A 72,089-nucleotide genomic window follows, 5' to 3' on the forward strand; every position below is an offset into this window, starting at 1 on the left:
TAAAGACTGATTAACATTAATCATGATTAGCGTTAAGTTTTACGTTTAAGTATAAAAAAGAAAACCTACATGGGCCTTTTGCTTTTTCAAATATATTAGAAACAATAAAGTTCTAGCCAGTATATCAGTGTAAAAATGTGACACGAACATGTTAAAATTTAAAACATGTTGATTCATCTTCCACGCAGATTTTGTCTGGTTTCACGGTGAAAACTCGGTTAAAATTCCGCCCCGAACAGACTGTTCATTCAGCCGCAGCCTGAGAGAAAACCCTCTGGAGGGTTGAGAGAGATTTCAGAGCTGCTTTCCCCCGTCCTCCAGGCGACCACAATTTTTCTGTGAATGTCACGGTTCTTCCAGACAGCCGAGCATGATGTGGACCGCGGTGTGGAGTTTCTGGAGCCCCCTGCTCTTCACTTTGGCGTTTGGGGAACAACAGCGCAGGTAAAGTGGTCAGAAAATGGCCGCTGTTTATCAAACTCTGAGCTCTGACTTTGTTTATTTATTTATTTTAAAAGTAACGGTCGCGTCAGCTGTGAGGAAAATATAGCGGAGTGTATCAGCTTTCTGTAAGGTAAAGGTAAAGATATAGCACAAACTACCTCAATATCACACCAGAGTCCTGTCATTTCAACAAATACTTTCACTGGGACGCTTTTATTTTCTACTTTATATATATATATATATATATATATATATATATATATATATATAAATAATTTGGCTTTTTTTATTTCTTTCCGTTTGGGTTTAGTGTCTGCTTTAACCCCTTTTTTCAATGTCCTGACAAATATATTATACATTTTTAGGATTTTTTTATTTAACAGTTTAGAGTTAAAACTTGAACATATAACAAGTCTCTTAGGCACTGACATTTCTGTAAAAAACAACTCTTATAAAAGTAAAAATATTCAAAAACTCACTTGAGTTTAAGTTAGGAACCATAGTAAACTAATCCAACGTACCCTTTAGGTGCACTTTGTAACTCGACATTTATAGAATATATGCTCTGCATACTTACTATTACTCTAATTCAAAACATCAGGACCACCACAGGACAGGTGTGATATGGGTGGGTGTCATTCTCAGCGCTGCAGTGATACTGATGTTGTTGTGTGTTAGTCTGGTACTGGTCTGGGCTGTTGTGCTAGTACAAATGGATCAGACACAGCAGTGCTGCTCGAGTTTTGAAAACATCCATTCTACACACCTACCTTGTTGGTTCACCTTGTAGATGTAAAGTCAGAGAGTAGCTCATCGTTGCTGCAGTTTGTTTTGGTCGTACTCTTGTTCATCAGTGGCATCTAAGCAAAAACATAGGAAGTAGGCAGTGGCAGCTGGTGCTAAAATATTTGAGGGGGGCGGTGCAAAAGAAAAAAGAAAGCCTTAATTAGCACTATTTGAATATATAGTATGCCCTCCTTTCTTTCTGGCCTTCTCGATGACATTCTGGTTAAAGTCAGTAATCTCAGTCACTAGTATCTTCTCCATTGACAACATGACCAATGCATTCAGCTTGTCCTGGGTCATGGAGTTTCTCAGAAGATTCTTAATTCTTTTCAAGGTTACATCGCATCCAGCTAGCCAACACCGTTTGTCATAACAAGAGCTGGAAAGTGCCCGGGTGTAAGCTCGTCCTCGATCACTTGCTGCTGAATTTGTAAATTGGGACGACCCGGTCCAAGCTCCTTTATCTTTTTTTTCTTCTTCAAGTGGACGCTTTGTGAAAATGTGTTTTTCTAAAGACAAAACTGAATTATCTCTCGTTTTGAAAGAAATGCTGCTTCAACCTGCAACTGTTCAACGTGAACCGAGTTGACGAACCGCATCTGATTGATCAGTTAATGAATTGACTCAGGGACTGTCCAATCACACGATGTTTTAAGAAATTAGACCAATACTGACACACTTCTAATAAGAGTGGGTGGAAAGTTTTAAACAACCAAAAATGTTATCATGATTATTAAACACACATTATGACTAATTAGTTTAACAATTTAGCAGTATATATTTTACAAATTGTAACATCTCTAAATAATTTTAAGTGGGCGGCGCCCCAGGGCCTCCTATTGGCCAGCCGCCACTGGAAGTAGGGATTAGCTTAACGGCTAAAAACGGACTCTTGTCTTGTCTTGAAGTGCTAAAGTAAGAGGCCATCAGCTGAAAATACCTTAGCAATTATTCTCAGCAGGAGGCACTGGCTCAGACAGTCAGCGTTTTGCTTCAGGTTCTTTCAACCATTATTAGACTATACAGTTAGTATATTTCTGGTACTTTGTTACATAACTATGTGTATAAATGTGTCTATCTATTCACACAGCTCCTCCAGGCCAGTGTTTGCTTGTGGTGGGAACTTTACCGGACATTCAGGGACCATTGGGAGCCAGGGTCACCCTGGGGTCTACCCACCCAACACCAAATGTGTGTGGAGGATCATAGTAAGGAGTTCATTTCTGTTACACTAATAAAAGACTATACACCCATCCACTGTCCATACAGGATCATTTTGTTTTTTTACAAATACACATTGTAGTCCATCAGTTGTTCTGCATATGGTTGTTCATGGTTGATCATGGTTGTTTGCCCCCAGACAGAAGCTAACAGAGTTGGCAGTGAGTGGACACAGTGTTTAAAAACACAAGAAGCAGTCGCTGTGTCTGATCCACTCCTCTCAATGTCAGTGCAGCACTGAGAATGGCCCACTGGCCAAATCATACCTGCCTTGTGGTGGTCCTGAGGACTGTAGAACAGGGTGGAAGTGGGTAAACAAAGTATGAAGAACAACAGGTGGACTACAGTCTGTAATTATTGAACAGCATAGTGTTCCTGTTTGGTCAGTGACACTGAGAGAATGGATGGTGATTGGAGAAATGAGGAGGTGGTCATAATGTTATGGGCAATCAGTGAATATAACAGCTGTACCTCAATTATGGTCAATATATCAAGAAAATGTGGTGTCTAAAGTCTGTGGCTGTGACACATAAGGTTTTTTTGCCCAATGCCAAATGTCCACAGGTGCCTCAGGGCAGAGTGGTGTCTCTCTCGTTCCGGATCATGGACCTGGAAAGTGATGGTGTGTGCAGATATGACTATGTGGATGTTTACGACGGACACGTGAGCGGTCAGCGTCTTGGACGTTTCTGCGGGACATTCAGACCAGGAGCGCTTGTCACCAGCAGCAACAAGATGCAAGTGGTGATGGTGTCGGACGCCAACACGGCGGGGAGTGGCTTCCTGGCCGTTTATGCAGCTGTTTGGCCGAATGAAGGAGGTAATGACCCTCTTACACTGCCAGCTCACTGCAGGCTAAAAATGGACAGAGGCCCAGCCCTGAGGTACTGGAGTTCAACCGCTCAGCAGACGGAGGAGTGTGATATAATTCGGGAAGGGCACGTGAGCCCACTGTTGTTTCCTGTTCTCTTGTAATGTCTGGGTGTGCTCTGTCTGCTTATTCTTGCACAAACATTAGCTTTGAAACATACTGGTCACAAATTTGGACACACCTGCAAGGGCTTTTCTTTATTTTGAATATTGTCTATGTTTCAGAATAACAGTGAAGACATACAAATGATGAAATCATATATGAAGACGAGCATAGACATATAAGCGTTATAAAGAATAGAGCTTTTACACCCATGCTAACATAAACACACTCGATTGGCTCAGACACTGGTACCATCTAGTTAGCTTTTAGAGGATTTTCCCAATCAAAAACAAAATATGAAATGGGACATGCTTATTTAGCAATATGGCACCCACCAACCCACATACTGTGAAACAACTGACCATGCAGTCAGTTTCTTGTGGGCTGCCTAAGTCAGAACAAATTATTCTGATTCTGTGCTCCATTTTATGTAGAGTGTCTGTGTCTCTCGAGTTGCAGCGCTGGACACATGTTTATATGAGAGTGCAAAGACAAGGTTAAACGCAGCAAAACAGATACAAACGTAGTTCACCGTTTCTTTTTGGTATTGCACATAAGGTATAGACACTATCTATTTTACTGATACAGTACAGGTGCAGTATTTCTGAAATGCTCTCCCGTGACAGGAGACCGTTACTGTGGTGGACTCTTGGATAAACCTGGATCCTTGAAGACTCCTAATTGGCCGGACAGAGATTACCCTGCTGGAGTAACATGCTCTTGGCAAATTGTGGCACCTCAGGACCAGGTGAGATTTATTCGCACATGCAGTGTTGGCACAGTTGTCAAAATCTTTTTAAAGAGCTGGGTTAATGTAACATTAGGAGTCTTGCCCATAATCAAATAAAAAAATATAAACATAAACATGAGGTAGTGTCAGTCCCCTCCTCACTTGGAGTGACAAGCTCCCCAGTCTGGAGTAGCAATGACAGTGACTCTGATCTAACCATCACAGCAACATTTTAAAGTAAAAATGCAACCAACTGTTGTTTTCATTCACCACACTCTTGACTTAAACATATTAAATTATCTCAAATATAATATTATTGATTAATTGTGGTTTCTGACATTGTGTGATGGACTATTCTATAAAAATTGAAAAGACTATTGTATTGCTAAAAACAAATTAACAACCACCTGCAAAACTTAATATTATCTAATTGTCTCTTTTGATTTTATTTCTGCTTAATTACTTTTTTCATTCTTCCATGTGATTTTTTTTTCCCCCAGACATTTTCTTTAAGAGTCTAGAAACTCATTTCATGTGTGAGCTAGAAGTGAGAGAGAGAAACAAGGAGGAAAGTAAACAGCGTTTGCATGGCTGGATAATGACTTGTTGACTGTGGCTGATCTGCTGTTCTGTTAATTAAATGCACTACGGATTAAGGCTTATTGGGTTGATGCATTGTTTGCTCGGTTCAGCTCGGGGATCAGCACGTCTCTGCAGGAGGTTAGGAGTCTCTTGAAGTCAAATTTGCACAGTTTCTCCAAATGTAGTCCATCAGCCAAGACACGTGTGGTGTCTGGAATTAGGCTTTCTGTAGTTTCGTGTTGGAGCTATGAGGCTAATGTCGCTAACAAGCTTATAACCACCAATTAGCATGGTGCTTGGCCTCAAACCATATGGAGCTGTCAAGCGATCTTAAATAGACTTAAGGATGTGGTTCTGACACTGTTTTGATGTGGTGTTTTCATGAAAATAATACTGGGACTGTAAGATGGCTACCACTGTTTGCTATGGGATGTAATTAGAACAAGGTTAGAAACCTTGTACATGGGCCTAGTTTAGGTTATTTGTCCAGACCTCAGGATTTGTCCTCGGTCTGATAGCCCATTTCCACCCAAAGAACTCTGGTTCTTGAACTGGTTCCATTCGGGCATACAAGAACCTTGGTGCTTTTCAGCGATCCAGCCCGTGTTTAAACCAGTTTTAGTGGAACCGAGGATAAGTCACAGAATGCATCATCAACAGAGGGCACTGCAAAGTGGCAGAAAATAGAAGTGAGAAGATGGCGGAGCGTATAGATTACATGTGAGAGTTTGTGCTGTTGTTACAGACATTTGTTTTTCTCCAAAAAGCAAAGATGGATCAACTTTTGGCGATAAGAATATGTAGAAGACTACACTGTACACTCTTCATGGAAGTTGCGACATTGCTCCTTGCTCCTGTACAACTAGACACATCAACAGATGTCATCACGGTTCGTGCTGAAACACCTGCTATTAGATGTAAAGTGGAAAAGTGCTAATAGTGGTTCTTTACATTGCCCATCACTCACACGTCCCTCTTGCTCTCTCAAGTGAACTGACCACGCTGTCCTGACTCTCACATCCCCCTTGTTCTTTATATTCACCCTCTTATTCGTGACTGTTACATGTCTGCTCATGAATAATTATGTCTTGCTGTAACATTGCAGTTCTCTTCAGGATCTTAGCTTAACCTCTTATATTGTTCACCTTATTTTTGACCATATTCTTACCTTCCTGTCCAATCCTCTCTCAGATAATCGAGCTGAAGTTTGAGAAGTTTGACGTGGAGAGGGACAACCACTGCCGTTATGATCATGTGGCTGTGTACAACGGCCGAGAACCAAGTGAGACGCAGAGGATTGGACGGTTCTGTGGAGACAGCCCTCCTCCGTAAGAGAACATCTCTGCTGTTCTAATGTTGTGGTCAGTTCTTGTTCTTACAGGCCCTCATTGCACTCAAATAAACCACACAATCACAGACTCTCAGGTGTTACAATAGTTAATATAACAAGTTTATTTTGTATTATATATATTCATATTATTTTTATTCATACTTAAGTTCTAGTGTCAGCCTAGATGCAAATTTAAAGCTTGTCTAGATTTATTGTATTCATTTTGTATATGTTTAAATTATTTTACATACTATTTTAAATTATACTTCATTCATTCATTCATTCATTTTTTCATATTCTGTTGAGGGCCTCAGTGGGTCCAAAGACCACCTGAACAGGACAGTAGCCCATCACAGGGCAATGAAATTGCATAATTTTTTACATTCTTATTGGACATTATGTAATTAATCATTTTCCATTCAGTTTACATTCACTACTGACAGGTATAAGTTTGCATTTACAACTTTATATATGTTTCAGTGTCAAAAATGACAAAAAAATGGCAAGAAGATTTTGCAAAAAAAAATATCGTTTACACAACAATAATCCTTCTTCAAATGCATATCATAAATAAAAATCTCCTTTTGTGCTTACAAAGACAAAAGTGTTATAGATTGAAAGCTCCAGCCTCTTCCTCTGTTTGTTTCTCCATTTGTTTTAATGAGCTCTGAGTGAGGAATAATGAAAGGGGCTGTCAGCCCACATTGTTCATCTGTTTACAGTGCTGTCCAACTATTTTTGGCTGGTAAAGTTTGCTCAGTCTGTCAATCTTTCCAGTGATTTTGTTCCTGTGTCTTTTCAGTCTGATCTACTCCAATGGCAGCCGTCTCTTCATTCAGTTTGTGTCTGACCTCAGTCTCACCGCTGACGGCTTTATTGGCCGTTACCTGTTCAAGCCTAAAAACTCCACCTTCACTGGCTTGGCTCTGACCACAGCTCCAAATGCCCCAACCACTGCCTGTTTAGGTGTGTGCTCTTCAGAAACTCAATACAAAATCATAGTTTTCTTTAAAGTTTAAAGTTTTTGTTAATTCTATGAACATGTCTCCACTGTGTTCATGTACTGTTCCTTCAAAACCACACTACAGCACATGTAGTCACGTGACTCTGCCCCATACAATCTGACACATGGAAGCAACATGGAGGAGAACACAGACGCTGACCGAGCAACTCGATCAGCTCGTACCAAAGAAAAATAAGAAAATGCTGTGTCTGTCATTTGGATGTTGATTTAAGTGAAGACGACACTGAACATAAAGAAGTCAAATGTAAACACTGAGGAAAAAACAGTTTCAGTGACCAAAGTTAACACCACCAGCCACTTTTTGAAGTGCTGCTAAGGCAGTGGCTCTGGAGAACTCAGCCTTGGATACATCACTGGGAGTCAAACCAATGATCTCACAGTGATAAGGTCAACCGTTTGACCAGCGCAACTTTCAGAAGCTGTGGACTTTTTCCCGTAAATAAATAAATACATATAAATACGTATTATTAGCATATTACGTATTAAAGCATACCTTTTTCAACCTTTGTTTTGAATGAAAGAAAATGTTTAATGATTTTATTCTCACTTATTTGAAGAATAAAATGTCCCAAGACTTTAGAGAGGCAGTGTATTTAACAGCAGAGAAATATGTTTGTATCTGTAATGGCCGTTGGAGGGTATGGAGCATATTGGCTCAGCCCGACAGGCTGTTATTCATTTGTGCGGACTATTATTCATAAGCACAAATGCATCAGCGTGCTTTTATAATAACTCAGTGTTGCTGGAATTACGCTGACGGTTCCCACTGTGCTGATAATGTGTTTTTTTTTTTTCTTCCCCCACAGCTCTTACATATTCAGAAGCTCTTTGCCAGCAGAAATGCAAGAGGACTGGAACAATTGAAAGTCATTATTGCTCAAGTGATTTTGGTAAGCTTTTTTTGTGTGTTGTTTTTAAGTCTTTTTTGTTTTCAGTGGTTTCTCTTGTTTATTTTGACTTGCACAGTGTGGACAAAGCCATGGTGGAGAAAATGATTGGCTCAGATATTGTTCTTGCATCTGGGGCTTGCTCACTTTTGTATATTTTGCTGAAAGAGAAAAAAATTGGACGGTAAACAGGCCATTGTTGGTCACTGGTCTGTGCTGATGTTTATGACTGAGCAGATAATGTTTTGAATAGACAGCGTCAAGAAGCACTGGAGGAAAGGACCGCATGATTTTGAGGGAACAGGAATCAACAGCGTGCTTCCAGTGACTGAAAATTGTGACCTTGAGAAGGGATGGACCATATGGCCAAATTTATATCATGATATATTTCTTATTATCGGTCGATGCGATATAATTCCGATATTGATATGAATATATAAGTCACTGAAAAACTGCCGAGTACAACTGTAATGACCAGTCAGTGACAGATGCTGTAAAAAGTGTATATTGAAATATCAAAAATGTGTTCTCAAAATCACTATCATTGTTATTGAAACATTTCATATTGTAATATATATTGATATTGAATTATTGTCCAGCCCTAAGCTTGAGGTACCCTAGCTTTATGACGACACGTTTATGGACACCTGCTCTTTCAAGGTTTCTTCTGAAGTGAAAGGGACTTCTTCATAATGAGTAACAGTTTCTAATCTTCCAGGATGACTTTTCCTACTCTTTAGCATAGATACTGGTAGATAGAACATTTCTATGAGAACCTGAAGGCAGTCAGCCATCAGAGCATCAGTAATGTCAGGTACTGATGTTGCATAATTAGTGCCACTAGCATTCATCCCAAAGGTACTGGGTGGAGCTGTTCTTGGTGCTGGGGAGATTTATACCCCTCTAACCCACACTTGGCACTGTACATAATCAGCATAGGGTCATGTACAGCTTCTCCAGAGCGTCCCATTATATTGGTCAGCAATTGATAAACCTTAAAAGGCTACCATGAGTCTCAAATTCTGATTCTGAACAAACACATAGGACTGATATTTGTGCCTGCATTGTCTCTTCACAGTGATAACAGGAACCCTGATCTCTGCAGCCATGTGGGAACAGAGCGTCCTCGCCACCTTTTCCATCTCCAACGTGTACAAAGAAGGAAATCTGGCCATCCAGCAGGCCGGGAAGGCCATGAGCACCAAAATCACTGTCCTCTGTAAAAAATGCCCTTTAGTCAGGAGAGGTGAGTGACCCAACCGGACTGTTGGCCTTGACCTTTTTTCTAGGAAAGGTTTTATAGAAAAGTTTGCAGTTTCAGGCTGGTCCTGAAGAACGGGTGGCTGGTGGCCCAGCAGGTAGAGTCCCTGCAATGTCACTGCCTGTGAGGAGGTGTGTTCTCCCTGTGTCTTTGTGGGTTTCCTCCCAAAGTCCAAAAACATGTTACATCAACACTGGCACAATAACTACATTTCCTCAATCATTTTTTGTTGACCTAAATATCGCCTATTGTGTTTACTTATGTGTTTGTTTACATAAGTCTCTCTGTTCTGGAGCTGCTATGTGGATTTTTTTGAAAACAGGCATTTTATTGTGTTTATATTTTAATATTTAGGATGCTTATACATTTTTTTTATATTACAATTTCTATATTTGAATATTCTTAATAATTATGTTTTTGCTAAATGTTCTTTGCTTTTTAAAGTGGTGTATTAGCATAATTATGCTATTATATTATCAGAATATCAGTGGTATAATATGCTCTTAAAATTATAATAATATTCCATCCATCCATTATCTGTAACCGCTTATCCAATTTAGGGTTGCAGGGGGTCCAGAGCCTACCTGGAATCATCGGGCGCAAGGCGGGAATACACCCTGGAGGGGACGCCAGTCCTTCACAGGGCAACACACACACATTCACTCACACACTCACACCTACGGACACTTTCGAGTCGCCAATCCACCTTGCAACGTGTGTTTTTGGACTGTGGGAGGAAACCGGAGCATCCGGAGGAAACCCACGTGGACACGGGGAGAACACACCAACTCCTCACAGACAGTCACTCGGAGTGGGAATCGAACCCACAACCTCCAGGCCCCTGGAGCTGTGTGACTGCGACACTACCTGCTGCGCCACCGTGCCGCCCTATAATAATATTATTTAATTAAATTATTTCTGGGACAATAAAATTGCTGTGGTAAACCTGTGAGTGACCGGGTGAGTGTGTGATGCCCTGTGATGGACTGGTGCCCTGTCCAGGTGTATTCCTGCTTTATGCCCAGTGTTTCTTGTTAGGCTCAGCACCCACCATGAAACTAAACAGGATGAAGTAGTTACAGAAGATTAATGAAAAAATGAATGAATATTTCTGGCTCTGGAAAAAATAGTAGACTGATGCTCTAGAAACTGAGCAAACCTGGCCCACATTATTCATTCATTCATTATCTGTAAGCGCTTATCCAGTTCAGGGTCACGGTGGGTCCAGAGCCTACATGGAATCATTGGGCGCAAGGCGGGAATACACCCTGGAGGGGGTGCCAGTCCTTCACAGGGCAACACAGACATTCACTCACACTTACGGACAAATTTTTTTTTGAGTCACCAATCCACCTACCAACGTGTGTTTTTGGACTGTGGGAGGAAACCGGAGCACCCGGAGGAAACCCACGCGGACACGGGGAGAACACACCAACTCCTCACAGACAGTCACCTGGAGCGGGAACCCACAACCTCCAGGTCCCTGGAGCTGTGTGACTGCGACACTACCTGCTGCGCCACCGTGCCGCCTGGCCCACATTAGTGATAATTTCATTATTTTTCATATTCTTCACATATTTTTCACTAATGTTTTTCAAAATGCAAAATCTATTTGAAGAAAAAATTGGCCATAGTCCTTCCATAACTTCAGATATTAGTTTTTTATAAAAGAACAATTTTTAAACTATTTTTTATTAAATTCGAAAATAAATATTAAGCCTAAAATAGTAAAATATTTAATGGAAATCTTGACTAAAATGTTGTTAGTTTTTTTGAACTAAAACAAGACTAAAAATAATAAATTAATTAATAAAATGAGACTAAAACACATTTTGGACTACAGCTAAATTAAAATCAGCTGCCAAAATTACTACTGGTCCACTTTCCACCTGCACTAAAGACAAGGCTGCTCTGTTTCCCCAGGTTGGAGTGTCCCTTGCACAGAGAAGTCCCTTGTGAATATCAGAGTTCCTCGAAATCTGGGGGGCTGCATGCTGGATGTGTGGGAGGGCAAGTAGACATCAGTGTTAGATATGAAACATAGCTTTGTGCATTTCTGTAGGTAACGGCATGTGGTGTAGTGTCAGAAAAAACCCACTTTTTAAATGTATAACAAATAAATTTTGAGGTGAAAGGAAAATTAACCTTGCTGCTCAGAGTATGTTAGAACACAGTAAACACGTCCACAGTGTAGGAAGACTCCAGGACCAAATTTCAGATTCCCTGCCTAATAGACTTTACCTCATTTAACTGGGGTAAACAGCATACTGAAGACAGCGGAGCCCACTGCAGCCGTGAGCATAATTATGCCGCATAACACTGACTTAGCATTTCTGCTGGAAGTTTCCTTCCACTTCTGACTTTCAAAATATCAACACTGAAGAGTTTACAGCAAACAGTGCCAGGTTTATCCGAGCGAACGGCGAGATTTGAGTCTGAAAAATCCTGATTTGCTTGGCTTTGTCTCAGGTGCTGACATACTTTAAGCAGGATCTGCCATTTTTTGACATCGTAGTCTTTTCCTCATCTTAGACAGCAGTAATAAACTGCTACACGCATGGTTCTCCTTTCTCCCCGTGCACTGCGCTTTACCTCGGTTTATTTAACATAGAAATGTAGCAGCACCCACACGCATGGAAAATCTGACACTTGAGCAGAACCTGTTAGTTTTCTTAAGCTAAAAAGCTGCCACAGTGGAACTGAGAGCAGAGTTGGGAATAGCAGGACATCTGTCACTGTCTGGGCAATGTTTATGGAATTGGGAGCAGAAAAGTGACTGGAGAAGAAGGATTTCAGAGTCCTAATCCTGTTCTTTATGAGGACAGTGTGCTTCCATTGCGACGATACTGCTGTCTACTCAATAAATCCAAAACAACTTTTCTTCTAAAATTATTGTTCTTTTCCTGTTGAGGCAGTAAAAGCCTCTGCTCTAGGAGGGCTTTACACTAGGTGTTGGAACATTGCTATGAGGATTTGACTGCATTCAGCCACAAGAACCTGAGTGAGGTCAGGTGCTGATGGTGAATGATAAGTTTTGGATCAAAAACACCACTCCAACTCATTCCTAAGGTATTGGATGGTGCTTCATTGCTCCAGGGAATAAAGTGTCACTGCTCCACAGCCCAATGTTGAGGGACTTTCTACCTCTTTAGCCGACCATAGACTCATTATACCACCACTGGAAATTGGCACCAAACTGGAGCTCCTGAAGGCTGAGGAGTTGCTAATGAGCTGTAACTGATGCTGATTCTCCTTTAAACACCTGTGTGGCTGTAGAAATGTGCTGGTTATTCATCTGTTTTAATTTCTAACAGCAAACAAGATGTTGCATTTAAAAAAGGAATACATTTTAGTCAGATTTCCAAACTCACTGCCTGTTCCACCTTAAATGTTACAGTGCTCTGTTCCACCTTAAATGTTACAGTGCTCTGTTCCACCTTAAATGCCTCTATAATTATATTATTTTCTTGCCACATTAAATTGTGAAGAAGCTTTGAGATTCCTTCTACTATAAACAGAGCTCAGTAACAGTCTGCTGCCAACATTAAGGCCGACATTAAATTGTTTAACGTTATATTCAAACACATTCTCCTTTGTGCTCTAGGAGCTGTTTGAAATAAACATGCCTCTTATAAAGGGATGATAATTTAGTCTATGCAGCAAATAATTCTTCAAAAATCATAAATTGGGCTAATTTTGTGTTGTTCAAAATTGAACTATAAAAATTGCTGAAATGATTTTGGTTTGTGTATCAGTACGTTTTGAAATTTTCAGCACATTATAGAAATAGAGTGATGATACTGATAACCGTGATCATTTTGGCCACTATAATCGTGATGATAAATATTCATACCATTTCATGTATACTTTCTTGTGGTTCTCTAGGTCTGAACTACATAGTGATGGGCCACATCAACAGAGAAGGGCAAGGCATTGTTTCTCCTCACAACTTTGTTGTTGCTTTCAAAACCAAGAAGCAGAGGGACCTGAATGTGCTGACCAATGTCCAGTGCTGATGGTGGGAGACAGCCATGATGGATTTGAGGTCTTTTCACACAAACCTACAGTATACGCTCAAAGGGTTGACACCTGCTTATACAACATTTTTGGAAATGTAGCGCTGTTACTCAACCAAATGCAGTTCCACTTCTCCAAAACTGGAGGGTTATACCCCTCTAGCCTACACTTGGCATTGGGCATTGTGACCTTCAACTCATTTTTTTACCAAATCTGGGCACTTTGTAAGTAGGAATGTTCACCTGAGCCCATGGTTGTATTTCAGCAAAGACGGTCGGATTGTTTTCTTTCATTTAAGAGAAGAACACAAAGCTGAATCTTAAACTATACACTTCTAACTATGTTTCTATTTATGTGTGATGTCATATGATATAATAAACCTAAAGTCTTGGACTCCCGGGTGTTGACTAAGACTAATTTATTCCACCACTGGGCTCGTTTCATATCTAGAAATCACTTTTGACTCTCTGACAGTTTTAAAATTCAAGATGATCTAAAACAGCCCGTGATTGAAATCTTGTTTTGCTGGAAACTCTCTGGTCCCGTGCCTCATTGCTCAACCAGGTCCAGCTTTGATATTGGAAAATTACCTCACAGATTAATGGACTGTCCTAATACAGCCAAAAGGTGTTCCAGCTATAGAGATGAAAACAGATATGCACATAAAAAATGGACTCTCGCTGTGAAAGAGCTATCGCTGAGCAGAAATAGAAGGAGGAACACACACAAACCTGCAGCAGAGGGTTCAGCCCAGACTCACTACAAGTGCTTTGCTTTTCAAGCTGGTGACCATTTTTAAACCTAAAAATATGAACTTCACTCAGACAAGTGAGATTAGACGAGAAATCTCGATTCCTGGATGATCAGCTGCAGGAAACAAACCTTGAATTCCCAAAATGCTGCAAGTTATTTTTAATAGGAGTCACCTTAAAAACAGTAAGTCCCACTCAGTAAGTACACAGATAAGAAATAATATTAAAACAACTTCTACATTGTCCATTTTCTCAGCTCTACTGACCACACAGGAGCACTTTGTAGTTCTACAATTACAGATTGTAGTCCATCTGTTGGTCTTCTTTTGTTAGACCCCGTTCAAGCTGTTTTTCAAAGGTAAGGACCCCCAAAGGATGCTGGGTCTTTCGACTCTAGTAGCATCCACTCGTTCCAGCACAACACTCACTAACATACCACCACCAAGTCGAGAAAGATCCACCACCCAAATCATACCTGCTCTGTGGGGGTCCTGACCACTGAAGAACAGGGTGAAAGTGGGCTAACAAAGTATGCAGAGCAACATATTTACTATAGTCTTTTATTTTAGAGATACACAATGCTCTTTTATGGACAGTCAAGCTGATGAAATGGACACTTAACTCATGTTAAGGCTAATGTGCAATGGTTTTTAAGGCAATAGTCAATACCGAAAAATCACCCTGGCATGGATAAAAACTGTTACACAGCACTGCAGCGAGATTTGTGATCAGTGTGAAAGAGCATTAAAATGCATCACATGAATGGCAAGGCCTTACATCTGTTATACTTTTGCTGAAGTATTGTTTTAATAATACATAAAATGGTGGACGAACTGGCACATCACTCAGAAAAGCTCAAAAAGAAATATATAAGATCACTCCCTGCAGGAGAACAGCAAGGTCACTGGGCACCGGGTCTTGATGGAGCTCTCAGTGTTGGCGTTGGTTTGTTTTTATAAGGGGTTCAAGCTTGCAGCAGCCTCTCTGCTGGAATTTCACAATGATTTCCAGACTCTAGATCCACCACAGAGAGTCACCCTGGATCAGAGTTGGTCAGACTGGCCTAACAGTGGCCAGGAGGAATGGCAAAGTGTTTCTGATGATCTGTTTCCGAAAGATATAAAATGGCCCAGAGACCTGACCTGCTGTAGCTTGAAATTATCAACTTGGTAAAACACAGGGTAGCTGATAACTGTTTACGATTTCAGCCTTGAAATGATGAAATGTTTTTTTTGTTTTTCTCTCAGTGTTAAATTGCTCAGGATTTCTCTTTGTTTTGTTGGTCAGAAGTGTCTGGAAGCACCACTTAAAGGCAACGTCAATGTTTCTGGGGAACTGATGTTCTCTTGTTTGTTTATGTTCAGAAGCTCAGAGTCAAAAGGTGTATTTGAGGGGGGAAAAATCCTGACTTCTTGGTACGTGGCTGTCTGTAAGCTTTATATGGTTTGAATTACCACAGATACTTATTTGTAACTTGAACTGTTTATTTGTGTTGCACTTTCAGTCTGTGTTTACTCTCATGCAGTTAGTGCTCTCTTGAATGTAGTGTCAGTTCCACACTAAGAAATAAATACATCAAAAATAAGTCAATATTACCCACCTGTGAAGCAGGAATAGAGCAACATTTGCATCTCTTCACATGATTTTTAAAGTTTGGAGGTCTCTTCAACATCCAGACCCTCCAGATACCCTTTCTCGTAGCTCACCCAGCAACACACAGAGAGCCAACATGTTTGTTTTCCCATTTACAGAGTAATAGGTGTGTACAGACACCTGAGGACTTTCCAGCATTCAAACTGACCAGAGAGCAGCAAATGGTGAAAAAATATCCTCAGAATTTATAAAAGGGTTTTTTTCTTTCTTTCATGAATGTTACCTTTAATTTTACGCAGCTCCGGCGTAAGCATGTGGCCCTGTGATGGACTGAAGCCCCATCCAGGGTGTGTTCCTGCACAAGTAGACTCTAGAACCACTGCACTCCTAACCAGGATAAAGCAGTTATGATGAGAGATGAATGGATTTATGAATAATTTTTACTTGCTAAGTATGTACCATACATTTACTATTATTTACCACATATTTACATTAATAATAAAATAATGCCAACAAAATTCTGATAGTTTAATTGAGTGCAAAATTCTGATAGACTCCTGGTCAAGTGACATGTTTTGTTTATTTTCTAAGTTCAAGGAAAATTGGTATTATATTTTACCTTGAAATTACAGCTTGAGAATCATTGTGATGCTGCACTGACCTGTAATAGGGAGAATAGAGCCTCTATCTTTGCAACTCTGGGGTCAGCACTAAAGAAACGGCCTCAGAAACGGTCATTTTATGGCGGGTAGGAAACCTTTTGTGACCCAGTGTTGCTTTACAGTAAGTTAACACATTTTGTACAGTCAAATGTAAATGTGCCATTTCCCTTTTATTGTAGACAACTTAATTTTTTAATTTGGAAATGATCAGCTACAAACTGTTTTTTTGAACAGGTTTTAATGACTCATTAGAAGACACACACCATATGCAAAGGTTAACAGCTATGGAAATGACTAATAGAAGTGTTGAGGTGGCTATATGACATGAAAAATTAAATGTTTAGTGAACATGTCTTTTTCCTTGTTCCAGCAATGATCTTGTCTCAAATAATGGTAGAAGATGAAGAAGTAATGAGAAGAAAGAAGGTCATAGGAAATCACAGTCTAGAAGGAATCAGTGGGTCAAACAATGTTGAGATTCTTTGTGGCCAAGGGGTTTTGTTTGTTGTTCATATTCCAGGGTGAAGGACCTCTTTGTCCAACACTGGGGGGAAAAAAACAGCCACTGGAACAGGGTGGGGGAGGGGGAGGTCTGAACACTAAAGCGCCTCAGTGCTTCCAGACAAAAAAAAGTGTGCTGATATCATCCCACTTTGTTTAGACTCCTCCCCATCAAACACGCAAACACCGTCATCACCATCTTAGGGTTGACCTCCACCAGATCTTCCGGAAGGGCGTACACCTTGGCTCCAATTTTACGTGCCACTGAGACGGCGTATCTGCCAAGGAGAGAGACACAAAGCTAAGGGTCAGAAATGGTTCAGTTTAATTCGTATCACACTTGTTATGAGACACTGTCCCAAATTAGCTTTCCATAAATGAGGTTGCAGACCAGAAATGATGAAGAGGTAGATCCACTCAAAAGAAACAGAAAGAAAAAGTAATTAAAGCGTGAGAGGAAAGCCAGATACAAACCAAGATGCAGAAGGAGAAATCACTTTCTCTAAGAAAGTGAGGAAGAAACATTGAGCGGAACCAAGACTCAAATGGAAGGAAAAGAGATGTGTTTGTGTTGTGTGTCGTTGCAGTACTGGGTTACTGTCCTTGTTAAAACGATAAACAGTTGATCACAAAAAAAGGAAGGGAAAGAACACTGAGAAGGACTGACTCCAAAATTGAGGAGGAACCAAGACTCAAGGCGAGGAAGAAACCTTGAGAAGATCTGAGACTCAAATGGAGGAAGAATCATAGAGATAAACATGCTGCAAAAACAAAGGAACCAAGACTCAAAAAGAGAGGAGAACACAAGACTCAGAAAAGTAGTTGAAACACTGAGACGAACTAAGACTCAAAAAGAGAGAAATAAACAAGTACCAAGACTCAAAGTGAGGTAGACATTTTGAGGGGCACCAGTGCTTGAAAATAAGAAGTTTTGTAACAACGTCAAAATGTGAGAAAGGAATATTGACTGTTGATTGTTTTAGAGAAAATGAACATTTAAAGGAACAAAGACTCAAAAATAGAGGAAAAACGATCAAGAGGAACCCAGACTCATAATGGGCTTTTGAAAGACTGAAAGAAAACAACACTCAGCAAGCAAGGAGGAACAAAAGAGGACGAGAAAAAAAGTATAACACTGAAACCTCATTCAACAGTGGGCTAGCAGTTTTTTGCTGAACATGTTTACATGTGACATCAGATGTTTCCACACGGCTTAAATACACTGTTAAGTCTAGTCCACACTTTGATCTGATGAGGTCACTAAGTGTCCTTGTGTGGACAGTAATTCAGGTCACAGGGAACGAGGGCTCACTTTGAGACAGGGCATATGTGACAGATCTCTATCGGTTTGATTCATTAGCTGTGGGTGCGGGGAGTTACTTTGCGTTGTTGAGTTTGTCCTCTGGGCTCATGTCTCCTCTCTTCACCATCTCGCTCTTGATGGCTCCCGGAGCGATGGTATCGATCAGATCGATCACGGGCAGGCTGCTGCTGATCGATTTGTCCTGAAAGGGTTGATGGGATTTGGTTATGATATGACATTTGAGGAGAGGATGTTTCAGATTAATGGTGGATCTTAGATGTGTATTCTTCACCAGCACACTGTCTCATGCGCCTTGATCTATATCATTTTGTCCTCTAGCCAAGATTTGAGGAGAGATTTGTGGATGATCCTAGCGGCATGGGCCTAATCAGGAATCTTCAAGCATCACTGAACAAATAGGATCAAAGCAACGTCAAAAAGTAGCAGTTGGAGAATACAGAACGAGGCTGCAGCTCCTACCTTAAAGCTGTTGATAAAGGAGTCTTTTCGTCCTTTCTTTAACGTGCTGTTCACCCAGTCAATGATGACTTGATCGTTGACTTTTGCTCCTTCGCCAATGTCCGACAGAACTTTGACCGTGTACCTACACACAGCAAATGTTGCTAAGTTTTGAAATCAGTATTTTCAGCCATATAAAGTTTGATAGAATTTGTGTGTAATCAATTATTCAAACGTAATGAAAAACACAGATCTCAAGTAATAACAGGAAAAAAAAAATTCAGCTCAACAGGCTTGTAGGAGAACACTAACACTAACACTAACAGTTCTGTTGCATAATATCTATGATGTAATCTGTACAGTTTCACACAATTTCTTAATATGGCTTGTGATTAAAAAAAAAATTTCCCTGGTAAGTACCTTCTCATCAGTTGCCACACCAGAGCGAGGGTGTGCATGGAGCTGCCCTCGTTGATATTTTCACCTCCGATCCCCACTAGGGAAAACTTGGCTTCCCTCTTACCCAGTTCTACAGCATAGTTACAGTTCTCCAGCTAAAAATATAACACACCACGGCTTCATTAGAGCAACATACACCATTCAGCAATAATACACCAACATTTGACCTTGTTTTCAATGTAAACCCTCTGGGAATCCCTGCTTCTCCTTGAGTTTGGGGTCAAGTGAGTGCATAACTCCCTCTACTGGCCAGAGCTTAACATAAATAGTATTATTGTTTTAAAACGACAACTATTGCTATATTAAAGAGCACCACCAACTGTCGTTTAGACCCACCTCCCCTCTCTGTGCCTCTTCAAAACTGTGGGCTCACTTCTGCCTGTTATGATGTAATCATGGATGGGGCAGATATGGACACATCCAAAGGCAGGATTTTCCTTTGACTTGTCCAAATCTGTCCAGAACTCTAATATATACACCAAGAGATGCCCATGCTAGCTAGCACTGAGAGCAATGACTGGGGAGAGAGGGCCTTCACGCTTAGCTAGAGAGCGAAGACTATTGTGCTTTCTAGGACTCCCGACATTGGACGACTGACTGTGCGTTCACCCTAGCAGGCAACAAGGGATCGGTCATTTCCTATGGGACAAGTGACAAATCGAGCTGAGATTTTCTCAAATTTATGCAAATGAGTTATTACACAGTGAAACAGTGCTCTGACAGATTCCTTAGATTAATCATAGACGTGGTGGCTGTCGGATGTCCCCAGCTTCTGCTCTCTGAACTCTGTGTTTCTTTTCTTAACAGTGTGGTGGTAAACGCAGTCGAGAGGCTTTATAAACAATGGTCCTTCTGTTTTATATGATGCATCTTTGCACATATACAGGGACAATCTGAAGAAAAACCTGGTAGAAACGAATAGATACAGTTTTGTGTACGCCCACACACAACAACTCAAGCGGCTTCAATCACACCCAGCACAAACAAACGACAAGCGACCTATGCCACTTCTGAACAGGGGATGAGGCATCACCTAGATTTGAACCTGCGATCTCCAGATGATAAAGCCAATGCTTAAGACGCCTGCACCATTAGGGAGCCCAGTTACACGTTTTTGAAACTTCCATCCCTGATTAGTTTGCACAACTCATACTTACTTTTTTCATGTTGGACCCGAGGATGGAATACGGAGGTCTGTTTACCTTCCTCCAATCCACAGGGACCTGGATCCTCTCGTACAGCTGGAGAATGATCAAACCATCTATCAGATCACTGCAGGAAGAGAAGGTTATCTGACTTAGTGCTCAAAGCTAACAGTGCTGCAGAGCCATGAAAAACAGTGCTGCTGAAACTACCTTGTAACACTTGTAACATTTTATGCATTTGCTTGTGTCAAAAATGAACACTACATCTGTGGATATCTCATCCAGCATTTCTTCTGAAATGAAGGGCATTCATCAAGTTTGTCCCCCTTTGGCTGCAGTACTAGCTCTTACTTTTCTGGGAAGACTGTACACTAGAGCATTTCTGTGAGGATTTGATGGCATTCAGCCATGGGAGCAATATTGACACCAGGGACTGATGTTGGATGATCTCAACTCACACTTCCACAGAATGCAGTTCCACTCCTCCACAGCCCATGGCTCTTTAGCTGATATTTGGCTTTGAGCATGATTAACCAAGAACAAACAGCTGCTCTGTCTGTGTCCACACTGGGTGCACCTTAATGTAGCCAAATACCTAACTACATGTACATCTCAAACCTTTGAAATGCTCCAGTCCACCGTACCTGTATAAGTGATTGACATATGGACTAACTCCCAGTGAATTCATCCAGTTCCTGAAGGTCCTGTCTTCTCTCGACTCTCCTGGAGGAAATGGGAACAAACACCACTGGGTTATTAACTCACGGCCGTGGCTCATAATGCGCCGTGTATGCAGTAAAAACGTTCACACTGCATTTAACTCTGACTCTGCATTCACCAGCGTGAGGGGAATATTAATGGACGTCCCACAGTTTCGGCCACCGCTGTACAATGTGTTGCGGTAAATAGTGTGGAACTGCTGCTCTTTGCTGAAACTGATTCATACAGTCGCTGCACACATGCTGGGCTGCGACTGTATGCTTTCAGAGAAAATAGTGCGTTACGTAATTACATACCCACATACAGCCATCCGAAACCCTCTACATTCTTTACTCTGAACAGACCGCTGCATTATGTAATAGCAGAGGAACCCTTTGGCGAGGTGCAGTAGAAGCAGAACTCATATGGAGGACCTTCGGCCTGTTGTAAATACCAAGATCAGTGAGTGTCCAGGGGGCTGTTACAGTTTTTCCAAACAGTTGTAGCACATTTCTGCAATAAAAATATCTCAAACTCACACCGTGGCCTACAGTACAGGGTTTTTTTTACTACAGAAAACCTACAAGACCGTTCTAAAAGAGATTTAATGTGTTTGACCTTTGCTTTTTATTTTCCAGGCGAAGTGCTTTCAAATTTCCAAGAAGGCTGAAGTTCAGTTTTAGAAGCTCATTTCACTTTCTGTTAATGTTCTAAGTAGATATTCAGTGATGTTGAGGACTGGGCTCAGGGCAGTCAGTCAATTGTTCTGTGAATATCAGCTGCTTGTTTGTTCTTCTCTTCTGGTATCAGTTTTGGCTTCATTTCTATAGAATGGAAGGGAATGGAAGCACGCCGTCCATGTTTTATACAGTCACTGGTTCAGAGAACTCTTCAGACCAATCATGCACTGTCGAGACGCAATGTCCAAAGTGCCCACGCTGTACACACCCACAAGAGACACATTGGGTCTAGTTTTAAAGTATGGTCTGGGATTCTACGACTACTCCATGTCCTTTCAGACTCATACTGTTTGTGCTGTCTTCTCACAAAATAGAATCATGGAGACTAACTGGACACATGGGTTTTTGCAAGATTTCTTAATCAGTTTCATACTTTACTCCATATCTTGTGTTCAATTTTTGACCTCAAATTAGCTCAGTTTCATATTTATCCTGTGGTGTGGACATGTGCTTGACCTCATATTGTATATCTACTAAGAAAAAACTGTAATGGACACACCTGCTACTGACTGTAATCACAGAGATTACTGGGTATTACTGGGTATGCAATTCTGTCACAAAGGAAAATGATAACCATGCTGTAAAACTGAAAACATGGCAAGGTCAAGTGCCTCTGGTCATCTGTGATTGGCTTTATGTCCAATAATGTGTTGTCTTATTTATGACTCAAAACAGAGGATGGAGAGATGAATGGAGATAGTGAAAGCATGCTTCTGAACACGCAAAGTGCACAGTGGCTTAACACAGTACCTACAATGGCTGGGGTCAGGTCTGAGCAGAGATAAGAGAGAAGAGAGACAACGTAAACATCAATTCGTCTAATCCCCAAGGCCTTTTTAAATAAATGGACAGGCAGTTAGACTCAATCTTCCCCCTGTTGGTCACTATGAGTACTGCCACCATGTACAATAGGTCAGATTGTGTGACGTCAGCTTACAGATGTCCACATTGGCTAAAATCATGGCATGTGACTTGCGCTTACACAAGGGAAACATGCAAAGTACTGTGCAGATATCAGAGACTGACACAAAAGTGTCTGCAACAGAAACAGAGGAGCTACTGTCTCTGACTTTACATCCAGGTGGACCAGCACGGTAGGTATGTCAGAGTGGACAGTGAGTGGATACGGTGTTTAAAAACTCCAGCAGCAACTGCTGTGTCTGATCTACCCATACCAGTGCAACACACACTAACACACACATGATGTTAGTGTCAAACCTGCTCTGTGTAGGGATGCGCTGATGACTGTTTCAGTTCCAATACCGATATATATATATTTGTACATCTGTCAATATCTGATACTTCTATAATACCATTGATGGATGAATATTTTCATGACGGTAAATAATATCTTGATTTCATCAGGTGTTCAAGCAAGCGACGGAAGCCTTTATCTTCGAACACTGACGTTGGTTGTGAATCCAAAACAATACATTCTTCAACTTTCTCTGTTATTTTTGTCACTTTCACAAGTTTTCCACGTATTTGTGTTGAAATAAAGTAGTGTTGTCTCCTGATTCTTTTCATCATTTTTTGCATGGTACTTTCGGAGGTGCTCAATTAAAATCATTTTATTGTATTTTGCAGAGCTACCATAACCCCATGCAACATTTGTTTTGCAGATATTGCACTGTGACGTCAAAATTGTTGCCTTAGCAAGTATGAAACCCCTCTATACAGCTGACATTTTGGCTCACCCTGTGTTGTTGTTCCAGTTTGTAGGTGTATTGATATGCTCTACACATGTGGGTGAAGTATGACGTAGCATGAGCTGCAAACTAATGAAGTGATTGTATCTGTCCCAAGGGTCAGCCTAATTATCAGATACCCAATCTAGCTAATTTTGTTAATATCGGGACCGACAGCAGATCCTAGTACTGGATCGGTGCATCCCTATCTCTGTGGTGGTCCTGTGGACATTTAAGGTCATTTAAATCTTATGGCTGGTTGATGTATGTTCTCAGCTTTTTTCTAATGCACAAAATATAACATTCCTGAGCTCAATGTCTGATTCTGGCTGGAATTAAATCAAATGAAGAGGTATTCTCTGATTTTTGCACAGTACTATAATTTACTGTACACTTTCTGTTGTATTATTCAACATATTCTGTCTGTTTTTTTAAGAATCCAAGGCATGAACAAACGGCTAAAAGCAGCCGCTCTGCTGGAGAGAACTGTGAAGATCAGGGTTCAGTGCTGTTCTGGATGTTTCTGAAGCCTCTAAAACTCAGAGGGATGTAAAACGAGATATTTTTAGTCCTCTGAAACTCCAGTATCCAGTCTTGCCGTCCGGGGGAGTATTGATCTCCCCCACTCTCCGGCAGAGCTAGAGTTAGTGCAGTGATAGCATAGCGGCTCACCCTCCAGCATGGCTAGGTCAATGCCGTTGTCACTGGGTCGGTTAAGAGCTGGAAACATGTTGAAGAGGTTGGCCACGAAGGCCATGTTGAGCTTGTGGTTCCCCGCCACCACGTCCTGCGGCGTGACGAACTGTCTGCAGTCTAGACGGGCCGCCTGCCTCAGCATCAGCTCCGCCCTCTTCTCATCATCATGCTCCTTCAGAACAGAAACGCCAAGGGTTTTTATAGACCAAATGTAAACATATATTCAAGCTTGTCTAAACTTGAAAGCTTATAATAAACATATAATAAAACATTAAATAGATAATTAATGAAAGAGTCTCCATATATCATTGCTGTCCAAAGAAAAACATTCATTCATTATTGGTAACCACTTGTCAAGTTCAGGGTCAGGGTGGGCCTGGAGCCTAACTACAATCATTGGGTGCAAGGTAAGGAACACAGACACACTCACACACCTATAGACACTTTTGAGTCGCCAATCCACCTACCAATGTGCGTTTTTGGAACGTGGGAGGAAACCAGTTTTGCAGACAGACAGACAGTTTTGCTAAAATTTCTTTCACGTTCACCTTATTTCAGGGATCTGAACCCTGAGCTTTATCTTATCAGCACAGAGGCATGTGATTCAACATCGGGATCAATTACATGGAAAACTAACTGCAGCCCGTACAGTAGCTGTACTAGTAGAGAGAGAGAGAGAGAGAGAGAGAGAGAGAGAGAGAGAGAGAGAGAGAGAGAGAGAAAGAGAAAGAGAGAGAGAGAGAAGATGGGAAGACCACTGGACACCCACGTGCAGGCCGGACATGTCGATTGTGATCCTCATCTCTTCATCTCCGTCCCCTTTTGGTGAGATCTGGTCCAGCAGGTGGAAGTAGGCCCTGGAGTCCTGTGAGAAATGAAATACAATTGCTCAGTTGCATACTCTTATTTTGTAATACACCTGAAATGTAGATAAAGGACCTTGTCCATCCATACAGTGACCAGCAATTGAAAATGTCCCAAGCACTTGGTCTCCACTAACAAAAAAATCTCTAAGTAATTTATGCTAATCCTTCCCTAGCGGCAGAGTCTCAAATGACAACTAAAATATTTAATACTGATCAATTGTTATTTTGTAATGAGCTTATAGGTATATGGAAGGTAAAAATTATATGGAATTTTGCACAAGTTTCAAGTGTGTTCTGCTATTAGCTTAGCGCTAACTTGCTAGTAGAATTCCCACAGGTGCTAGTAGAAATGACCTTTATTGTAGAAGTTTGACTTGTATGGCCTGATACAAAAGCATACCTGTAATGGTCACTGTTCACTAGTAGTTAGCACTGGTTAACGGTTGCATAGTGGACTTCAAAAAAGAGGACACATGGGGCATGTTGGCAGCACACATGCTTCTATAACCATGCACCTGTGCTGCTGAATTTAATGCATAAACAGATACCTTTTTGGACAGTCAATTCCATTAAACATTTGGCCCTAAGCAAAAATAATAAAATCATATTTTTGTCATTTCTTGACAGTTTATTATCAGTGAAACCTGTTATGTTCTGTTCACACCAAACTTCAAAACTGAAGCCCTGTATTAAAGCGACTTGTTTACACCAGAAGGCTCATGATCAAGACAGAAACTGATAAGTTACTAAAACCAAGGACCACATTTTATCAACCAGAAGTAATGCAGACTTGATAAATGATCAGATCATCACTGGGATCCAGATATTTAGATATGTAAAAATACTTATATTTCATATTTTATAATGTCTGGCTGATAAAACGTGCTGTATGTGAGACCTTTAATTCAGTCTCTCCCCTGTTCCGGCTTTAATGATCCGGAGATTTGGCCTGTTTTCTTCTAAAGTTAATGTTAAACAGAAAAACTGCGCATATGTGACTTTATTAACGCGTCAGAAGGTGAGTTACGGTCAGGTGTGTCCGTGTATTTGTGTCGTTATAGGGACAGAAGTGACGTCTTTCAGTTTTTTATTTAAATATAGAGCAGATAGCGAAAGGCTCGTGTGACACAGAAACGCTTCCAAATACGAAGAAGAGACTATTATAAATTACCTTAACATTCAACACATTTCTGTTCGAGGCTCCAGTAAAACAATGTGATGTGGAGTGGAGCTCGGCTGAAAGTAATTTAAGCACAAAGAGGTGCGCGTGGCGAAGTGTGTCCCATTTCTGCTCTGAGTTTCGACCCCTTGAACACTTGATCCCCGCGCGCCCCTTTGCTCACCTACAACAACGTCATCATACGTCATCAAAGTGCACACTTCAAGTAAGAAATTAGGGCTTTTTGTAAGAATTGGGACGGGGGAAGACGGTGGACGGCAAAATCCCGGACAGTTTTGGAATACCGGCCGGGCGCTTTTTTTAGGTCCCGAAAAGAGGACATGTACAGAGAAAAGAGGACATGTACAGAGAAAAGAGGACGTCTGGTCACCCTAGGCTTGTTTTTATGCTAATTCATTCTTGGACAGTGGGTCAGGCGTGTGTTTATGACTTTTTATAAGCTTCAGTACAGGCCTTATCTTTAACTTTGACCTGTCCTAAACCGCCAGGTTACTGCGTTTAAATCTGTGTTCGGGACCAATATTTGTGGACGCCTGCTGATGCAGCATTTCACCTTAAATGGAGGGTGTTAATACATTGTTTGTCCCTCTTTGCTGCAGACTTTGCTACTCTTGTGGGAAGCTTTAGACTAGATTTTGGAACATTTTCTGCCAGGATTTAATGGCATTCAGCCATGAGAGCATTAGGTACAGATGTAGAGGATTAGTTCTGGCACTTCAACTCAGTCGCACTGCTCCCCAGCCCAGTGCTGGGAGGCTTTATACCCCTCTAGCCAAATCGTAGCCTTTAGCATTGAGCTCATAGCTGCTGCATTTTATGGCGTGTTTTTCATTGGAGACAGAATAGTGTGCTGAATTCACTGAGTATAAAAGCTGACGACAAGTCTCTGGACACATAGTGTATACTGTAAGTGGTGCAGCTGGCTTAAACCAGGCCTGAACATTTATAATTGACATTAACACAATCCTGGCTCATGCACAGAGGACATTTGCAGGGATCGCACACTCCTTCCTGCAGCTGGAAATGAGGGAATGAGCTATTTCTGTCACGGCTGCTTTGGCCCTAAGCTTTGGCCCATGAAGAGGCACTTGATGGAGTGCGTGAAGCACGGCGAAATCACTTGGACAGCCAGTGTATTTCCCATTATAGAGCTGACATGCCTTTGTGTGCTTGACACACACGTCAAACATCATGTAATTATATGACCTCAATGGACTCTTTCCTTGTGCTACACTCTCAAAAATTCTGATTTTTCAAGGGTTCTTGGTTAAACACAAGGTAATGTGTAGAAACAACACTTGTTATAGAGTCTTCTGTATGCTTAAATGGTTTCCCACAATAATGGGTAATGTGTTTTACGTGGTTCTATACAGCACCAAATAGGGTTCTCCTATTGTTAAGATAACCAGCTTGTAATGTAAACATATGGAAACTCAAGGTACTACGTAGAACCGTTGAAGAACACTCTTTGTTAAGTGTGTAGCTTTACTTTACCTCTCCTACACTCTATGTCCAAATATTTATGGACACCTCTTTTAACTTAGAAATTCAGCTTCTTCAAGATCAACACACTATGGACCTTGATGTTCTGTTGTGCCCACACAGTCTTGAAAGAAAATGAGACTTTCTGCAGCACCATGCTCAATGCCAAGGGTTGGAAGGAGGGGTCTAAAGCCCAAGGATGTGGAGCAGAGGGAATGTTCCAGGATCTGGACTAAAGTCTTCCTTGAAGAGTAGATGACTGTTACTGCAGCAAATGGGGGACACACTTTCAATGAATACCCCGATGTTGCATTCAGCAGGGGTCCGCCACTGTGGACGTACAGAGTCTTTTGTGGAGTACCTTGATGTCCTCACTGAAGTTTCTGATTTGTGTCCATCCAGCAGCATTCAGGTGGTAGTTGACCCAGCGCAGCAACAGATCCTCAGGTGACATGGACAGAAGGTGGTCCAGGTCCTCAGACTCTCCCAATAGCACAATGAGAGCTAACACACAAACACACACATTGTTCAGAACGGCCACGTACAGCATCTGTTCCCTTTAAATGATAATGAGCTGCTCGCTGTTCACCCAGAACCTGAGTGCACAGCAGTGAGGAGCGAGGAGCAGAAGCTCTGTTTTTTTTTAACTGTTTTCCCTTGGTTCTGTCTCTTTTTCATTCTCGTTTTCTCTGTTTGTGATCAGTGCTCTTATTTCTCTGGTTATGTTCTGTTTAACCTCATATTTTCTGCTCTCATGTAAATGTGGGTCTAGGGTTTGTTTGTCTGAGAAACACAGTCCTGATCACCAATCCCCTCCGAGTCTGGATAAGATCAAGGGTTAAGACAGGGTTGGGGTTAAGACACATTGATCTCAGGATATGACTAACCTTCATTTCGCGAAAGCTCAATGTCCGCGAACAGGCCAATCTTAATAATCTGCCAAAGGAGCCCCAGCACCAGGTGGCGTGTCCCAGCGATCAGGTCCTGGGCATCGATGTTGACCACTGTGCAACCAATGGCCGAGGCTGAATTAAGGGCCAAGGTCAAGTTCTCCTGTGAAGGAAGGGAGAAATGTAAACATTAATATAGCCCCCCCGGATGCTGGATGAGAATGTGTTCTCGAATGTTTGGTCAAATATTGCATCTACCCATTATAGCTTTCCCATCTACTAGGTTGGCAGTAATGGTCTGACCAGTATGAACACTCACCAGACATCAATCAAAACATGAACAAAGAGGAAATCTGTTGGAAGAATGGTCTTAAAGAATCTATACCAAGGAAGATTGACCTATACCAGGTCTTAAAGAACCTAAACCAGGGGTGGACTGACCTATAAATTGTTTTGAAGGTCTTCTAGAAAGGAGGATTGACTTGTACCTGGGTGAATTGACTTATAGCAGGTCTTGAAGAACCACTAAGAGGTGGCTTGAAGGTGCTCCGCTGGCATTCTGAGATGCTTATGTTTGTAAATGTATAGAGATAAGTGCTTACAGACATGGTGAAGGTTGTGCGTTTCTTTGTATTGATGACCCTCTCATCGATCGTGTCTGGCTGCGAGAGGTTGATCATTTTGCTGCAAAGGAATACAACTAATCAATGCGGCAGAAACCATGCACTCAATTAGCGGGATTAAAATGACCGGCATGAAGTACTCAACACAAAACAAGGTAAAGATTGGCAGGGACAGCTCGACAATGGTGCACATCTCTGCTTGTCTTACCATAGAAGAATTCCATCCTTGACGGATTTGAACAGGCTGTCATTAGTGGGGTCCATGGGGATGAGATGTTTGCAGTGTGGGTCATTTGCCAAGGCCTTATTGATCCAGTTCACAAAGGCCACTTTCTCTTCATCTGAGGGCCAATTGGACAGACAAAACATTAGCAATACAAGTGGCAGACTCAGATTACTATTGGGAGCCATGCAGAGCCAAGGGCTCTAAAATGACTTCATTCATGCAACTCATCACGGCTAATGGGACGGCACCCTGGCTCAGCTTTCAGTGCCGGTTAAAATATGGGACTCTGGAACTAAAGAAGGCTGTAAATGTTAGCATATTAAAGCTGTTCACATTCTGAGCTCTAGGTTTCCTGTGTGATTTGTTTGTACTCAGAATTGATTGAGTTCCTACCAGCGTACGAGTGCTGCGTTCCTTCGCTGGAGATTCCAGACGTCCCCCCGAATGAGTGAATGCCATCCCTCCTGGAGATGGTCCTGCGGAAGGTTTCGCGCACCTCTTTGCTTCTTAGTTCTTGGTAGATCTGTGGAATCAGATAGAATCACTCACCCACACACACCTGTGGAGAGTTTCACACACTCACCCAGTCACACATTCACAACTATGGAGAGTTTCACACACTCACCCAGTCACACATTCACAACTATGGAGAGTATCACACACTCACCTGTGGGGAGTTTCACACACTCACCCAGTCACACATTCACAACTGTGGAGAGTATCACACACTCACTTGTGGGGAGTTTCACACACTCACCCAGTCACACATTCACAACTATGGAGAGTTTCACACACTCACCCAGTCAACCACACACTTACAACTTTGGACAGTTTCACACACTCACCCAGTCACACACTCATACCTGTGGCCAGTTTCACACATTCACCCAGTCACTCACACACTTACACCTTTGGACAGTTTCACACACTCACCCAGTCACACACTCATACCTGTGGAGTATTTCACACACTCACCCAGTCACTCATACCCTCACACCTGTGGAGTGTTTCACACACTCACCTAGTCACTCACACCTATAGAGGGTTTCACACACTCACCCAGTCACTCACACACTTACACCTATAGAGGGTTTCACACACTCACCCAGTCAATCACACACTCACACCTGTGGACAGTTTCACACACTCAACCAGTCACACACACACTCACACTGTGGAGAGTTTCACACATTCATCCAGTCATTCACACACTCAACCTTATGGAGGGTTTCACACACTCACCCAGTCAATCACACCCTCACACCTATGGAGAGTTTCACACACTCACCCAGTCATTCACACCTGTGGACAGTTTCACACACACACTCACACTGGAGAGTTTCACACATTCATTCAGTCACACACACACTCACACTGTGGAGAATTTCACACATTCACCCAGTCATTCACACCTGTGGACAGTTTCACACACACTCACATTGTGGAGAGTTTCACACACTCACCCTGTCACTCACACACTCACCCAGTCATTCACACCTGTGGACAGTTTCACACAGTCACACCTTCACACCTGTGGACAGTTTCACCCATTCACCCAGTCACTCACACACTAACACCTGTGGACAGTTGTGGAATGTGTATTTTAATTTTGGTTTACTCTCATTGGCTGCTTCTATCTAAATGTTAAAAATTCTTTTGTGTTTTCCAGAACAGATTTCTTTGGGTTTTAGAGAGAACCGTACAAGTAAAAAACAGGAAAGGAAACAACTTTCTGAGCGGACTCAGGGACTTCAAGCCACAGCAGACAGAGGGTATCAGAAGCTCAGAGCAGTATTATAAAAAAGAACAATAAAATATTGTACCGCAACAAACTCCTCAAAGCTGATCTTCTCATCTTTGTTGGTGTCCCCGGCGATAAACTTCTCTGCTATCTCCCGCACCTTGTACCCTGGCAAGGAGAAGCTGGCTTCCCGAAAGAGCTCTTGCAGCTCGAAGTCACTGACGTAACCGCTGTTATCGATGTCTGTAAGAGGAACAGAGGGATGCCAATCAATATCAGGCAAACAGATCCACTTTCATTTGGCAGATATGTTACAGTACAGCTCTCCTCCATTATAAAAGTGGGTCTGTCCATGAAGTGGTGGGAGCAAGAACCTGCAGCTTGGATTGAATTTGCCATATGCATATTTACAAGATCTACAGAAGGCAATACAAATGAAACAAATTTAATCAGTGAAAGTATGACGGATGACTCCTTGTCCTTGTTTTGCTGATGGTTAACTCTTTATAGTTCAATGAAGTCTGGTTCTTTAGCAATGCCCTGGAGTCACAAGGCTAATGTAGCAAGTAATGGATGACTATAGGGGTACTATGGGGGGTGGATCTCAGCAATATATGGTGCATGCAAGAACTAGAGAAAGCCTGAGTAAGGTTCTTGCTTTTCCAGTTTCAGCTGTTTACCAACCACAGTTTACCAGCTGGGCCAAACAGTCCGTTCAGTACAGAACGTCCTTCCTGAAACCCCACTTCTTTTCCACCTGGCACTAAGCACACATAGATCAGTCCAACCCCCATCGGTTTGGGAAACAGATACAGAGAGAGGACTCCTAACCTCACAAAGCTGGTGACGTGGGGTGAGGACAACCCCCAGAACCCCAGACCCCAGAGCTGTGCAGCAGTGACAGTAAAGCCTGGGTATAGCTACAAAACTGTATATATAAGTACAGTTGCAATACAGGTCCAACCCTCCTCCGAAAGTTTACATAGTGCACTTTCTGCAGTCCTGAACCTGTAGTACCAATGACAGAGGCTATATTCTCCCTATTACAGGTCAGTGGAACATCACAATGATTCTGAAGCTGTAATTTTAAGGAAAAAACTACGGTATAGTCTTCTTTTAACAACAGACTGTGTGTTGTGTAGTAAATGGTACATATCCTGGCATCCAGTCAAATCTGATGATGTTTGACCTGTCACATGTGCAGCAAGCCACTCCGAATCAGGTGATTTCCAGCTTGGAATTATATAGTGCACGTAAAGTTTTTAGGTGCAACATTTCTACTGAAATCACATCCTCTGAAAGTTTTTGAATTGTTCTGGCACTACAACTCATCCCATCCCAAGATATTGGTTGGAGCTTCATCACACCACAGAACACTCTTCTACTGCCCCACAGCCCAAAGTCTAGAGGCTTTATAGTCTACTGGCAAACACTTAGCACTGAGTATGGTCCCTTTTAGATCCATGCATGTCTATGAAGATAATATAAGCTGTATTTATACTGCTGAACATCTGTTTCAACAATGGGAGCACGGTAAAGTAGCTGGATCCTAGTTAAATCTATCTTGGACATATAGTGTAGCATATGCATCTTAAGGTCAGGACAGGGAGTTTAGGGTGCTAGACAGCTAACCGATTTTGTTGAAGGCCTCTCGCAGGTCCTCTAGGTCCTCCCGAGAGATCTGGGTCACGTTGTTCTCCATGCCACACTCCCTCGAGCCTCTCTCACCGTAAAATGCAACTAGAAAAAGATAGAGACAAACATATGAATTAAGAAAAAACCAAGCCTAAACAATAACTCTCTCTCTCTATATATATATATATAATGAATAATAGCATCACATACTAACTCAGTCACTCTCACCTGTGAACAAACGCACACAGCCAGTCGACCTACCAATATATGTTTGAACTTTTAGAGGAGGAAAGGAATCTTGAAAGCGGAGGAAACCCATGCAGACACTGGGAGAAAACACCAAACTCCTCACAAACTGACCTGGGGTGGGGTGTGAAACCATAACCCCAGGACACGTTTTTTGCCGTGACTCAGACAATGTGTCCTAACTTTTAAAACAGTTGACTTAATTTCATTTATTTATTTTTTTTGGCTATTGCTCTTGCCGAGGGACTCTTACTAGTATAGCTGAGGACCCAAGCAGGGATTAGGACTCTAGCCCCTTTAATTTTGCCTACTACACTATGCCAACCATTTGTGATTTCTGTCTGGGTGTCTGGGGTAGCTTTAGCCTGCTGCACGGTGCTCTCATTCAAGACATATTAAAATAACACTAGTAATAGACTTAATTTCTTATTTTTTCCTAATATTTATTAGTTTCTGCAGCCACAAACCAGAAACACCTCATCTACCTGAGTGTCAAGTAAAAGTGTCAAGTATTTATTGAAAAATGCATTATGTATTATTATTTATTTATTATAAACAAAACTTTATTAAAGTACAAAACTGTCTGTTATTATTTATAACAATCAATATTTTACTAAATGACATCAGAATGATATTAAGTTAACCTCAAAAAGACTTGATTTCTGAAACTATATTATAACGGACAATGGATATTACAAAAATTGACACCATTCAGGATTAGCTGCTAATTTACCATAAATTACTATATAAATTTAAAAACTACAAATTAACATGGCCTATCCCACTTACTTTTGCTTCCACCCAGGTTAATCCAGTGTCCTGGCTATTGTGAGAAATGAAAGGGGTAGAGGGTGATGGGGTCCTCCAAGATTTAGAAGTGTGGACAGGTGAAAAGGAAACAGCAGCAAAGGCGAGAAACAAAAAGAAACCTTCGGCCCTTCTGAACTCTGCTCCAAGTCAGTGGTCAGGTTAACGTTTAATGGTCTGCACCAGCGCTGAGTCAGCGAGAGCTATCAATGCCAGCAGCTGAGGAACGCCTCACAGAGCTAGCATTGGATGCTAACTCTATGATCCTAATGTATGTATTCTCTAAGCATGGTGTATTCCCAATAATAAAGGCTAATCAAAAGACACTTGCGGACACATTTTCTAATGAGTGTATTAAGCTTATTTATATATACAGCAGCTGTGGGCATAAGCCTCAATGAAAATAGTCAGCCAAAGCGATATAATCCCCTCAGCTTTGGGCTGTGGAACAGTGGAACTGTGTACTCTGGAGTGGTAGAACTCCATCTAGTGCCTTAAGGACGAGTTAGAGTGCCACAACTAATCTTCCAACATCACTGACCCCACTAACGTTTATATGAGTGCTGAATGGCATCAAATACTTACAGCAGTGCTGTAAACAGCCTTCCCAGAGGAGGCTGTTAATATACACTATAACACACACACACACACAATTACAGGAGAGGATATCCAGCTTCCTGGATATTAGTGAATCGATGCTAGCTAATTTAGCGCAATGAGACTGGAGTGGACGGAGTGAAAGGAACACAAAGGACACTCTATACCGAAAACTGGACACCGGTAATTAGACTGGACGGCCGGCTGAGTCCAAATTACAATGAGAAACCACCATTAACAAAATCAGTTGTACATGAACTCTCAATCCAACAATGCTAACCTGGCTAATAGTGAAAGCTAGTAGAGGCTAGTTAGCATTACTGTATTTGCGTAATGGTCAGAACAGAGTAGCAGGTTCTCATTCAGTTCCATTTTAATTTAATATTAAATTAAATGTGAATTTTATATTTTAAAATGAGAATAATTATTTTGTACATTTGTGAGGACACTAAGCTAAGTTGCTTGTTGCCCATTTTTCTTCCTTATGTTAGGTTTCATTTTTCATCTTTTTTTTTATTGTATAATTTAGGACAGAAACACATGGTATAAATATTAAAAACAAAATATCCCAATACACACTATACAACAATTAGCCATAACACCATAACAATAAGGCCATCTCCTTGTTTCTACCCTCAATGTCTATTAAAAATGTCTATTGCGCTGGTGCAATTGGATCAGACACAGCAGCACTGCTGGATTTTTCAAACCCCCCAGTGTCACTGCTGGACTGAGAAGAGTCCACCAAGCAAAATTATTCAGGCAAGTGTCCTCTGATGAAGGACTAGATGACTAACACAAACGGCAACAGATAAGCTACAGAGTAGCACTGATTTGTCTGATCCATTTGTTTAAGCACAACACACACATCACAACCACTTCAGTGTCACTGCAGTGCTGATCATAATCCACAGCCAAATCATACCTGCCCTGTGGTGGTCCTGTAGAGATTCTTAACATTGAAGTATAGGATGGAAGAAGCTAGCAAAGCATGCAGAGCAACAGGCAGACTACAGGCTGTAATTGTAGATTTACAAAGTGATTCTGTATGGTCAGAGGAAGGGATAGAATAAAAAATAAGTGTAGGATCATGATTCTAGTTGATGTTCTAATTCTTTATACATTGAATTCTTTATTACACCATTGTTGTGGCAGTTTTCTACCAACTTTTCATTTTACTTTTATCAACAGACAGAGCAACATTTTCACCCATGAATATTTAGATTCCCTTTGTGTGTACAGCTCTACATTTACTTGTATAGACTGACCTCTCTTCTCTACAGAGGTCAGTGAGTGTTAGTGGGCATATGTTCACCAGAGCAGAGCAACATGAGAGCTCCATATGGCACTATACACAAAACAATAAGAACAATGCTACCCTCCCAAAAGACTGCACTTACTTGGACTGGCTAACCCTAGCAAGTCCAGTCCAGGGAGCCTGAATATATAAATGAGTGAATTCAGCTACTTTAAGGTGTGTTTACAGAGATTAAATTGTGCATAAAACTAACTTAGCAGCTTACGATCATCATACTCAATGCCAAAGTTTGGCTGGAGGGGTGTAAAACAACCAGCATTGATTGCTTTTTCTATTGTGATTTAATTATCCAACTGTTAACATGGATGAATGCCATCAAATCTTCATAGCAATTAGTAGGAGGGGGTCAAAATGCCCTCAAGGCCTTGTTGTTTACATTGAGGTCATTGTAAAACCTAGCCTGCTAGTCCTGTGTCTCCAGTATCATCAGACCACAAGTCAACAAGGGAACGTCATTCACGCTCCCAAACTCTCACTGCAGAGCGAGACATGGTCTCCATAGAAATGCTAATACTGTAATACTCTTACCCAACCAGCTGAGTCACTGGATCAAACCCTTAAAGGAGCTGCAGTAGAAGTCTTACCACTCTCGGTCTCTTGGCCTCCTGTTTGACATGGAAGCTAGGCAACAGTCGCCATGTCCCACAGCCGCCTTGGGAATAGCATAATGCCTGTGCTCTTTGGATTCAGCTCTTCTCCAGGCTCAGAAAGCAAGGCTTCCTCTCAAAGGAAGCTCGGAAGAAAGAGCGAGGAGCCAGACGGGCCACTTCAAAGGCCCCCCCACGCTTCGCAGATACCCAATCCAGCGCTGGTGCGCTTCTTTAAGAGAGCACAGGCTTTGAATCTCCGTCTGCATTATTGATAGCTCTGAAAAGAGGATCGGTTTCCACTGAGACCTTCAATGGAGCAGGATGTAGCTAAAGTGCCCTCCACAATTCTATCATTCACCTGCGGGCCCTCCGGCTTTAGCAACTAGTTTTGATTGACAGGTTCATCCATATGGGAACGCCTCGTCATAGAGGTCACCTGAGTGGTCTGTGACAAGGTCAATGAGGGCCTTTCCAAACACATTTATCAGCGTTGAGTTACTCAGAAGCCTCAATAACTAAATATAATATCACATTTCACGTTTCATTTTAGTATTCCTTTCCTTTTGGGGAGATTTGCTATCAGTTTTCAAAAGAAACCTGCAGCTAGCCACATCTCCAAAGTTTTGTCTTAGATGTTGGTTGCACTTTATGCTTCCCACGATCCAGTCAAATCCCAAACACATTCAAGGCTTTTGAGTAGATAAATTCTGCTCAGAAAACATCAGTGGATGTGTCTTCTTTTGAGTCTTTCTCCTTTTTCGTTTTCACACTAGACATTTGCAGTTCAATTACAAACTGTAGTCCATCTGTTGCACTGCATACTTTTTGCCCCCTTTCTCTCTGTTCTTCAACGCTTCAGACCCCCACACACAGGTGCGATGTGGGTAGTAGATCATTCTCAGTGCTGCAGTGACACTGACGTGATGGTGGTGTGTTAGTGTGTTTTGTGGATAGTGGTGTGTTAGTGTGTTTTGTGTTACGAGTGGATCAGACACAGCAGTGCTGCTGGAGTTGTTAAACCCCTCAGAACTGAGAATAGTCCACCAACCAAAAAACATCCAGCCGACAGTGTCCTGTGTCACTGATGAAGGACTAGTACCGACAGAAAACACAATACCACACCAGTGTTTTGGATCAAATCATTGTCCGACAGAATAACATTTTCATTTTTTGTAGATAATCAGTGTGTGTGAGTGTTTTTTAAACACTGCTCTTCTTTTTTATGCATGTGGAATATCTCATCTCCTCAGAAACATTTCCTGGCCACGGCATAGCTTACACTTAATGCTTTTCTTGGCCATGAGTTAAAGAAACCATTCGGTTCATTTCTCCATTTTAAGCCACACTAGGTAAAATCTTATTTTATTTTATTTTAACGTTAAACTTATATAGTGCCTTTCTAGAAACCCCAAGGACGCTTTACATTCGACACAACATTCAATCCACGCACACACACTGGCGAGAAGCAGCAGCCTAATGCTCTTGGACTCCCCCTAGAGTTGCAGAGTGTAATTCACATTAATCAAGGAGGAAGGGAATTGTTCCTACCCTTCTCAAAAAGTTACATAGTACAGTTATTGCATGGCCATACCTGGAGTATTAACAAGAGAGGCTCTATTCTCCCGTTTACAGGTCAGTGGAGCATTACAGGGATTTTGAAGCTGTACTTTTAAAGTAAAAATACTACATAGTGTTCCTTTAATCTTTTATTTTTGTCTTACTGGGATTCTGTGAAGCTGCTTTGTTACAATGTCAGTTGTAAAAAGCGCTATACAAATAAATTTGATTTGATTGATCTGTTTTGACTCAATCAGTTGAATGGTGGAACACTGCTGCATGGATTTAATGGCATTCCACCTTGAGAGTGTAGATGTCAGAGGATTGGTTTTTGAACCCCCAAACCCCACTCCAGCTCATCCCAAGCGTATGGCATGATGCTTGTTGCTCAGCCCAATACTGGTGCTGTACACCCCTATAGCTGACATTTGGCACAGACCATGGTGACTTTAAGCTCATGTGCAGCTACTCTAGAGAGTCCCATATCATTTCAGCATTTTCTATAGAGGTCATAAAATCTGTAAAGTCAACAGAAAGGACGCCTCACCTATGATGGTGCCGCTGGGTCTCCTGGTCCAAGAGAAGGGCCAGATTCTAGGGCACAGGTCACTCTCCATCATAGGGGTTCACTAAGAAACAACAGGGCCACGGAAATGAAGGCTACGACATTCTCTCCTGTCTCCCACCTCAGTGCTCAGTGCCAAAAAAAAAACAGAAAACAGAAAGCCAGGAAGCGCAGAGAGACTGTAACTACCTCATGTGTCACACAAACACACTCTTGTCCAAGAGCTGGAAGCCAGGAGTGTGACCAGCTCAAACTTTGGCACATGGCTCCTGTCCAGCCTAATGCAGAGCTAAAACGGAGAGAGTATGAACATAATCCTTTGCTGGATGTGAATCAGGTCTTTCTTCTGTGAACATGCCTCTCTGACATGTTGGAATAGTCACGTTTATCGTCTGAGAAATGTCTTATCCACAGATGGGACTAACAGGGGAAGTTCAAGTTTATATCTGAATTATCTGAGTGTTTTAGTGTGACATGCTTCCATGTGGATGGACTGTCCTAAGCAGAGTTTAAATTATAAAGTGACATTTGGAGGGGCAAACTTTTTTTCTAAGGTGCAAGCATTCAGTTCAGGGTCGCGGTGGGTCCGGAGCCTGTCCGGAATCACTGGGCCCAAGGCGTGAACACACCCTAGAGGGGGCGTCAGTCCTTCACAGAGTGACACACACTCACACATCCACTGACATACTCACATTATGCATAACGGTCCTTGCATATTATACGTTTATAATTTACTTAATGTACTAGATCTCCCTAAGTTTCTAACCTTTGTGTCATCTGTTGGATTTCTCATTGTTTTTGCATTTTTCATTTATTGCAATATAAATAAATAAATTGTTCATATTTATGGCATTAATAGATTGTTGATAATAAATTGTTGAAGTCACACAATACTGAAATAGTATTTTATGCAGTTCTGAGTTTCTAAACTCGTTCTATGTTGTCTTTTTGTGTTCCAATTTAATCCCATTTAAAATATTTAAGAGTTTAATGAAAGTGAATATACGATGTACAGTTTGAAGCCAGTTTGAACCATTTCTATTTGTCCATTCATTAAGAAGCATTGACCCAGATGGTGCATTCACATTCTGTCTGTATATTTGAAAAACTCAAAGAAAGAAACAATGAAGATACAAGGTTCTCTTGCATTTGGAAACACTTGTGTTTCCATTGTGTAAGTTCCCTGGTGAAGAGTCTGTTCAATGGCTGGGTTTATGTTGTAGACATTATGACGTCTGGTTCCTATCGGAAACACTGTTGAGAAGTTACTCTAAATCAAAGGGATTCAGTCATTCATTGTCTTTAACCGCTTATCCGGTTCAGGGTTGTGGTGGGTCCGGACCCTACCCGAAATCACTGGACGCAAGTCAGGCACACTCCCTGTGTGGCACACACTACCAATGTGTGTTTTTGGACCATGGGAGGAAACTCGAGCACCAGGAAGAAACCCACACAGACACAGGGAGAACACACCAAACTCCTCACAGACAGTCACCCGGAGGAAACCCATGCCAACACAGAGAAAACACACCACACTCTTCACAGACAGTCACCCGGAGGAAACCCACGCCAACACAGAGAAAACACACCAAACTCCTCACAGACAGTCACTCGGAGGAAACCCACACAGACATGGGGAGAATACACTATACCCCTCACAGTAATCAGGGGCGGGACCTGAACCAACAAAATCAAGGTCTCTGGAGCTGTGAGACTGCGACACTACCTGCTGCCCGGCACAAAGGTATTCATCTTTTTTCTTTTTCTTTTTTTTTTTTTATCATTTTAACACGTTAATTATATGGAACATTTTGAAATGTATTATTCCTCTATAAGGTGAATACATATGCATTACTTATTTAGAGTCTTCACAAAGGAATTCACACTTTCTCTCTCACTCTATATATCACTATCACGTTGTGTCTAGGCCAAACCTGTTTACATACTCACTTTGTGGGGACCATCAGCTGGTTCCCACAACGTAAATTATTAAGGTAATTATTAAGGTGATTATAAGGTGAAGACGTGTTTGAAGGTTGGGTTAGGGTTAAGGTTAGAGATAAGCTAATATGAAAATTGAAATGTTAGTGTTAAAGCGCCAGAAAATGAATTTAGTCTATGTAATGTCCCCACAATTCACAGAAACAAGATCGTGTGTGTATGTGTATGTAAAGTGGGAGTGCAGGACTCATGAATGAACACAAGAGGACGCTGTTGGACAAGGAAAAACCACACTGACCGCCTCTCATGCCTGAAACAGATACACTGCATATCCGACGTACTCATCCAACATGTCTCCTAAAGGTAAACAGAGTTCAGAACACAACCCTGTGGACAGTTTCAGAAAATCACTCAGACACTGACAATCCATCTACCGACATGTGTGTTTGGACTGTGGGAGGAAAACGTATTACCTGGAGGAAACCCACACAGACACAGGGAGAACACACCACACTCTCCATAGTCACTGACTTGAAGAGAGGACTCTCAAGCCCCTGGAGTTATGTAACCTGTAGCCCGACCGTGTTCCATTTAACGAAATATAATTTAGTTTTCATGTCCAATTTATTTAATACATTTTATATGTTTTCTTACTTAATCATATTTTGTAATGTATATATTATATATTTAATATAGATTTCTGTGTTGTTTATTAGTTATTTATCAATTATAAAGAACTAAAAAAAACAATTAGTTTAGCTCTTATAAATATCACTACACCTGACAGATCACTCCCTTCACACTGACGGAGACGAGTTTGTTGGACGTGCCATGAGCCAGTCAGATTGCAGTGACTCGACGGCTTCGCTGGTTCAACCAATCAGCGCTGAGAGAGGCGGTGCCTGCGAGGGTATTTGTGTCTGTACGTTGTGATTGTGTCAATGTGAGAAACGGAGCTGAAAAGCAGCGTCACGGAGCTCTGCTTTACTCCTCCGGCTTTCTGCTGGCGTTTATTTATTTGTCCTGACCGTCGACAACAGCGCCGTTTTAGCTCGGCCTGACGTTTCGGCGCGAAGGCTTATTGTTTTGCTGCTGAGGTGATGCTGTCAAGTGTGGGATGCTCTCCTCAGCCTCGGGATTTTGAAGACTGAATTCATGAGAAGTCTTTGTGGTGAGAGCTTTTAAACACTGTGTTGCTCTTTACTCTCAGATTATTCAACATATTTGCCTTGTTTACGTTGTCTAGAGGGGTTTTGGGGTCTCCCTGCATCCTGAGGGCTTGGCCTGCACTACCAATACAGGCTCTATGTATCCCCTTGGATGATATATATCTCTCCTTTGCTATTATACAGCACTATCCCTTCTGCTACCCTTGCTGTCAAGGCTAAGACTCGTATGAACTCATCTGGCTAGATGAAAAACAAACCATACCAACTGAAGTTCACATCGCCATGGGAGAAGGACTCCGGGTTTGGAAGGCGTCCCAAGATGTACGTGCACAAACCTGCCAAGATCATCGCCAATCCTGCCGTAGTGATGAAGGTGCTTCGTCGCAAGAAGATCCTCATCTTCCTCACCTACTTTGTCCTCGTGGCTTTGACGATGCTCAACCTAATTAACTACAGGAGGACCAAAGAGCCCCAGCAGTGCAACCACCAAGTGTTGACCTCCAGGGTCCAGAGGAGACCGGACATTCGGTCCCTCCTGGATGAACCACCTATGAGGCCCAGGCAGCTAGTGTATGTGCTCACCACTTGGCGGTCGGGTTCCTCATTTTTCGGTGAACTGTTTAACCAGCACCCTGATGCTTTCTTCATCTACGAGCCCATGTGGCACATTTGGCAAAAGCTCTACCCAGGCGATGCCGTTGCACTCCAAGGTGCAGCCCGAGACATGCTGAACTCTCTGTTCAGGTGTGATCTGTCAGCTTACCAGATGTACAGCAACTACGGGCCCCAGAATTTGTCCACCTTACAGATCTTTGGCTCCATCTACAATAAAGTGACCTGCTCCTATCCCCTCTGCCCGGCCTACAGGAAAAACGTGGTGGGCATGGTGGATGAGAATATCTGTAAAAAGTGTCCGTACCGAAGCCTCCACCTACTGGAGCAGGAATGTCTGAAATATGACACTGTAGTGATCAAGGGGGTGCGCATTCTGGACATGAACATTCTCGCTCCCCTGATGAAGGACCCCAACCTCAATCTGAAAATCATCCATTTGGTCCGGGACCCCCGAGCCGTGGCAAACTCCAGGATCAATTCCAAACACGGGCTGATCCGGGAGAACATGCAAGTGATTCGCAGCCGGGACCCAAAATCTCAAATTTTTGATCAAAAAATGAACAAAAAGGACAGTGAAGACTACCACTCCCTCAGCACCATGGAGGTGGTATGCGAGTTCATGATGCACAATCTGAAAATCGCACTCGATCCCCCCACCTGGCTGAAGGGGAAATACATGACGGTGCGGTATGAGGACTTAGTGGAAAATCCCATCAAGTCCATGCGGAGCGTTTACAGTTTTGTTAACCTGACATCATCACATGACTTGGAAGGCTTTGCCTTGAACATGACCAGTGGGAACAAATCCACCTACGAGCCCTTCATGGTCTCATCCAGAAACGCCACCAAGGCAGCGAACGCTTGGAGAACTGTGCTCTCCTACCAACAGATCCAACAGGTGGAGGAATACTGTGGTCAAGCCATGTCGCTCCTCGGGTACTTGCCTGTTCGCTCGCCTATGGAGGCCAAAAACCTCTCAAAGTCTTTACTGACACAACCCAAAGTTTAAACACTTGTCACCATCAAAGACACTGGAAATGCAGCGTGGTTGGCGTGTCAGTTGAGCGACAGCCACATTTTTGAAGGCTTATGCCACTGGAGTACGCTGGACCAAAAAACTGGCAACACATTGTATGATGTCTCATTGACAATTCAGTGTGTGCCAAGATGTTAAAGGCTATTCCCATTCTATAAAATGCCAGATTCGGTTGTTAAGGTGTAAACAAAGTCATTTGGAATGGTTTGATGTGAAATGGTCCATAGTAGAAAACGTGACTCTGTGATCTGATCTACATTTGAGGGCCTAAAATTAGATTAGCATTTATTAGCTGTTCAAAATGACCAGTCAACCTAAAGTTGAAGAGTGTAAAACAGTGGTAAATCTGAAAGGATACCTTTTCTTTGGGGATTATTTTGCCTTAAAACTCTCTGCATGTACCTCTCTGCCAGGAATGGATATTTGAAAGAAATAGACGCCTGGTTCCCATCACCCTGACTATGCAGTATTTCAGGTCAAACAACTCTGGACACTGTTTACATGCTAATGATTGAATTATGCAAAATGTCTGTGGAATTTCCTCATTAATCCAGAACATATATTTGCCATTTGCTGACAATATGAGAATGAAGTTAGTGTAAACTAATTTGTTTATTTCTGTGATTTCTTTAATGGCATGGCTGTGTCTTTCAAAGCTAGGAGCCTGTATAATGGAGGCTGTCCGTCTATTCAGCCTTTATCCAGAGTATGAGTTTACATGCTGACAGATGGCATTTGGGTTGAAAGTTTTGTCTAATGAAACACAGCAGTAATTAGACTCTATCCTTCTGATCTAGACACGTGCAAAGTATTGTAAGGAACATTTTTGTGTATATCTTGTATTTAAGGGTTATTTCCGTTAGAAAAAAATATGAGGAGACTTGTGGGGTTTTTGATTTTTTTTTTTTTATTATTATTATTTTTTTTAACTGAAGAAGTGCCTTGTCCAAGGTGGTGGGTGAAAAATTGAGTCTTAAAATGTATTAGTTTCATGCCAAATTCCAATAAAATGAGGTCCAGAAGTTGCTTTCTGTGCAATGTTTTGGAAATATTTACAAACAGCAAAACCACATAAATTTGAATTACATCTCCCTGAAGGTTCTCATTGTTATTATTAGTTTTTAAAGGTTTGTTCCTGTAATATTACTCTGTGTCATACTGACATGTTTCTGCTTTGAGTGATCATTGCTTGCAAGTGCAGTATCTGACTAGAGGGACTTTCATTGTCATAATACGTCATTGTTATAGAAAAAGGGTTGATGAGTATATCTCAAAACTTCATGAGCTGGCCTCTACTTACTGAACACTGTCTACAGAGGTAGCTGTATATGTAGTCAGTGTTCCTGCACATGACTGGTATTTACTCCCCTTAGGTCATAATCACCCCAGAATTTACTCCTCCCAGCTCTAAATCACCTCAGAGTTTCTTCCCTCACCTCACAATCCCCAGAATTTACTCCCTTCCACTCAAAATCATCTGTATATTTACTCCCCTTAACTTACAATCACCTCAGCGTTTACCCCATAGCACTATCACCTCAGTTGACACCCCTTAATTCTCTGTGACCTCAGAGTCTAGCACATGTATTTTACTCCGGTGTTTTTAAAACACTATAAATCTAACTCCCTCTGGAGGAACAGGTAAGTACTGTGGTCAAATCCTGAAATAAAGAAAGGCAAGCGCTACTTGCTCCCCTTCAAGAGTTTCTCTCAGGTAATCTTCCCTCAGTACTGATGGGAAAAGCAACAGTAAAAAGCTATTTTCAAAATAAAAGCCTGACAAGGCTGACACAGCAACTATTTAAGCAACATATTTAAAATGTCAACTGAGACAGTCTACTTGTCAGGAGTGCTCTTCTTATGCACTAAAATGCTATGTAGTATGCTAGGTTTTGAGACAGACTCAAAATATCAGTAAAATTGCCACCAATTTATGTCTGTTTTTATATTTATTTTATTATTATTATTTTGTGTTTTTTAATTTGACGTCAGCTTAACAATCTTATGTGTGCTTGTGGTTTAGGGCGGTGGTCCAAATATGTCTTGGCACCTACTTCTAATATGTGAAGGAGTGACACAGTGCCATCCAGGACCTTAGAATAGAAGAGAATAGAATAGAAAGCCTTTATTGTCATTATACACAGCATACACAGTATACAATTGGAAGCTCCAGCAGTTGGAGTGGTGTTTGTTTCCAGACCTAATCTTCCAACACAGATACCTGATGTTGTGGTTGAATGCTATCGAATTTTCACAGCTCTGTTCCAACATCTAGTGTAAACCCTTCCCCCAGTGTAGGGTAAATCTACTGATTTATTCCCTTAATTTCAAGAGGAATGTTATAAGGGTGTGTGTGCAAATGTGCATAAAAAGGGCATATGGTGTTTTATTATAATTATTTTTATTATTATTATTAGCTTTTTATGTCAACAAATAATAATCTGTAAACAACAACAAAGACATCTACAGTAACTGCCACTGCATAATAACCATGACATCATCTTAATTAATTTTTTACCTGTTGCTTGAGTTTTCTTCATGTTTCTTCTTCAATGTTTTGCAAACATTTAATTAAAAAAAATCGGATTAAATTTTTTCATATACTTCTTTATATGGGACTACTTGACCATTCCACATTAAATGACTGTGAACTCCATACTCATTGTCCGCTGACCATACAGGTATGCCATCAGTTTAGCCATCAGTTGCTCTGCATACTTTGTTAACCCACATTCACCTTGTTTTTCAAAGGACAGGACCCACAGAGCAGGTGTGATGTGGTGGTGGATCATTCTCAGCGCTGCAGTGACACTGATGTGGTGGTGGTGTGTTAGTATGTGTTGTACTCATATGAGTGGATCAGACACTGCAGTGCTGCTGGAGTTTTTAATCCCTTCAGTGTCACTGCTGGACTGAGAATGCTGCATTTGCATGATACATGATACGTTAATGCAGGTCCTTCCAAAAGGGGTTCCATAAACCATGTACTACAGGATGTAGGTCCTGAAATAGTGGCTTCTACATCCAAGCATCAATCTATTATATTCATCTGTCACCTGCACATCTCCTTTTGTAATATTCAGTGTGTCATTGTGCTGCAGAAGCTGTAGTTTCAACATATGCACAGTGCATAACCTACGAAGCATAGAACCATTTGAGACACAAATGATGACTACAGCAGTTAGTGCACACGAACAGGCAAAAAAAACCCCAACAATATGAAATCTATGAAACCTACAAAGCATAGAACCATTTGAGACACAAATGATGACTACAGCAGTTAGTGCACACGAACAGGCAAAAAAAAAAAACAACAATATGAAATCTGTTCTGACAGTTCACATTCATGTTGCATGCCCCGAAATTAGATGCATAGCCTGAAAAAAAGAAAAAAATCTATCTAGGGCCACACAAGATAAAGACTCAAATAGAGACTCAAATCTGATTAGAAAAAAATTGAAATATGGGATTTGAAATGAATCAGATCTGTGTCACATTAAGGCATAAAATCTGATTTGAGTCACTTCAGCATGGTAATGTGAACACACTATAAAAAGCATTCATATTTCATTCAAGGCCTAACAATTAAAGGCTAAGCACCACTTAATGAACCTCCATGCATATTTCACATTCTTTTAGTTACTGACATATATAAGTATGAATTAAAATGAAAATAGCAGCTTAATTTGCTTTAAAAATGACAATTTTATTAAATTGACGGAAAAACCCGAGCTCGCTACGGAAATTCTTGAACGCAACCGTGATGTCACTGGTGGACAACAGCTGAACAACGCCGTTATGTGTGCCGAGTGTTATGACAGTATCTAGCTAGCTAAATTCATTCATTCATTCATTCATTATCTGTAACCGCTTATCCAATTCAGGGTCGCGGTGGTCCAGAGCCTACCTGGAATCATTGGGTGCAAGGCGGGAATACACCCTGGAGGGGGCCCCAGTCCTTCAGCTAGCTAAATAACCAACATTATTAATGACAATAGCCTAGCAATAAGCTAAACTCAAATTTAGAGTTACCGTTATTCTTGTAAATGTGATCGAAGTCGAACTCGAATTCATCCGACACTATAAACCTCCGTAATGCAGCCGAGTATAATCTGAGCCACCGAGTTTAGCAAGACAAGCTAATGTTAACTAACACCAACTAAAACAGGCGGAGTAAATGTACTTACCCTGTTTACCTCCATGTTACAGAGGCTCTTGAACACCTTTCGTTGGTTTCCTTACATGCCCATATTGTTGGAAAAGCGCCAGTGAAATGAGCTACAGATAACGGAGTGAGCGGATGATCCTTTCCAAAGTGCCCGTTTAAAGTTGACAAATTTAGTCCATTTTCTGGATATTTTGGGATCTTTGGGCCATTTGTGCACAGATATCCCACTGTACATTGAATCATTGCAGCCAAAAACAACACACCTTTTCATCATTTTGCATTAAATTAAGTGCAACTTCTGGAGTTGTTGTCCACCATCTACGTCACAGACAAGACGCCTATTAGAGTTTCCAAATCAACGGTCTTTTAAACCTTATTTCTTGAATTAGTAAGAAATAACATGTTTTCTGACTATCAATAAACACAAGTTAGGAACTCAAATTCCACTGTATTTATTTGTTTGACACTTTCATATAGCTGGTGCTTAGCCTTTAAAAGAGCAGTCAGCCATTTTACCCTGAATGAACCAGTATGCTACATGGACTTGGTCCCTCATACAGGGACAGTGGTGTTGGATGTAAACATCGATATCTGTGTAATAACTAGTTGTTTTTACATGGAAGTGATCCATGTAGTTCGGATGGGGGGGGCACACCTGTGTATTGTCTGCATGAAAACTCGCATTAATTCACTGTGAATTTTCCAGTACATTCCCAGGTTTATTCATGCAATGGCTCCCTCGAACATTACGCTGTCTTTATGTCATGGATTCAGTATTTCCCAAACTGTTTACAGTATTTTGGATCTATATTTTGAGCTGCTAACCCTCAGACATCCTTAGTTTTCCATTAAAAAACCCTGCCCAGTGGCCTTTGGGCCAGTCTCTGCTTTCTATGGACAGAAACCCATTAAAGTAAAGAGAAAGGAGGTGGTCCTGAGGGACAGTCTGGACTCGGCAGCTCTGAGAGTTGGTGAAAGTGGTGAAGTGTGTCGGACACTCTCAAAGGGACGGAGAGAATAAGAGCGATGGAGGAGTAGGCTAAATAATAAAAGCCTCTCGGAGAGAATTAACAAGCAGCAGAGCCGTGGCAGGGCTGAGGGAGGACAGGTCAATAGCTCAGTAGCTGTTCATCTCATCCTCATGTTTAATTCTGGGATTTAATTCCTGGAAATATCAATTCTTTCATCAGAGGTTTTACTTTTTGGAGACTTGTGTTTCAGAGAAACTCAACACGGGACATTTTCCACTCCTCCACACTTCAGTCCCGGAAGATGCTTGTGATTTCTGCTTCTCCTGATCCAGGTTAATCCCAAACACATTCATTAATGTCGAGGTGAGAGGAAGGGGTTTCTGGGGGGTCAGAAAGGCCTTGTCTGGACATCTGGTGGCTCTCAGACTCTCTCTCTCTCTCTCTCTCTCTCTCTCTCTATCTCTCTCTATCTCTCTCTCTCTCTCTCTCTCTCTCTCTCTCTCTCTCACCCTGCCCCATGGTTGCTCCTCTGTTTTGAAGAGCGGTGTGTCCTGGAGGCTGCTGGGTTTGAAATGTGAGTCAAGTATCTTGGCAGTTACCGTTGAAGCTGGAACGCCACTTGTCTTAGTTCGGCTCCATCCATCTAGAGAACATTGCTGTGAGGTACAGATGTTAGATGGCATACGGAACGGCATCTCATTTCAAATATACTGAACACCATCGCTCCAGAGAATGCAGTACCACCTTAAAGCCCTCTATCTGACACATTAAATTGAGCGTGATGTCCTTAGGGTCATGTGCCATGTACCAGAGGGTTCCATTTCCATATTCTCCTTTTCTAAGGGAGTATAATGTCAGGTGAATGTCTAATGTGGTTGATCTGACAAAGTTAAGCCTTTAGTTCAGCTCCTGAAGACATAAGCAATGAAAGCGCTTACCTGGCTACCAACAGATGTGTTTGGACTGTGGGAGGAAACTGGAGCACCTGGAGGAAACCCATAAAGACAGGGAGAACACACTACAGCGCTTGGCACATGATAATCCAAGTTTGATTCTATTAAATAAAAACTGTCATGTTGTTCCTTTAAATACATTGTTAATATGCAAAATTACTGCTCCTGCAAAGAAAATACATCATCATGAATTTTGAGGACATTACATAGACGTTCATTCGTTTTTTGGATATTTACCATTAACCAATCAATAAGTACAACTAGCTTAACCTTAAACCTAACACAATCCTCACCTTAACCTTAACACTTACCCTAACTTTAACCTTAACCCAACCTTAAATCATGATTTACATTGTGGGTATCAACTGGTGGTCCCCACAAAAAGACTAGTCCCCACAATGTGTAGGTCTTCCCAACAATATGAAATTCCTGGTAAACATGCACTGTGGGGATTGTCTTCCTTGTGGACACACACACACACACACACACACACACACACACACACATATATTCAGCTTTATACATCTTGCTTTACAGTATGTTCTTAATATATTTGGATATTACTGTGCATTTATTTAATGATAATAAAAGCACAAACAGGCAGCACGGTGGAGCAGCAGGTAGCTCCAGGGTCCTGAAGGTTGTGTGTTCAAGTCCCACTTCGGGAGACTGTCTGTGAGGAGTTTGGTGTGTTCTCCCTGTGTCTACGTGGGTTTCCTCTGGGTGCTCCGGTTTCCTCTGGGTGCTCCGGTTTCCTCCCGCGGTCCAAAAACACATGGTAGGTGGATTGACGACTCAAAAGTGTCCGTAGGTGTGAGTGCGTGTCGTCCTGTGAAGGACTGGTGCCCCCTCCAGGGTGTATTCCTTGAGGATTTGATGGCAGCCACTGAGCTTTGATTAGTGAGGTCAGATACTGATGCAGGATGATTAGACCTGGATCATAAACACCACTCCAAATTGTGGAAAAATCTGTGGAATTGCATTTTTTTGTTTTTGTTTTTAATTGCTAGTTAAATAAACCTAAGAACCAAACCCAGTTTCTCAGTTAAACAACCTACGTAACACTCTTCAGTCGCAAACAAACAAATAAATAAATTAATACTGAGAAAGAGGTACAGTAGAGGTACATTATTGATCACTAAAAGTACAAACAGGTTAAATGTACCTTTAAAAGTACAATAGTGGTGTTAAAATCTAGTTGTGTTTCTTAAACACAGCTGTTTGTGTGTGTTTGGGGCTTTATGCTCGTTTATGTCTTGTCACAGAGCATATTGACAAAAGGTTTATCTGAAGCTGTTCATTTCATGCCGAACAGCCGTGTCTACAGTGTGTTCAATGTAAATTATATTGCCACAGCATCATCTTTATCATTCCACGTATTCAACACACAACGTGAAAGCCTCTTGCCCCTGCTTATGCTACATGTTTTAGGTTTGCTTTCTGCATTTGATAACGGCTGTTGATTTGTGTGTATCATCCCATTTTATGCATGGGATGATACTCTCTGCCAGACTGTGATGAGTGATAACTTAAGCCTGACAGTCGGCTACTTGAGTGCGGTTCATGTTCATGCTCCTTGTGTAGTGTCAACCATCTGCACGACCAATCTCTGAGCCCACAGAAGCAAGGCGTTGCAATGGTTACTCACCTGGAGATGCCCACCGTTTGTATGGCGCAGATGTCTGAATGAAGGAAGTGACTGGAAGAACGTGGACGAGCCAAATCTTCCCTTGGAAATCCAATTTATTTTTAATTAAATCTGCATTATTTTACCACTATAAAGTAGTAGAAAATATATCCAAAAGTGATTATTTAATATTTTTACATGTTCTCTAAAAAAACTCTAAAAATGCTATGAAAGCTGTTTTGCTAACGTGGGGTGCGGCAGGTAAAACTGTCTGACTTTGACTGCTGGATGTTCAGCTCCACCTTCCCACAGAGAACGTCTAGCAGTCTGTGCGCTAATATCACATGTGAACACAACAAGTTTTGAAAAAAGGCTGAACTTAAAGTTTACAAATAAAAACAGAATATTTTTTTATTTAAAAAAATGTTTAAAAAAACCCACAGACAGTCATATTAGTTTAAACACTGCGCTCTTAATTTGCCTTAAGAAGAAAACAAACATGTTTAATGCTGCCTGCAGAATTATTTGTTCAGCTAGCTACTTTTTCTTAAGAGCTTTTTGCCCCCTCAGTAGTTTGTAATGTGGCTAATTATGAGTCTTATTCTGAGTGTAGCTTGTCTGAGGCTTAGATACTTGTAGCTACTGTTAGCTTAGAAGATTGACTGGGATCTTGAGTTCAAGCACCTTCTGTGTGGAATTTCCATGTTCCCCCAGTGTCTGCATGGGATTTTTCTGAGGTCTTTTTTAGGTGGTTTGACTTCTCCCATAACTGTCCTTGTATATGTGAATGTATGACTGAATGTGTGTGTGCCTAGATATGGATTGGCGCTCTATCCTGGGTGAAACCCTAGTGCCCGATGCAGTCCTCCAGGTGGACAGTCGTTCCTGGCTGAGAGTATGCTGTGTGCGTTTGACTGCCACTTCTTGCCAGTGTGTTTGTGGTTTGCAACCCGGTCTCACACCTATTCGTGTTATAGTCACATATATAGGGGACTGCAATTTGTGACATAGTTGCATATTTTCAACATTTTATTTGACAATATCGCAATTCTAAGAGTATGGGTAATTACCATACAAACACTCATTTCAGTGCCCTGTGTTATGCGACAGTAACACGAAAACTCTTCCTCATTACAGGCGTCATTGTCCTTTTCAATATTAACCTTTTGAAAGGTTGAATAGTCAAAATAACGTTAAGTGAAAGAAATGTTCTCAGTAGAGTAAAAACTAAAGTAGGAAACGAATAATAAGCATTGCTTAGGAGAAATATTATAATAAAATACAATATGCCTTTGTTGGAATAAGAACATATGTTATGTAATTTGCATTTTGCCTTTTTCTATGTTATGAGAAATGTAATGAGGAAGAGTTTTCGTGTTACTTCCACACAATTTGTATATGGTATACCATTCACTTATGATTGTGATATTGTCGCATACAATGTGGAAAATATGACTATGTCAGGAATTGCAGTCTCCTATATATGTGACTATATCACGAATAGGTGTGAGACCGGGTTGTGGATTGAATGTTGTGTTCATTGTAAAGCGTCCTAAGGTTTCCAGAAAGGTGCTATAATAGTGTAGCATTAAATAAATAAATTGTAACTTAGATTGAAAAGTTACTGTTTTAAAAGTACCTTTCTTCATTTTCAAACTTAAACTCCTTCACACTGCATTGATTTCAAGTTAATGTAAGTTCTTTCATGTTTCAAAAATATCTACAAGAACCTTTCATTAAGCAGGATCTCCAGTTTGACTTACAGTACAAAGCACTATCTTTGCTAAATGCAGTATTTTGGTAAACAGGCAGAACAACTGTTGCCTTATCTGTAGAGAGAAACTCCCCAACACTGACGACACACCACGGTCATAACATGCAAATCACACAAGGAAAGGCTTTTTTTAAATGAAGGGCTTTTTTTACTTACTGCTGAAGTAGTGTGTCATTCTGAGTCCATGCTTTGCTCAAATAAGGAAATCTTTTTCACTGTGAGAGAACTGAATTTTCAAAAATCTCTATATTCGAAACATTGCTTTTTTTTTTTTGAGTACAATTTTACTGGGAATAATAGAACCTATGGAGCTTCTACAGAAGCTCCAACAACATTCTTGGAATTGTCTTTGTTCGTCATATGATGTGATTGCAGGGACTTCCTTTTCCTTACCTGGGTGAGATCACACAGAGAATATCATATCAGATTTATTGGTCTTGTTTTCTGTGGCTAGTCTCCTGGCATGAGAAGTATATCTGTAGTGCATTAGAGTTAAATTCAGAGTTCTTTGCATGAGAGCCTTAATGTAGTCTCTCCACGACTTCAGTCACGATTTTACTGGAAGCTTCACAGAGCATTCGGTGAATGTGCGCTTGCATCATCTTCGCTGACCTGAGCCAGAAGTAGCATTAGCATAGCGCTTGTCCCAAATATGTTAATTTGACTGCTTTACATCCACTTAAAAATGTTTCCCCCCATTAAAAATTCAATGGAACACTTTTGATAGTGGACCAGCAGTCTTGAATTCAAATGGTTTATGACAGCAGCTGGATTATTTATCGTCTCAAGTCATTGCTTGCTCATTTCTATGGAAAATTATGTTAAAACGGTCCCAAAGTGCTCTCTAATGCCGGCAGTAGATTATTAATAACGTAGTGCCTCTTTTTGCCAGTGGAGCTGAATTACAAGTAGCCAAGAGAATGAAAAAACACTGTGAATGAGGGAGAGGTTCTGTTTTGTTTATTTTTGTTTGGACACCAGTGCCCTTTGTTACTGGTAATGAATTAAATCTTCAAGGTCTCCAGCACCCTTTCTTTACATATTTACACGTGTTTTTTTTTATTGCATTCACTGCTTCCACACACACTTCTCTGGAACAATGGGGGAAAAACAAAATGGTAGAGAAAAAATATCCTCAGTAGAGTCAAGCATTTTCTTTTTTCTTCTCAATATGAAACACACATTACACTTACACCTTGCTGATTGTGCCTGAGAGTCTGTACTATACATATTTTAAATATGGGCGCCCACATTATGGGGGACCCGCACATATGGGTCCTAAATTGGTTCAACTACAATTACAAATGCAATTTGTACATCTCATGTGAGCTGCGTTTTGTAAAAGAAATTTAAAAATAATCACTACTTACCTACAAAAATAATGTTTTGCTACATTTAGGTGGAGAAAACAGAGAAGGGAGCAGTTATTTTTGCAAGTTAAGGTTCACTTGAAGTGACCAGGCCCAATTCCAGGCTGAAGAATGTGACAATTCAGAACAGAGGCTCACACCAAAGGGATAGAGAGAGGGACGGTAGTGGGTTTCCTACCACAATTATGAAATTGGGCATAAAATACTGATTAGAAAATGGCCAAAATTTCCGAAAACACCCAAATATCACAAAATGAGTTTTACGACCAGACGAGGTGGAAAAGTTAGATTATCGCTAAAGGGCAAATCTCCAAAAGAGTGGTGGGTTTTTGAACAAACTACAGCATTTCAGCTAGTTTGAACGTACTGCGAATGTGGCATAACACCTCCTGGAGCCCTGGACTGACTCTGCAACCATGAGCTTTTAACAGACTACCCCCTATTTGCCTTCCTCTCTTCTTTGCATACCAGCACCACCAGAGCTTCTTATGTACGTATGTAGAATCTTGTATACAAACACCACTGTGCAAAACACAGCATTTTAATTTAATCTCAAGACATTACAAAAACAGGTTCTGTAGGAAGTGTTCTTATCTCTTCTGCTGCCCTGATCACAAGAGCCCATTCATTATCTGTAAGAACTTATCCAGTTCAGGGTCAAGATGGGTCCAGAGCCTACCTGGAATCATTGGGTGCAAGGTAGGAACACACCCTTGAGGGGGCACCAGTCCTTCACAGGGCAATACACACACTCACAGAAACTTTTGAGTCTCCAGCCCACCTACCCACGTGTGTTTCTGGACCATAGGAGAAAGCCGGAGCACCCGGAGGAAACCCATGCGGACACAGAGAGAACACACCACACTCCTCACAGACAGTCACCCGGAGGAAACCCATGCGGACACAGAGAGAACAAACTACACTCCTCACAGACAGTCATCCGGAGGAAACCCACACAGACACACAGAGAACACACCACACTCCTCACAGACAGTCACCCGGAGGAAACCCACGCAGACACATGGAGAACACACCACACTCCTCACAGACAGTCACCCGGAGGAAATCCACACAGACACAGAGAGAACATACTACACTCCTCACAGACAGTCACCCGGAGGAAACCCACGCAGACACAGGGAGAACACACCACACTCCTCACAGACAGTCACCCGGAGGAAACCCACGCAGACACAGGGAGAACACACCACACTCCTCACAGACTTTTTTATTGTGCATAACATTTGTAAAGGTTTTGGATGGAAGCCCAGCTAATGTGTAACTGGAGAGGGTGGAGGTGAAAGTGTGAGACCCAGATAGAATGACATTAAGATCCATATCTAAAACACTGGAAATACTAACAGATATATGTTGTTTTTGTTTTTAACATGTTTCAGAGTAAAACACACTTAACGCTCTTGAGGAGATGTCCATGAGATTATGAAACTGATGTTAAAGGAATGGATGCAAAAGTGAAGCATCCAATGAAATGTGCTCATTCTGAAACTGGAGATGAGACTCCGGTGAGAATTATTCAACATTACACACCACACAGATGTTCACAGAAACCTGAGTATAGTCACTATCCTCCGTCTGACACTAAATTGTAGATATTCCTGTTTAAAATCAGTGAAGCAGTTTACTTAAAGTGAAATAAGGAGCAGTCATTCCTTTTATTTTCTTTTGAATTTACGGTTACACTCACCACACCCACAGGTGTTTCAAACAGGAAATGGTGGCAAATGATGGGAATACTGTCTGAATAACACGTAGTACACCACCTGATAAACATAAACCAAAACCAGAGGTGTGATCTACTCTCCCCTGCTGAACTTCATTTAGCCAATCAGGGGAAAGAATTCCTCAAGGCCACACCGTTTCTGGCTCTGGTTCATGAGCAGCATTTTTGTTGCCGACCCTGAAATGGACAAGCGGAAAAGAAGATGAATGAATGAATTAATTAATTCCATAACAACAGAGAAACACCCACACGGCATGCGGAGCCATGGTATGTGGTGGAATCCAGTGAGAAAAACTGAAAGTGGAAGTGTACACAGCCTGCCATAAATCATTCTTTCATTGATTTTCTGTAAATACTTTCTTTCTTTATTTGTCATATGTTCAGCTTTGTGACGGGTCTGGTGCCAATCTGGAACCACCATGAGCAGGAACACACAGGACGGGTGCCAGTCCATCACAGGGCTTCACACATTCACTTACACACTCACAGCTAGATACTTTGAATATCCAGTCCACCATCATGCATTTTGGACTGTGGGAAGAGTCCAAGAGCACCAAGAGGAATCCCACACAGACACAGGGAGAACACACCATACTCTCCAGACACTGACACCTGTTGCCTGTGCCGTACAGTTTTGGAATGAGAAATGAAGCAATCTTCCTCATACCTTTGGTCAACGAAGTACATCAAAACTTTCAGTTTGTTTTCAAGGGGGCTCACCCCTTGTGTACTGATGCATTCCTGTGAACGAAAGACACTTCAATGCCCTGGTGGAATGTTAAAATTCTGATATGGGAGGTGTTGTGAAGTATCAAGTTTCTTTTCTTGTTGATTCAACTTTTAGAATAATCACATGGTGGTTTGAGCTTGGTGCTTTCCCCATTGAGTTCACTCTGGTTCTTGAACTTTGGTTTCCTCCAACATTTCCACCAGTTTTGATAGGAACCAGCAATACATCATCTGCAGGGTTGCTCTGTCCCAGCGTAGCTATGGCTGAATTCATGACCAGCAACAGAGATAAACGCTTAGAGGACAGAGTCATGGTTTATTCACTGTTGACAGCAGGTTCAGATCAGAGTGAGATAATTTAAATCTTGTGTCATGTTTAACACAGCCCCAGAAAGACACAATCCGAGCACATTCCTGTTTTTTTATTTCCTTTTATTCATCTATTTAACATACTGTAAATGACAGAGCTCAGCTCCACTGCATGATACCTCTTTATTTGAGGCTCAGAGCTTTCTGGAGCTTCTTTAGCTCATCTTGCCCATGGACAACTTCACAGTTCAAGATATATAAAAAAAAAAACCTACTCTTGTTTGATTCCAGGTGGGAACAAACTTTTGGGGTTTGGGAACTAGTTTATATTGGTGGAAACATGCCAAACTGTTTCAAATTGGTGGAAAAGTGCTAGCAGCAATATTCCAAGCAGCCTTCTGAAAAAAATCTGAGACAAGTTCATACCATTCATTTCAGAAGGAATGTTCAATGAACTATGAAAATTCATTAACTCAAGCATTCATCTTTGTCCTGATCAGGGTCTGACGCCTACCTGCAATCATTGGTCACAAGACAGGGACACTCCCCGCCCACCATCCCATCACAGGGCAGCGATAACAAACATCTGAAACTAATTTGCATGGCTTTCGCTTTCAATGCAAATCTAGGCCTGGTCTGCGTGGCCATTCTGTGTCCCCAGTGTTTCTACTGCAGCGCTGACCGCAGTTTGTTTTGCAAATAAGACATGTGTAGCGGAGATGAACAGATTATTAATATCTAATAAAAGAAATTATGCTTTTTGAGATGCTGAAAGACTTCTCTTCGCTGAGAGACATCCCCAAACCACACCCAGCCAGGTCGGAATTTGAGAAAAGCTTTCCAGCAAGCACTGGCCCCAAATTGGTCTGTGTCAGAGATTCATAAAACTGACTCTACAGGCCCTTTTATGGACAGTTTATGACACAGGGTCTTGGAGGGTCATGCAACTCTTCTCAAACACAGGATACAGAGAGACACACAGACCCACCTTTATTCCATCACCTCTTACACATCTGAAAGAAAAGAAACACCCATTCCTTTATTCCTAGGTTTACCTGAAGTTTTATAGTTTTATATGTGAACCACTGTTTGAAATTAATTCCATTTGGACAATCAAAACAGGGGGAATTAATTTACATGTGTTTAAAGTCACTTTGTATATGAACTTATGTAGGAACCAAGGTAACCACATACTGTGTGTATTATTTGGCTAAGAATTATCTAAAACATGGTGAGTCTGAATGATATTACTTTGTGTTAACATATAATCATTTATATTGCAAAAGTATGATTCAGAATTCTGGGATCATTCAACAGGATGGTCTTCAAGTCTTTGTCTTGTCAAGTGTCATAAATTGTATGTGATGTCACTACCAAGGTACAGGAAACAGCCAATCAGGAGCAAGAGATGTTCCAATCCTCAATCCCTGAGGACCAATCAGGCATTCAAGGTGGGTTTTCTAAATTCTGGTTAAAAACCCAATGGCACGAAATGACTCTAGGCTTTTTCGGGAGAGAGAGAATATGCACTCTAACTCACACTCCAGCTCCTAGAACAGGAGAAGAACAGAAGGAGAATATAGGAAGAAATTCTCTCTCTTGCTTTTAGTCAGTTAAGGGAGAGCCCTGGGTCTCTCTGGAGCTCTCCAGCTCTCTGCAGGTGTCAGACTCCATTATAGCTATCCCTTAAACAGTTTCCTCAAGCAGGGTCCAGATAGAACAAACCCAGAACTTCCAACCAGAAGTTTTAGTTTAATTTTACTTCTAGTAGAAAACTATAGTTAAAAGAACTGTAGCTTATTCCAGCAAAGCTCAATGCCACACCCAGAGCATTGAAGGAGACCTCAGACCTCTGACCCTCAAAGTGGTGACAAGAGCTTCAGGATCAGTGAAGGAGGAGGTCACACACATCCTCAGAATGACCTTCTAAGCAAAGGCCCAGGAGAGACCTGCATGGACGTGTCTCTCACCAGGAGGCAGATGAGTGATGACGGAGAATTCCCACAGAGACTTTCAAAACGCCACCAGCTCCAACGGAGTGGTCACCGTATCTCTGGCCAAGAGGAAGAAGAAGAACCCAGCGGCTGAAGTGCTATGAGGCCCACATCTGCAGTGTGCTGGAAAGCCCCGTGCATCAGTGACATACTCCCAGCTATCTCCAGGGATACGTAAGGTCACATGGTTTCATTTCTTTCATACCTCAGGAGGTTGGTGCTGAATGCTTGCTGGAATAAACTATAGCCTTTTTAGAATTTAGGGTAATTATCATAGAGAAATTCCCTCATATATTAATCTCCCTGTTCCCTCATGTATCGCTGTTATCCATTTCATTATGTGAATGTATAATCAATATTCATTATTTGATATCATTATTAATAAACCGGTTGTGTGATAAAAACCAGCCCTTGGTCATTTGTGTGTGCACTTTTCTTGTACAGAATTATTGCTTTTAGTTCAGATTCAATTTCAGAGCCAAGAACCTACAGGGGTCAATAAGTATAATTCATTAATAATAATTAATTCTAGCTAATTGTGCTATAAAATATGTAAAGTCATCCAACATGATGGCCTACTTGTTCAAGCTAAAATGGACAGGTAAAGACACTACATATTATTTAATGGCTTCCAAACATGGAGTTTAACAAAATGAATTAAATAATTAATTATTAATCAAATAATAATTAATTATCATTGACTCAGCTATGTAGTATTTATGGCACTGCAACATGGGGCATACATATTCCACTACACAAGGCTCAGCAGAATTGTGCTGAATCACTCCTTGAGCAGGGAACTCCCAGAAAACCAGGATCCTTAACAAAATGGTTACTAGGCCCTCAATTGCTTCAAGAAAAAACAGATACCAACCAGCTCAGAGCCAAGCGTTTGAAATTCACCATCAAAAGGCAGAGTGGGCAGCTTTAAAGAAGGACTTTGGCATTGTGTTACAATTCGGTTTCCTGGCCGCTTAACACTGGCTTTAGGGGAAGACTAGTAGCAGAAGTGTGGAATAAATGCAGGTATTGTTGAGTAAAATATCCTGAGAATGGAGGAAACACATCTAACGTCTGTTTACAGGAGCCCACGAAGCCTGCCAAACCAGTCCAACAGATAAAATGTCAATCTTCATAGTTAATGTTGTTGGAGATCTGCTCACCAAACATTGCTTAATTCCTGAAGAATATTTTTGGATTAATGCAAATTTGTGGTGCAATAACTGCTTCTCCTCTTCTGGGAAGGCTGTGGAAACAATCGTCAAACATATCTGTGAGGATTTGATTATTCTACAAAAGCCTTAGTGAAGTAAAAATCACAATGTCCAGAGTTATACAGCTCAATGCTGGAGGGTTTAAGGAATGGGGATAAGGATTTATATCCCCCTCCTGTTAACAATTAGGATTGACCTAGGATTGTAGGCATCGTCCCCTCATACCCACCTCAAAGAGGCAACCCCTATCCCCACCCCTAGTCCACAGATTTCGGGGTCACAGCTGTCTAAACTGTGCTGAGCATGGTCCAGAATGGCGGAAGAAAGCTAGCCAAGGCTAACGTCTCTTTGCATAATTGTAATGTTCCAAATCGCGTCTCATTTGCCTTCAGCCTTTACACAATCATCCTTCGAAACCTGAGCCGAGCACATGTCTGTATCTGCCTTCCTCTCTCCAATCTCAACTCCAGCATCAGGATTAAATCTGGACATGGATTATTCTTTCATTCGTTCACATTCTGTATTTGGCAAAGCAGAAACACACAGTTTCACACACTCACCCAGTCACTCACACACTCAGCTCTTGACAGTTTCACACACTCACCCAGTCACTCACACATTAAGCTCTTGAGAGTTTCACACACTCACCCAGTCACTCACACACTCAACTCTTGACAGTTTCACACACTCATCCAGTCACTCACACATTCAGCTCTTGACAGTTTCACACAGTCATTCACACTCTCACTCAGCTCTTGACAGTTTCACACACTCACACAGTCATTCACACACTCAGTTTTGACAGTTTCACACACTCACCCAGTCACTCACACATTCAGCTCCTTACAGTTTCACACACTCACCCACTCACTCACACACTCAGCTATTGGCAGTTTCACTTAGTCACTGACACACTCAGCTCTTGACAGTTTCACCCAGTCACTCACACACTCAACTCTTGACAGTTTCACACACTCACCCAGTCACTCACACACGCAGCTGTTGACAGTTTCACACAGTCCCTCAGTCACTCACACACTCAACTCTTGACAGTTTCACACAGTCACTCACACGTTCAGCTCTTGACAGTTTCACACACTGTCAAGACACGGCATCATTTTGGAAACTGGTTCTGTGCAAACACTGGCCTTCATCATTTAACTTCCTGATTCCCAGCTAATCTCACTCATGTTGCACCTGAACAAATTCATCTGGGAGAAGACTGTGATCATTTGTAAGAGTGTAAATGAGGTAGGATGCATTTTGCAATAAATACAATAAAATCTCTTTTGTGACCTTTTTGTATCTGCCCTTTTTCCCCCTTGTAGTGTTTCTCTACATGTTTTGCTACATACTACGTAAAATAGGTCACGTGTGTTACGTACACATGGTAGTATTGTAAATAATGTTTGGGGCGAAGAAACCTTTACTAAAATGAGGGGGAAATAAGAATTTTCCACACACTCATATGCATTTGACTATGTAAAATGGCCTCATAAAGCAACAGCATCCATCTACATGTGTGATGGTGGTGTTTGGAGTTTGTCGTATCAGTGTATATTTGAAGTGCCGTAAGAGATAACAGCTGTGTGTAGTGTTTTAGTGAAAGGAGTCAGGTTTGAGGAGAGAGAACATAGTCCTCAGTGCTGTGTTTCATTTTGCCAGAGATTTGTGGCTTTTGGACAAAGTACTAAACTCTTTACTTCAGGAAATGTTTAAATGTCTGGGACAAACTGTAATATGTTTATGTTTATGTAATAAGTTTCTATGTAGGTAGCCTCTGGAAACACTGAGGTGTGTTAACACACACTCAAGGTCAAATGTAGTTGTTCTAACAGCTTAACATCTTAAGCCTAGAAAATAAGAGTCTTAAAGTGTCATGACTGTGTGTGTGTGTGTGTGTGTGTGTGTGTGTGTATGTGTGTGTGTGTGTGTGTGTGTTTCTATCCTTTTAAGCCCTTGTCCTCACTTCATCTCTGACTGGGGTGTCTCCACGTGCCACACTCTCACCACATACATCCTTCACACACACACACACACACACACCTGCAGTGGATGAAAGGGTTATTTTTAAGATCCAAGTGCCTACTGAGCTTTGTGTGTTTGACTCCAGCTGGAAAACAGCAGCATTAATAACTGGACACTTATTCTTGCCCCTGCTGAACACATGGCATTAAACTGACAGGTTCTTAATGACTCACTGGCCACTTTATTGGAAATGGCTACCTTATAATTTCACTTTATTGGAAACACCTCTCGTTGGTGAAAAGGTTCTGGATGGAGCTCCATCAGCCCAGATAGCACAGTTCCAACTGCTCCATAGCCCAGTGCTGAAGGTAGGGTGGGGTGGGGGTGGGTAATACCCCTCTGGTTGACACTTGACACTGAGTGTGGAGAGCTTATTCTCATGTGAGCTGCTCCAGAGCATTGCATATTGTTTCATAGTTCTCTCCTGAGGTTACACAAGCTGAATATCTGAGATAACAATGGCATAGGAGAGTCTACTGTGTGTACTGCATCTAAGAGTGTAAACTCCTCAAGTGAAATGCCGCTGTCACTCACAGATGGTGGCCTCTGGCATTTCTGAAAAACTTTTGCATTTTATGAGTGTTTATAGTAATTACATCTAATAAAAAATTTGCCTGGAGTCTTTTTTTTTGATCACGTCACAAGATGCCATAAAATTATATGACCTTAGTTGCACCATGGCAGTGTGAATCAATTCAATGTTAAAATGACCTGAAAAATGACTTTGACATTGTGAAATGTGAGTACAGTTAAGTAGGGAGTGGTTTCCTACACTGCCCCCCCACCAAAAGTTACATAGTGCAGTTTCTGCAGTGCTAAACCCAGAGTAGCAGTGACAGAGGCTCTGTTCTCCAAATTACAGGTCAATGAAGCACCACAGTGATTTTAAAGCTGTGATTTTAATTTAAAAATGGTACATAGTGTTGTTTGAATCCAACCCTAAAGGTAAATTCTTGCTGTTAATTTTAACTTTCAACATACAGATTAAAGCAACAATGAGCCCTGAAGTCAATGTTGGCCATTCTGTTGATCCAGTAATTGGTTACTCATGACATGTCAAAGCTAAATGTTAAGTATGTGTTGCTGTAATTAATGAAGTGCTGTCTTTCAGTCATGAACACAATGGAAATGTAAGGTTGGTTCTGTTTAACATTTGTAATTCGTGTCATTTAGCTACAGTCAAAAAGAACATTATGTATGACTTTACATCTACAAGATGGACCAACGAGGGAGGAGAGTCACTGCAGTACTGAGAATGACCCACCAGCCAAATCATACCTGCCCTGTGGTGGTCCTCACCATTGACCGGGGCCAACAAGTATGCAGAGCATCAGATGTACTACAGTCTGCATTTGAGAATTCGATATTATAGTGTCCAGCTGGGTGAGTGGGTGAAACTGCCCCGGTTTTGAGTGACTGGATGAGTTTGTGAAATGATCTACAGTTCTGAGTGATTGGGTGAGTGGGTCTAACTCTCCAGAGGTGTGAATGTGTGAGTGAGTGGGTCCACAGGTTTGAGCTGAAAATTACGCTCACTCTGATATTAGCTATTGTTAATAAATCAAGCAAAGATGAAGGTGTAGAGATTTAAATTCCAAAATGAACCCTTTGTTCTTTGGAATGCTGCAATTCAAGCTCTCAGTCATTTGTAGAACAATATTAGTCCGCCCTCTTTCTAAATTAAATTATGCCTCCAGGTCTTCTAGAAATGGAGGACATCTCTGTAGAGTCAGTTATGTCTAGATCTGGTGTCGCAGAAAAGTATTCGTGTCATGCTTGTGTTTGTGTAGCCATTGTTAAAATTACTTAAATACCTAAGAACATTTTTTTTATGATTATTGTTATTGTATTTTGTGATACTGAGATATCTGAGCAGACAACGTCTCTACTTTGTGTCCAAGAAAAATTCCTTTACAAAAAATCACATAAAAGTACTAACATTTGGAACAGAACCTTATAAATAATGGCAGCACTTTCTTTGCTCCGATGAAACTGCACTAAACAAATATATTTACTTACATTTTTACATCACAATGTTGCATGAAATCAAATCATTTACATCCAGAGATGTATAATTTAATATAACTAATATTATCATTTGAGTAACATACTCACTGTCAAATTCTGGATGTAGGCGGTTTAATTTAACGCAACACTTTGACATAAAAAGTATACTTTTTGGTTTTTGTTGTGTTTAAATTCTACTCTAATTGTTTCCAAGGTAAAGTATTTTTTTTTGGTGTGTGTGTGTGTGTGTTTGTGTGTGTGTGTGTGTGTCAAATATTTTATCTTTTGCATTTTTATAGAGAGATAAGGATTGTTTTCAAAACAGAGGGTTCTCACACCTTGCCCTATAACCCTCAGTGCTCACTAGTTGCTGAACATTTCACCGACAGAGAGCTAAAACAATGTAGTTTATTTGATAACAGAGTTACATTGATTTTCAAGGAAATATAGTTTGCTTAAACATATCCAGGTTGATTTCCATTTTCCATTCTGACAAGCAGTGGCCACTAGGGGGCCTGCAGAAGAGAGAAGAGAGACCACAGAACACACATAGGACAGTCCTGTTTGATTATATTTTAAAACGTCCTGTGCTGTATTCCGTGAAAATGCCATGAAGCATTGTTGTGTAATGTATCATAATCTAACTTTAAATGAATCTCATAACTGAGTGTGCAGAATACATTTACTAGCAGTTTAACTAAATATAGATAGATAGATAGATAGATAGATAGATAGATACTTTATTGATCCCCCAGGGGAAATATCAAATTTCATGCACTCTTTCTAGCACCATACCTACAGCTTCAATAATAAAAGGCTGCCATTCTTACAGTTTACCTCTCCCCTCAAACCATTGAGCTATTGAGGTATTGTGTCTTCCCACAATGCTGTTAACATTTCCCTCATTTCAGGTTTCACAGCTTCAGCTCAAATGACACTGCTGGTTTTGGACACCTGACTTACTGGATGGCTCCCTTTATGTTGAGACCAGAAGACAAAACGGGCAGCAGCTCGAGTAAAATTACCTCCTGACATTTTCTCCAGGGGTAGCTTCTGAAATACTAATCTTGTCTTTTGGCTAAAACAAATGCATTCTTTCTCTGCTTTTCTACACAAAAGTTTATGCCTCAAAGCCTGTAGCAGTCAGTCCACAAGATTCAGACTGAAATAACATTTAGGAATTTCCAGAATTCCACTTGTTCCTCACTATGGAACAAAGAGTTATCTACAAATAAACGAGGTGGACAAACAAGGTAGGTGCGTCAAATAGAGTGGACAGTGAGTAAACACAGGGTTTCAAAACTCCAGCCGTAACTGCTGTGTCTGATCCTCTCGTTCCACACTCTTATAAATATAAACCTTAAGCGATGTCATAGAAGAACCACTTTTGGTTTCATAAAGAATGTGTGGGTGAAGAAAACGTAATGGATGAAAAAACATTCACTTGATGTAAAGGTTCTTTACAAGTTTAAAAGTTACGAGCAAAAATAATTATTTATGGAGCTAAAATGGTTTTGGCAACATTCAAAGTACAGCAAGTTTATTTTTATTTTGTTTTTAATAGTGCAGCGCAACGAACATTCACACCAGATGCAGTAAATGCACCACAACACGTGCCGCTCACAGGGGACTGATATATTATTCAGTGTAGACTTTCACACCTGGTATGTGCCTCATGACAACGGTGGTAACACGTGCATGAAGCAAGCTGTTTTTGATGCATGCCACACTTGACAATCTAGCAGTTTCTATGCAGTAACAGCAAATCAAATCAAATCAAATCAAATTTATTTATATAGCGCTTTTCACAACTGATGTTGTCACAAAGCAGCTTCACAGAATTCCAGTAAGACAAAGATTTGACATGAAATGTAAAGACAAATGTAAAACCCTCAAGTGAGCAAGCCAGTGGCGACAGTGGCAAGGAAAAACTCCCCCAGCTGAGGAAGAAACCTTGGGAGGAACCAAGGCTCACAAGGGGTGACCCATCCTCCTCTGGTCAATCTACTGGTGATGATAGTTAGTAGTCCATGAGAACTTCAGTGTAGGGACAGCTTCAAGGCACTTGGTGGTTGCTGGAGCGTGGGCAGCTGGTCTGAAGCGTGGAGGAGGGTCTCGACAGTCATCCATCAGTGTCCAGACAGACAGGTGGGCAGTCGTTTACTCGGAAAGATGTAAAGGGATGGAATTAATTTTGAACTGTTTTGTGTTTGTAAAGTAGAAAATATGAAAATTTCCAGAGTGTGGCTTATGACTCCGGCAGATCTGACTATGACAGCTTTAACTAAAAGGAGAGAACCAGGAGGACACACAGACACGGGAGCATCCTGAAACACTGGCATCCCTCCGCTCCACCGTCAACAAACCTGAGTGATCGCGAGAAGCGGCGGGACGACAGCACCAGCGTCTCAGTATACTATAATTCCCTGTGTCCATGGACCCCCCAGATCTGCCGCCTTCTTCTTCCCCCAGCTGAGGCCTTCTGAATTCTGGGAACAATTAAAAATCCAGTATTCTGTGATCTGAGTGAACGTGGAGGCTCATAATAGGAAATTGTATCTTGAAGATATTCAGGAGCAAGCCCATGTAGAGCTTTATATGTTAATAACAAAATTTTGTAGTCAATGCGGAATTTAACAGGCAGCCAATGAAGTGATGATAAAACTGGGCTGATATGTTCAAATTTTCTAGTTTTAGTGAGGACCCTAGCTGCAGCATTTTGAACTAGTTGAAGTTTTCTTAAATTGCTGCTGGTGCATCCTGACAGTAGTGCGTTACAGTAGTCAGGCCTTGAAGTAATAAAGGCATGTACTAATGTTTCTGCGTCCTGGAGGGATAAGGCATTTCTAATCTTAGCAATATTGCGAAGATGTAAAAAAGCTGTCCCAGTGATACTACCTATGTGTTGATCAAATGATAAATCCGGGTCAATTATGACACCAAGATTTTTTGCTGCTGAACCAGGTTTAACTGGAAAGTCAGCGAGATTTAAAATTAAATCTGATAATTTATTTCTTGCCACTTTTGGACCCAAAAGCAGGACCTCTGTTTTGTTGCTGTTTAGAAGGAGGAAGTTACACAACATCCAGCCTTTCACGTCTTTTACACAGTTCTCTATTTTCTTTAATCTGTGTTTGTCATCGGGCTTGGCTGAAATATACAATTGTGTGTCGTCTGCGTAACAGTGAAAGTTAATGTCATGGTTTCTTATAACTGTGCCTAGCGGTAACATGTATAATGTAAATAATAATGGTCCTAAAATAGAGCCTTGTGGAATTCCAAATCTTACTTTAGAATAATTTGAATTTAGATTGTTTACTTTTACGAATTGATAACGTTCCGTTAAGTAAGATTTGAACCATAATAGGGCTGTCCCTGTGATTCCAACCATGTTTTCTAACCTTTCTATGAGAATATTGTGGTCTATTGTATCGAAGGCTGCGCTTAGGTCAAGAAGCACCAACAGGGATACGTGGCCTTGATCAGAGGCAAGATGAAGATCATTTGTTATCTTGACTAGAGCTGTCTCTGTACTATGATATTGCCTGAATCCAGATTGGAATTTTTCATATATATGATTCTTATGTAGATATGAACTAAGTTGTTGGGCCACAGCTCTTTCTAAGATCTTGGACAGAAATGGCAAATTAGAAATAGGCCTGTAATTAGACAGTGTACTAGCATCAAGATTTGTTTTCTTGATCATAGGTTTAATAACTGCTAGTTTAAAAGCTTTGGGTACATGGCCCAGACTAAGCGATGAGTTTACTATAGTTAAAAGAGGATCAATAATAGCTGGTAGTACTTCTTTGAGCAATTTTGTGGGAATTGCATCAAGTGTGCAAGTTGTACAGTTTGCGGAGGTGATAATCTTCTCTAGTTCTGATTGTGGGAGTGGGTAAAAGGTTTCAAGTCTTTCTTTTACAGTTATATTGTTTTATATCATTCACATCGGGTGGCAGCCAGGATGGACTTGATCCTGTGGCTTGAGTTTGTTGTCTAATATTCTCAATTTTATTATTAAAAAAGTCCATAAAATCTTTACTGGTGAGAGTTGCTGGAATTAGTTGTTCAGAACCTGCTTGATTTTTTGTAATTCTAGAAAACACACTAAACAGTGCTCTCGGATTGTATTTATTATGGGAGATCAGCGAGGCCAGATATGCCGAGCGAGCTTTAGTGAGGGCATTTCTATACTCTATAAGGCTGTCCTTCCAGGCAGAATAGAACACTTCAAGCTTGGTTGATCGCCATTTCCGCTCTAGTTTTCGTAATGTTTGTTTTAAAGTACGGGTCTTATCATTATACCATGGTGCAAGCTTTTTCTGTCTTATACTTTTATGTTTAAGTGGTGCTACCTTTTCTAAAGTAGATCGACAGGTATTTTCTAGGTAATCAGTTAGTACAAAGAATTCAGTGCTCATACAATGTGCAATAAACATTGTCAACAAACAGCTGTATTTTAAATTGTAACAGCATTTTGAGAGTACAAACTTTGACCTTGTACAAATAACAGATCAACAGCCAGATGTGGCAGGAAGTCAGTTTTCTTTGTTGAACCTTTTTTCTAGTACTCTGCTTAAATTAATCAATATTAAGTTTGTTTAAGCAATACACAATTAATAAAGTCATTTTTAAAATGGTTTAATCACGGAACAATGCAGGGCAAACAGAAACCGTTTTCGCCCCAACACACACGTATGTGGCACAAGGTCTGACAGATGCAACCAGAGTTGCCTAATGGTTTTGACACTCCTTGCATGTTTTGCTGCTTCTGACAAACCAGCACTACGTCAGTGTCACTGAGAACAATCTCCCACAAAAATCAGGCCTACTCTAAGTTTTCTCCTCCTAGTGTGCTGCACTCCAGATAAATTACTTTAATGGCTGACTTCCCATATCTCGGAGGACGTATGTGCTAGTCGCCACCCCCAGCCAGGAGGTGTTATAGGACTTGGGATGAAGTGGCTAGTGGGTGGAACTGTGAAAACTGGGTTACAACAAATCCGGAGATACAACAGATCCAGATTCGAGAGGGTTTGATAGCCCGGAAGACTGGAGGGAGAATGGGGCCAGGTGTGAATGCAGTGTCCTATGCACTACATTTGAAGTACAATATCCATACGTGTGGGTGGTACATGTGAAAAAAAATCCCCAGATAATTCAGCAGAAGGAGAATTATTCAATCGCAAAGACAATGGAGCTGCTCTTGGTTTTCAGCTCATTGTTTGTTCCCTTGTATCATTGACATTTCTTGTTGGACTGTAAATTGTTTGCTATAGAATGGCCTGATTCCTCATTCCTCATATACACCCATTTAACTAGCTGCTATTCTGCTAGCTTTAGGCTGACTGAGGTTGTTCTGTTGCTAAAAAATCTTTATTCTGGGATTTATACAAAGCTCAGTCATTTCTGACAACACTGGTGACAAGCATCATTTCAAGGTCATTCTGAGAATATTCTGAGGACAAGTTATTTTTTCAGCAAATGCTGGTCAATTGTACCTTTGTTGATCGTGGCTGTCATGGGAATTATCAACTAATAAGAAATGAGACTGAAAGTGGTCTGTGAGTAACCTTTATTGAGAGCAACTAAAAGCATGCACTAAACCTCTACTCTGCTCTGTCCCGCTCTGCTCTATGACAGAGAACAAAAAACCTTCTTTCTTAGCTGAGCCACCTATCAGGGAGAAAGAGATAACAGTTTCATACAGAAACAAAGTTCTAGGATCCAGCTACATCTCGTGTTCAGTAAAACAGAAAAAATGTCCTTGATACCTTGGATGCACGAGTGTAACTCTTTCAAACTGCACTCCTATGTACTTCCATCAAATTCCTTTCCTACTAAAGACTGGGTGAAACAGTCTAAAGACAAAATAATGCAACATACATTTCATAAAACAGCTCATCTTTATATAAAACAAAGACCTTTACTAATCATCAGTGATTTCTACTAATTACTAATAAACACTAATGATTCAATGAGCACACGTTTGTTAAAGAAACACACACATTTAAAAATTCCCTTCACATGGCCAAAGTATTAGATAATAAATCCTTCACACTGATTTTCTGTAGCATTTCAGTAGTTGTCTTAGCACAAAGCCTAGCACATATGCCTCAGGCCTGAACTGCTAATAAAGGTGTGAGACGTTGATGAAAACATTTTTTTAGGGTTTCCAACAATTAAAGAATACAGTAATTAAAAGAATTCACTTGTGGTACAATAGGATTTGCTGGATATATTGTGTTATATGTTTAAGGAGCTACTGAGCCTGCTCAAGCTACTTGATTAAACCGAGGGTGCCCATATTTTCATATGCATATTGGGCATCAACAAACTATGGACCTCAGTCTGGACTTGGACTGAGTGATGGTTCTATATGGATCTGAATCCCGTTTGTAATAAATTAAAGAGAATAAATAATAACATTCTTGAAGTGTTACCTTTTAGAGCAGTGGTGGCGATAGACAACATTTGCCATTAATCTAGTTAATAAGGCAATAGCTTCTCTCAACTGAGCCAATCAAACTGATTGTTTTGCCTGTGCAGCCATTTCATTAGAGAGTGATTGAACCAGTGGGTCTTACAGGGTCCCAAACTGGGGCATTAATTAAAAGCATCACATGGCGATTTTCCACTGAATAGTATCTACTTACCTCAGCTTTCCTTTTTTTGCTTTTCCAACAGGCAAATCTGGTACCTGGTATGTGGAGTCGGTACTTATTTTAGTCTCTGCTCTCTGCTGGTTCCAAGTGAGCTGAATAGGTACTAAAGGTGACGAGTAAACCTTACGGAGCACTGATTGGCCAGAGAGACTTAACAGTGACCATGAAATGCAGACATCCAGCACCAACTCTTCATCTGTAAATTCTCCAGCTACAGAGCAGTGATCACATTTGTTTTTAACTGACTCATGATGGCAGCTCATAACATTACACTGTGGTGAGATTTTGCAAAGAAGCATTCCACATATTTGTGCCATTTATAGCAGCGTGACATCTGAAATGCTGTTTTGCAAAACTCACTATAAATCTAGCAAGTCAAAGGACCATTTTGCACGTCAGTCGAACAATACTATGTCAGTGTCACTCCTAGCAGCACTACGAGTGGAGCAGGTGCATTCAAACATGTTGAGCCTAACCCATTCTGACCTCAAGACTCTTCTAAATGCCCTGGGTGGGGTAACAATAGGCTTTTGGAATCAGAATCAGAATAATGGTTGTTTGCGCTTGTTCGTGTTTTATCGTTGGTTAAGTGTGTCTTTAAGGGTGGACATGCATCCAGGAAGTTGATCAGTGATGTTGTGTTCTTTACAGAATAATTATCTTGGGGGACGATTGGCAGCTGGTAGAGACAGGTACTTTCTTGCCACACTGGTGGAGTACACTAGTCCTGAACTGAAGGCTTTCCCACCAAATAAGTGGCCTTGGCAAGGCCTGAACTAGATACTTAAGGTCTAAGCTAGGACCTTTCCACCACAATGATGAAGTGTAAACTGTGATCTAGACTAGGTCTAACCTGGGACCTTCTGACCACAATGATGGAGTAGACTAGGCCTGAGCTGGGGACTTCCTCACCACAATATGGGAGTTGATTAGGCCTGAGTTTAGCAACCTTTTCACCATTGTGAGAGAATTTACAAGAGCTCAGTATTTGCTCACCATAGCAATGAGAGCTATGGGCTTTCTTAACAATATTGGTGCAAAAGACTAGGTCTAAAATGGGTGGCTGGTTTGACTAGCCACAAAACAGAGGGCATTCTCACCTTGGTATCTTTGTTGACTTGCTGTAGTCTGTAGTTGACTTGAGGTTTCAGTGCTGGCAGTGCTGAGTCATGCTGTCACTGATGATGATGTTACTTTTTCCCACATCTCCGTAGATCAATGCCTATAGCCTAAAGTCAGCCACAACCCCACCCCTATTCATCGCTTTCTTTTCTGCGGATCTAAATTCACATGCAGATGTGAATTGAGACATTCATTCATTCATTCATTATCTGTAACCGCTTATCCAATTCAGGGTCACGGTGGGTCCAGAGCCTACCTGGAATCATTGGGCGCAAGGTGGGAATACACCCTGGAGGGCGTGCCAGTCCTTCACAGGGCAACACAGACACACCTACGGACACTTTTGAGTGGCCAATCCACCTACCAATGTGTGTTTTT

General features: G+C 41.2%; 3 protein-coding genes across 6 annotated transcripts; 2 read left to right on the forward strand and 1 right to left on the reverse strand.

Moving 5' to 3' along the window:
- Positions 1 to 219: 219 nt before the first annotated feature.
- Positions 220 to 13,588, forward strand: pcolce2a (procollagen C-endopeptidase enhancer 2a). Of its 3 annotated transcripts, none has more exons than XM_066681612.1 (9): positions 220 to 444; positions 2,321 to 2,438; positions 3,016 to 3,271; positions 4,051 to 4,172; positions 5,928 to 6,064; positions 6,869 to 7,032; positions 7,897 to 7,980; positions 9,056 to 9,223; positions 13,124 to 13,588. In XM_066681612.1, exons 1-9 carry the CDS (start codon positions 371 to 373, stop codon positions 13,252 to 13,254), a joined length of 1,254 nt encoding a protein of 417 aa, XP_066537709.1. In that variant the 5' UTR covers positions 220 to 370; the 3' UTR covers positions 13,255 to 13,588. The 3 variants fall into 3 exon arrangements, with proteins under 3 accessions (XP_066537709.1, XP_066537711.1, XP_066537712.1); XM_066681614.1 differs by lacking the exon at positions 13,124 to 13,588 and adding an exon at positions 11,162 to 11,310; XM_066681615.1 differs by lacking the exon at positions 220 to 444 and adding an exon at positions 450 to 574.
- A 2,911-nt stretch (positions 13,589 to 16,499) lies between these two features.
- pls1 (plastin 1 (I isoform)) lies at positions 16,500 to 34,288 on the reverse strand. Of its 2 annotated transcripts, none has more exons than XM_066681152.1 (16): positions 34,234 to 34,288; positions 32,593 to 32,700; positions 31,043 to 31,203; positions 29,613 to 29,742; positions 29,202 to 29,334; positions 28,973 to 29,054; positions 28,368 to 28,533; positions 27,842 to 27,984; positions 24,722 to 24,817; positions 23,929 to 24,124; positions 20,774 to 20,852; positions 20,142 to 20,256; positions 18,946 to 19,079; positions 18,547 to 18,670; positions 18,144 to 18,268; positions 16,500 to 17,041 (listed from the first exon to the last, which is right to left on the reverse strand). In XM_066681152.1, exons 2-16 carry the CDS (start codon positions 32,660 to 32,662, stop codon positions 16,906 to 16,908), a joined length of 1,890 nt encoding a protein of 629 aa, XP_066537249.1. In that variant the 5' UTR covers positions 32,663 to 32,700; positions 34,234 to 34,288; the 3' UTR covers positions 16,500 to 16,905. The 2 variants fall into 2 exon arrangements, with proteins under 2 accessions (XP_066537249.1, XP_066537248.1); XM_066681151.1 differs by lacking the exon at positions 34,234 to 34,288 and adding an exon at positions 33,631 to 33,886.
- Positions 34,289 to 41,169: 6,881 nt separating this feature from the next.
- chst2a (carbohydrate (N-acetylglucosamine-6-O) sulfotransferase 2a) lies at positions 41,170 to 44,029 on the forward strand. Its single transcript, XM_066681542.1, has 2 exons — positions 41,170 to 41,387; positions 41,569 to 44,029. Exon 2 carries the CDS (start codon positions 41,630 to 41,632, stop codon positions 43,007 to 43,009), a length of 1,380 nt encoding a protein of 459 aa, XP_066537639.1. The 5' UTR covers positions 41,170 to 41,387; positions 41,569 to 41,629; the 3' UTR covers positions 43,010 to 44,029.
- Positions 44,030 to 72,089: the final 28,060 nt, after the last annotated feature.

This window comes from Hoplias malabaricus, chromosome 9 (genome assembly GCF_029633855.1).
Source record: "Hoplias malabaricus isolate fHopMal1 chromosome 9, fHopMal1.hap1, whole genome shotgun sequence".
In the NCBI taxonomy this organism is placed as follows: Eukaryota; Metazoa; Chordata; class Actinopteri; order Characiformes; family Erythrinidae; genus Hoplias; species Hoplias malabaricus.

Bases quoted from the DNA above. Each gene is read 5' to 3' on its own strand.
- pcolce2a (XM_066681612.1), top strand. From the start codon at position 371: ATGATGTGGACCGCGGTGTGGAGTTTCTGGAGCCCCCTGCTCTTCACT. The intron at 4,173-5,927 runs GTGAGATTTATT...ATCCTCTCTCAG, and splicing joins TTGTGGCACCTCAGGACCAG to ATAATCGAGCTGAAGTTTGA. The intron at 6,065-6,868 runs GTAAGAGAACAT...GTGTCTTTTCAG, and splicing joins TGTGGAGACAGCCCTCCTCC to TCTGATCTACTCCAATGGCA.
- pls1 (XM_066681152.1), bottom strand. From the start codon at position 32,662: ATGGAGAACAACGTGACCCAGATCTCTCGGGAGGACCTAGAGGACCTG. The intron at 29,055-29,201 runs GTAAGACAAGCA...ATTCCTTTGCAG, and splicing joins AAGGATGGAATTCTTCTATG to CAAAATGATCAACCTCTCGC. The intron at 27,985-28,367 runs GTTAGTCATATC...TTTGTGTGTTAG, and splicing joins TGAGCTTTCGCGAAATGAAG to CTCTCATTGTGCTATTGGGA.
- chst2a (XM_066681542.1), top strand. From the start codon at position 41,630: ATGAAAAACAAACCATACCAACTGAAGTTCACATCGCCATGGGAGAAG.